Below are 72,089 nucleotides of genomic sequence, written 5' to 3'. Positions count from 1 at the left end.
CCGTAGGAGATGCCGGTTAGGGAGATTAAAGTATTTAGCTCGACGCTCTATCTCTAGGCCGACGAAAAAGAGTTAGCTCTACCTTAGGGAACATTGTTTAGATCAAGCGTAGCGGACAAAGTTATAGCCGAACCTAAAGCGGCTAATAGCCTTTTAGATATAGATATACCGGACTTAGTAGACCCGGAGGTTAGACAAGCTAACCTATCGTAGTAGCTACTTTAAGAAGCCGAGGTAGTAGCTAAGACCGCTCGCCTAAAGGGACTAAGGTAGCGGATAACGAAGAAGAAACTATAGGAGTAAGCCTAGTTACCGAAGCGGCGCTAAGGGAGTTAGGTCGTAAGAATTATTAATTAGCGTTATTAGTCTATAGTACTTTTGAGTTAGGCTACTCGGCTACCTATCGCTCGTATAAAACAAGAATATAGTACTAAATTACAAAGTAGCCTCGGGCTTATTATTATCTAGGCTTTTAGAGCCTTACTTCTAACCTAGGAACCGGAAATTACTAGGTACTACCTCTAGATCCTCTCTATTATTATCCTCTATTATCGGTATAGGCGAACGAGCTAAGGAGCTAGATAGAACTATAGCCCCTCTTAGCCTCGGTAATCGAGCCGAATCGTAAAGTATATCTAGTCGCGATTAACCGCCTAAACCGCTTAGCTACTAGAAGAACGGGAGGACTAGCTATACGACCGTAGACCTTAGGCGAGGTCACGTCCGCCTCGCCCTTACCCTTAGAGTCTTCTAGGAGAGGCGTCTATACCGAAATCTCGCGGAGCTACCTAACGTAGTCGGAGGTATCGCTTAGACCCTCCTACGGCTCGTTACGGTCTAGGGTATAGCGCGGCGATATCTACCGAGGGCTACGCCGAGTCCTAGGAGCCGACTTCTTCTTAGCTAAGGCCGCGGGCTTCTTACTAGCTAAAGATACGGCTTCTTACTAGGAGACTTCCTAGGTACCTTAGGTATACTAGCAGACTTACTAGGCTTAGTTAGTAATACGAATAAGCCGTCGTCCTCCTTATCTAAGGTGTTCTCCTCCTAGCTAGGTCTATTCGTATTAGTCTCGGCGTTCTCGCGAGTAAAGGCGCGGACGTAAGCTAAGTTAGCCTTTAACGCGGCCTTTAGGCGGCTAGCGGCGTCGCGGGCAGTATAAGGCTTACGACTAACCTAGAAGACTAGACTATATATAGCTAGGGTCGGGGCGTTATTCTAGGCTAGATTGCGATACTTAAACTTAGTATTCTAGAACTAGACTCCGTAACCTAGGTAATATCGTAGGCCTAGGGAAGATTAGAGAAGTTAGCCACCTTACTAGGGGTAACTAGGCGCTTAGAGTCCTTTAACCGGGAAGGCCGCTTAGTATAGCTAAACTTAGTACGAGACCGGCTACGGTCGTAGGTAGAGTACTTACTAGTCTAGAAACAATTAGTATAGCCGCCGCGCTCGATAAAGGTAAAGGTGCCTATAGTATTAGGCTTAGGATCCTCCTAGTCGCATTTCTCTAGCTTACTACTCGGTAGGCTAAGTTACTAGTACTTAGTAAAGGTTCCTAGCGGACGCTCGGTATCGCCCTTAGAACGGTAGCTTTATACGTATCGCGTAGATCTAGAGCGGCCGCTATAGTAGCTAAAGACGATTACCGCTAGCCTAGTTTATACGGTATACGGTCTAAAAGCGATAGGCTACCTTAGAATACCGCCCTTAGGGACCTCCTCGAAGACGTCGAAGTCGGAGTCTAACGCGGCTACTAGCTTTAGAACGCCGCTAAACTAGAAGCGGCTATAGCTAATACGGACAAGGCGTAAGATAGGGCGTAAACGTATTAATACCTTAGAATCGAATAAGTTCTACGAAGAAGAGAAGATAAGAAAGTCGCGAAGCTACGATAAAGTAAACGTCGAGGTCGGGGTCTAGGGTCCGGGCGCGCTAGCGTACTAGGTTACGTAGTACTAAGTATAGTCTTACGAGGTGAACCGTAATACTACCCCCCCTCTTAAACCGCCGTACGCCCTCGTACGCGGAAATATATCGCCGCGGGGTACATCCGTAAGGAAGAACCGTACTATTAGGAAGCGCTAGCTTACGTCAGATTAACCGTAGAGAGACTATATATCTTACCGTAGTAAGCCTTAAGTCGAGAGTCTATATTATACCGTAGTATACCTTAGATAAGCTAACTATATATTAAGCCTTAGCTTGCCTTAAGTTATATATATATTACGCGGGCGTCGTAGGGTCGACTATCGGTAACGATATCTAGGTCGTCTAATATCTAACCTTTAGGCTTACGCTATCTAGGTAGTAGCCCGGCCGCTAACGGGTTCTTATAATAATAATCTACTATCGCTTCCTCGGTACTACCTTTCAATTTGCTATAAGGCACTTCTATAATAGTACTATCTTCCTAACGGACGGTATACTTTATATACTTCTTAGCTCTACTAGTCTATCTACTATCTACAATCGCCTATACCGCGTATTTATCTAGCTCCTCGCTATCGCCTTCGGAGGCCTCGATAAGTAGTTGACCTTAGCTTTAATTAGGGTATAGGTCGTTATTTACTAGGCGTAGTACGCTAGTATAGAACCTCGGGTATATACGTATACTTTCCTAAAGGTCGAGCTTATATACGTCTACGTTAATCTTACGGGTAATCGTAAAGGGACCTATATTCTCATAGTTAAGTTTCTTATAGGGCCTTTAAGTACGGATATTTCTAGTATCTAGCTAAACCTTATCGCCGATCGCGTATCTTAGTATAGGCTTACGCTTATTCGCTACGGTGTCTACGTACCGCTCTTAGGTATATCTAAGCTATATAATGTAGTATACGTTAACGTTCTCTATTAAAGTCGCGAAATCTTCTACGTACTACTTCGACAAGGCCTATACTTTCGGAAGCTTAGTACCGTTACCGCTCGTAGCCTAAGGTAACACCTCTATTCGAGGATTACGGCCTAGCGTTACGAAGAACGGTAATATACCTATAGTAGCGCTCTATTAATTGTTTAGGGCAAACTCTATAATAGGTAACTACTAGACCTAATCGTCCTATATATAGTTAACGTACGCGCGTAGGTACTATTCTATAGCTTAGTTCGTACGTTCTAACTACCTATTAGTCTAAGGGTAAAAGGCAGTCGAGATCTTTATACGTATAGCTAGACGTGCTATTAGAGCCTTCTAGAATTAGCTTACCTACTAACTACTACGGTCTAATACTATCGTATCGAATAGGCCCTAATCCTTAATCACGTACTTTAATACGGCGTCGGCCGCTACCTTAGGGGTCAAATCTACTACGGGTATAAGATGCTTCCTCTTAGTAAGTCTATAGGTTAGGGTAAGGATAGCGTTATACTTTACGCCCTTAGTACTATAACTATCCGGTAGCTCTACTACGTAATCGAGTACTACCTCCTTATAGGTACCCGAGGGTACGGGTAACTATTAGAGTATACCTTAGTACGTATTATAAAAAGCCTTAGATCGTATATATAGATAACAATTCTTAACGTACTTAGCGATATCTACTACTAGACTAGGCTAGTAGTACGTACGCGTAAGTAGGTCGACTATCTTCTTACGCCTAGGATACCTAGCTAATAGAGTATCGTAGTACCTTACTATTAGCTCCGGACGAAGCTTATACGGTATATATATACGTCCTTAGATCTTAATTAGGTCACCGTCTAACTGATAGTTACTAAGCGAGATATAGCTAGAGCCTTCTAGGTTTCGTAGTAAAGTACGAGCATTATTGTCTAGGGCCTTCTTAATACCGTACGCTAGCTCGTCTTTAGTATAGGCTTCCTCGATAAATTCTTCGATAGAGGCCTCGTTTACTTCGGGTACGTAAAGTACTAATTAATAGATAGATAGATTTGTTATTCCCCTGTTCTAGGACCCTATCCGGCCTATATAGGTATATATCTATTGTTATATATAAAGGGAAACCCGAATAGGTAAAAACCCTTCCCGCCCCCGACTACTCCTTGTCTAGTTTAGCTTTCCCTCTGAACGTACGTAGTCTATGTCACTACCCCGTTAGCCCCCGCTCCTAGCCGGTCTCGTCGCGCTACGTCGTGTCCTCTCTTCCTATACTGTTCCTACTAGGCGGTACTGTTCTAGCCAGCCCTTCTCTAGTATCTAGTTCGTAATGCGCCGTAGGTCCTTAGCGTTATTAAGAAGTGCCCTAATCGTCCGGTTCCTCGCCTTTGCTATCTACTCCCCCCTTCCTAGCGACTACCTCGGATAGACGAGGAGTACGTACCGTACGTTCTAGGAGCGATAGCCGTAGGGGTAGCTAGTATTCGTGTATCCTAGAACCTTCCTCTATAATAGGTACCCCTAGAGGCCGATGTGTTCGCTTCGTAGTTAGGTTACTATACTACTCTATGCCCTCGTAAGGCGGTAGTAGATAAGCTTCGAGGGGTGCTTGACCGCGGATTTTGTAGCTAACTATTCCTTAGGTTGTCCCGCTAGCTAAGGGCATCTACTATGCCCTATAACCTAGTTGTTCTACCTCTATTTCTATAGTTGCTTTATAAACGATTTCTTACCTTCCTATTATATTGCTAGCTGTTCGTCCCTTGCCCGGTAGTTCGGCTCGTTTCCGGGTCGAATACCCCTATACGCTAGTACTAATTCGCGGGCCCTTACGACTATACTAGCGATAACCTTCTATACTAGGTACTATACCGACTTGCCTAAGTAGGAGGTCCGTAGTCCCTAGATATAGAGGTCGATCGGTAGTATAGCGGTCTCGTGCTTAAGTATCCTTATTAGCGTCGACTTATATACCCCGGTGACCTTCCTTAGGCATTAGTTTTAGATCTTCGCTAGTAGCGCGACGAGTCCCTTCGATAGGTAGGCCCTCTCGCCTAAGGACTATACTTAGCTACTATAGGTAAGGACTAGCCGTATAATAGCCGTATATAGGAGTCGTAACTACCGGAAGTCCGCGCCCTATATAGACGTAGTGAGCCTCTAGTATAATGCTATATTCTGTTTAGCTTTCCGTAATATTACCTATACGTACTTCCTCTACCGTAGCGCCGGGTCTACCTATAGTCCGAGGATCCTAAGCTGATCTACCGGGTTAGTCGTATGCCCCTATATCTAGATAGAAGCTTATATACTATAGAATCGTAGCCGGCGCGTAAAGTGTATTAGATTATACTTTTCTAGGGCAAACCGAGCCCCGTACCTCCTAGCCTAGTCCTCGTCGATCTTATACTTCTCTTCTAGTAGCCTATAGTTCTCCTTAGTCAAGGAAGACTACGCTAGGATGTTTATGTCGTCTACGAAGCCGCTCGTAGCGGTGTTCTGGGATTCTAGGGCTAGGAGTAGCGTCGCTATAAAGAAGAGGAACAGAATAGGTACTAGCGTTAAGCCTTACGGGATTCTAGTATAGACTACTTAAAATAGGCTTCTATACTAGCCGACTAGGATCGACGTACTACGGTTTTAGAGGTAGGACCGTACGAAGTTAACAAGCCACTTAGGGAGTCCTTTCGACCTTAGGATATAGAGTAGCCGCGGGTATAACACGTAGTCGAAGGCTCCCGATATGTCTAGGCTAAGTAAGGAAGCCACCTTGTCCCTATTCTTATACTAGATAGCCTTTACCTAAGAGGTGATAAGTTCTATCGCGGATAGCGTCGATTGCTATAGGCGCGCACCTATCTAGGTGTCCGGGAGTAGGGAGTGTTCCTCTACCGCCTCGGAGAGTCTCGTTATAACCAGCTTCTTAAGCGCCTTCCTAAGAGTATTAAGGAGCGCAATTAGGCGGTACGACTTCACCTACGTATAGTCTTCCTTTTACGGCTTACGTAGGACTACTATCGTCGATTGTTTAAATACTATCGGGTAGTATCCGGTCTATAGGCAGGCGTTAAACATCGCTATAACTACTAGGGCTAGTTGATCTCTACACTTCTTTAGTAGCTCGTTTAGGATCCTATCCGGCCCCGGGGCTTTCTTCGCCGGCAACTTCCTTAGTATAGCGGCAACTTCTCCCTCGGACACCTCCTATTAGACCGCGATGCTAGAGGCTAGGGGAGTAGAGCTGTTTATGTCGCTTAGATTAGCCTCGACTAGGGGCGGGAAGAACTTGCTAGCTAGTAGACGCGCCTTGGCCTCGGGGTCGCTAACCGGGCTACTAGGCGATTGTAGCGCTAGGATAGAGAAGGAGGGGCCCTGTGTAGGGTCCTGTCGGGCCTATTTTGCTAGCTTCCACATCCTCTCTGACTTACCGGCGATTTCTTCCACTATAGCCCTCTAGCCGACTACTTTCTCCCTCCGTATCGTAGCTTTCTTCTATTAGTATACCTCCCTACATACGTTCTAGGCCTCCTCGCTATAGCTACTCGTCTATACCCGGCGGGCTCTCCTTACTTCTCTTACTACTATAGTACACTTCGGCGTCTAGTATAGTTTAGACTATATCGTTAGTTAGGTAAGCGGAACGTAAAGTAAGGTCGCTTTTCTTATTTTGTCTATTAACCCTTAGACTGCCTCGTCTATCTCGTCTTTACTATTATATTGCTACTACGCAATCTAGACTAGCCTCTCGGAGTTATCGAGGTACGCCTAGATATTAGTCTAGTAGGCCTTTCCCTAGTTTAGCTTAGGGGTTCTCGCTAGTATACGTTATATCTATATCGTAATAGAGGTCCTAACTAGTATATAGTCTAACGACGCCTCGAGTTTATATTCGATCCTATAGTAGGTTACTATATAGTAGTAGCTATCTAAGATCTAGGAGAGGTCAATTATGCCTTAGAGTCCCCCTCTCTTCTAGGTACCTAGGTCCTTCGGGGTATTAAGGGCAATTACGTTACTCGCTATTAAGTCGAGTACTTCGTCGGCTATAGGGTATAGCTATATAAGGCTTTCCTAGGAAGGGTAGTATATATTAAAGTCTCCTACTACGATATAGTACCCTAGTCTCTTAAGCGTACTGTCTAGGTATCTATAGACCCTAAGGTCGCGGCTAGACCTCGAGGCTAGCGGTTATATATATAGGTTATATATCTAGGTACTACCTACGTAGAGGGAGGTAATATCGCCCCCGCCTTCTTCGTCTACGTAGTATACTACCTCCTAGTCGGATTCTAGTATGTCCTTACTAATATAGAAGTACGTACGGGGTCTACCGTCGCCTCGTAGGTATGTCGTATAGCCTAGTGACTTGTAGGTCGTTAGTCTCTTATAGTACGGGTTAATCTATAGCTCCTAGATTATAAGGACGTAGTGGACGCGCGGGTCCGCCTCGTATAGGAAATGGTTCTAGACTATATCCTTGCTATAGTTAACGTTATACTAGATAATGCTAAGCGTGTCGAGGCTAGTTATCGGCATCAATAATCATTTCCTCTATATCGTCCTATATCCTACTACCCTATACGTCCTAGTCTACGCCTATCGGCTATATACTAAAGGGGAGCCGGGCCTAGTTAGATTCCCTCGCCGTAGCTAGTAGAGTACGTAGCCTCCCGTACGCCCTAGGTTACGTATCCTTTATATCGTTCTCGGCCCTAGGGCGCTTATGCCCGACCGCCGCTAGTTAGTTCCGGTATAGGCTAGCCTTACGGTCGCCGTAGAATCTTAGGGCGACGGTTCTGTTTGTGATTGCCTTGTTTTTCGCTAGTTTCCGCTATAGGCATTCCGTACTATACGATAGGTAGTGCCCCGGACAGTTCGCGTACCGTCTCGTAGTCGATGTATAGTCCCTAGACATATAGTCTCCTATATAGTTCGAGTAGGCCTGCTTGTTTATATACGTGTAGGTTTGGTGTCTATACTGTTAGCATTTGAAGCATTAGAGGACACGAAAGGATAAGGAGTGCTTTTCTACTATCTTGAGGCTATATTACTAGACTAGGCCTTGTTCTATCGCTAGATCCGCCGCTTTCGCGTCTTATAGCTATACTATTAGCGCCGAGGCCTTCTTACCTTCTAGCTATTTCCTATAGAGCCAAGTCGCCTTCTGGATTAGAGAGTTAAGAGTGACCGGGTTGTCCTCTTAGAGAGCGCGTAGGTGACCCTAGTTAGTTAGGTCAAACTCCTTAGGCATATCGTAAACTAGGATCGTAAATTGTTTCGTTAAGACCTTCGCTAATGCCGCAACCTTAGATGCCCACTATAGCTATGCCTCTAGGTGCCTCCTAGTAGTAGTAGAGCTAGTATAGATCTATAGAGTGCCGTTAGACTATTAGTTCACTACGACTACCCCTAGTTAGTTAATTCGTTAGGCGAGCTCCTTATTCGATAGCTTCGTAACTTCGGCCTAGTCTTCCTTTGCTATAATACGGATCGTAACTACATCGTGCGTTAGGCGGGGGCCTAGTATCGATACCGCGACCGATACCTAGCTATAGGGGTATTGATTCCGGGTGGCCTTACTAATCGCCTAGGACGTCGTCCTTATTTCTTGTTGCCCTCGGTAATACGACAGTACAAGCGCCGTGCGTAGCTAAGTGATCATTACCTATAGAGACCGGTAAGGGAGCTGATCGTTAGTTTCTATACTTTTCACGTCCTCTATAAGTTGCTACTAGTTGTCTTAGGGGGGCTTCGCCTATAGGGCCGTAGGCGCTGTTAGTGCCGTAGCCTAGGCTACTATTGCCTAGGAGTTGCCTAATGTAGCTAGGCACCTCCGCGGCGTTTGGAGCTGAAGAAACAGGGTGAAGAGAGCTTCAAGCTGTCCAGATTAAATAAGGTAGAACTCCCTTAGTCCTAGGGGCAGTGGCCTGCTTTATATATCGTTAGAATGGCCTTGATAAGAGCTTTCGAATGTGTCTTGTTTTAGCGCAGAGATCGATGAGCCGACGCGTCGAGTCTAGCTAGCAATATACGTTTTTTTAATCAATACTAATTAATACTAGTCGGCCGTAGTACGCGGAGTAGTTATAGCTAATAGCTTTAAGCGCTTACGTATATTAGGAGGGAGATTAGGTAGCTTCAATATAGCTTGCTACCTATGTTTTATATCATCCTTATCGTCTATGTCTTGTCTACGGCGCGTAAGGCTATCGGGCTTTGTCCTAAGCTTACTAGGGCGATATTCTATCTAGAAGTCGAACCCGGACAGGAACTCGCTCTAGCGCGCTTATCGGCGGGTCAGCTACTTAGTCTTTATAAACTACTCTAAGCCCTTATAGTCGGTAAGAACCTTAGAGGGAGCGCTTATTAGCTCCGGCCTCTATTCCTTAAACGCTCTAATAATAGCTATTAGCTCCTTATCGTAAATCTCGTAACTATATTCTACTAGGTTTATCTTTATCGAGTAGAATGCGATAGGATGCAATTTACCGTCCTCTCTAACCTAAGACAATACGCTAGCTATATACCTGTCTAAGGAATTAGTTTCTACGACGTAGGGCTTAGTAATATCAAAATGTACTAATACTAGGCGTTTATAGAATGCTGCCTTTAGGGTCTCGAACGCACTTTAGTAGTCTAGGCTCTATACGAAGGGTGTACGATTCTTAAGTACGTTGCCGCGTATAAGGTCGGTTAAAGGTATAACGATACCGGAAAAGTTGTTAACGAACCTCCTATAGAAGTTAGCTAGCCTAAGGAAGGACAGTATATCCTTTAAGCTCTATAGAGTAGCCTAATCTATAATAGTCTAGACCTTGGATTTATCTATCTAAATACCCTTGTTAGTAATAATTAGTCCTAAGAACTTAACGCTCTTCTAGAAGAAGCGGTACTTATAGACGTCTATAGGAAGTCGAGCGTCAATTAGACACCTAACAATAGTACTTACGTGTTTCACGTATTCCTTCAATAAACTATACGTGAACACGATATAGTCGTCTAGGTATATAGATACGAAGTTGTCTAGGTGTCTATATAATACTTTATTAATATATACCTAGAACGCGCTTAGTACGTTATAGAGACCAAATAGTACTATAAGCGATTCGTAGGTGCTATATCGGGTAGTAAAGGCTGTCTTCTATTCGTCGCCTTTACGGATACGTAGCTCGTTAAATGCTATAATAATGTCTAAGATAGTTAACTACTATACGCTACTTATACGAGCTAGGGTCTTACGGACTTGAGGTATCGGGTACCTATTCTTAACGGTAATAACTCTAACAGCTCTATAGTCTACGTAGACACGGAGTCCTCTACCCGGATTCTTAACAATAATAATAGGACTATCGATCTAGGACGTAGAGCGTCGGATTTTACTAGCGGCTTCTTCCTTATCGACGTAGGCTTTAGTTATATCGAGCTCTAGTCTCGATATAGAATAAGGACGCTTAAAAGGCAGCTTAGCGCCTTTAACGAATTTAATCGCTAAATCTAATTCGGGGCGATAGGGAGGCAGGACTTTAGTAATAGACGGGTCAAATCCGTACTTTAGGTCCTTTAGCTATTAGGGTAGTAAGGATTCGACTTCTCGTATAGTCGCTTGCTTCTTGTTTATATAGATAGCCTTGTCTTTAGCTAATATAGTACTCAGCCGTATACTAATATCGTGAATAAGTTCCTTAGTCGTAGGCTCTAGCTTATTAGGGTTTAGAGTCCCTATTTCCTAAATAAGGTAACCTTCGTCTAGGTTTTCTACGTAGGCTTCGCTAATTGTTATACTAGACACCTAGATGTTAGGTTCTAGAGTCTATAAATAAGGGATAGCGTACTATATATAAACCTTTGTGCCGCCGATAGTTATAGGGCAAGGATCGTAATAATCCGTATAGTACTTTTTAGTAAATATAAATATATTAGCTCTCTAGTCTAGTATAGGGTAGTACTTCTAGAACTAGGGTATACTAAACACGAAGTCGTAGTCGAGGTTAGTAACGAAGTAACTAACTTCCTCGATATAACCGTTTAGGTCGACCTTAGTCTTAACATATTCCGTAGCTTGACTAGATACTTTAGGCTTAGCTCCTAGGCCTATCTTCTAAGCCTAAGGTAGTCGTGTTCGTAATAGATCTTTCTTCGTAAACTTCGTATTATAAAATAGCGACTCAGTACCGGGATCTATTAGAATACGTACTAGCTTACTACCCGCTACGCCTACTACTATAATATACGAGCTTCTTAGCGGAAGGTCTATCGTCTTTATAGTATATAGTATAACCTCCGGACTAAAGATTATAGGGATGTTACTAATTACTATTTCCTACTATATAGGGTTCCTCTTTCCTCTATAACGGTAATATAATAAGGGCGTTACCTTAGGAGGTTCTAGTAGTACCGTCCTCGGAAGATTAGTACTAGGCGCGAGTATAGGCTACTAGTCGGTACGTATACGACTAGAGCCTAGGCTTCCCCCGACTCGGTAGCCTTAAGCTATACTAGTACGTTGCCGACCTAGATCGATACGTTCTTCGTAGCGTTATTAGCGTCGCTACTAGTCTTCTTATACCTCTTAAAGGGACACTTCGGCGACTAGGCACCCTTATAGTCTATAGCCTTATATACGTAGTAGAATATATCCTCCTTAGGCTTAGCTACTTCTTCCTTAGTAAGATTACGGAAGGTATGACTATCGTACTTAGCGGCTTTAAGATTATATTCCTTACGAATCTTCTCGTTATAGTAGATATACTTAGGCTTGCCTTCGTTACTACCGCGACGACTACCGCTATTACGGCCGCTACCGCCTCCGCCGGAACCCTTAATATTGTCTAATTTCAGTTCGATATTACGAAGGTATTGCTAAAGGGCTAGGAGGTTATCAAAGTCGTCGCGATATACTAGTGCCTACTTTAACTTATCGTTTAGCTTGTCCTAGATATCGTCGATAAGTTCCTTATCTATCTTCTCTAGATAGTACCCGTACTCTAGGAACTTAGTATAAAATACGTCAAATATACGATTACCTTAGGTATAGTTGTTATAAGCCTTTTTATGCTTCTTAAGCTTATAGTACTCGCCGTAAGAGTCGTTTAGCACTGTTATTAACTTACGCTAACCGGTCACCTTCTTCTTATATAGCCGTAGGCGGGCGTTAGTATTACCGACGACGAAGTTATTAAATACTACTAAGTATACTATAGATAATCGGCTATATAACTCTTCTATAGTTATATAGTCCTCTACTTTCTCCTTCTACTCTACAAATCCTAGTTTATCCTTATAATTAGGTATATTAGCTAAGAATATAGGAATCTTCCTCGAGTTAATCGGGTTACGGGTACCGCCGTTACTACGCTAGATAGCGGCGTTAACTAAGACTACCGTAGTATTATTATTGTCGCTAGCTACGGTAGAGGTAGCCTTCTTAGTCTTCGTTATACCTATCTTAATACTAGAGTCCTCGCCGTCGAGTAGCTTCTCGAGAGCGGACTTCTACCTCGTAGGAGGTAGTAGAGGTGTCGGTTCCTTAGGCTTTAGCTAAGCGATATAGTTATCGCGCTCCTTTAGCTAGGCTTATAGATCCGTAATAAACGCGGTAGTACGCTCCCCTAAGCTCTACTTAGTAGCTAACTTAGTCTAGGTCGCTTCGAGTTTGCTAGCTAGATCTATATTATAACTACGTAAGTTCTTAATCTTAGCGGCCGCCTTCTTACCTAACTTCTTTAGGTAAGCAATCTTAGCTACTAAGTCCTTATCGTCCCTAAGCTCGTCGAGTATTACTTAGAGCGATACTAACTTATCCTTATACCGATTGGCCTTAGCCTATAGCCGACACTTCTAAGTAGTTAATACCTCCCGTACCTCCTTAAGATTGTATATAGTAATAGATAGATAGATAGATTTGTCATTCCCCTGTTCTAGGACCCTATTCGGCCTATATAGGTATATATCTATTATTATATATAAAGGGAACCCCGAATAGGTGAAAACCCTTCCCGCTCCCGACTTCTCCTTATCTAGATTAGCTTTCCCCCTGAACGTACGTAGTCTATATCACTACCCCGTTAGCCCCCGCTCCTAGCCGGTCTTCTCGCGCTACGTCGTGCCCTCTCTCCCTATACTACTCCTACTAGGCGGTACTATTCTAGCCAGCCCTTCTCTGGTATCTAGTTCGTAATACGCCGTAGGTCCTTAGCGTTATTAAGAAGTGCCCTAATCGTCCGGTTCCTCGCCTTTACTATCTACTCCCCCCTTCCTAGCGACTACCTCGGATAGACGAGGAGTACGTACCGTACGTTCTAGGAGCGATAGCCGTAGGGGTAGCTAGTATTCGTGTATCCTAGAACCTTCCTCTATAATAGGTACCCCTAGAGGCCGATATGTTCGCTTCGTAGTTAGGTTGCTATACTACTCTATACCCTCGTAAGGCGGTAGTAGATAAGCTTCGGGGGGTGCTTAACCGCGGATTTTATAGCTAACTATTCCTTAGGTTGTCCCGCTAGCTAAGGGCGTCTACTATGCCCTACAACCTAGTTATTCTACCTCTCTTTCTATAGTTGCTCTATAAACGATTTCTTACCTTCCTATTATATTACTAGCTATTCGTCCCTTACCCGGTAGTTCGGCTCGTTTCCGGGTCGAATGCCCTTATACGCTAGTACTAATTCGTAGACCCTTACGACTATACTAGCGATAACCTTCTATACTAGGTACTATACCGACTTGCCTAAGTAGGAGGTCCGTAGTCCCTAGATATAGAGGTCGATCGGTAGTATAGCGGTCTCGTGCTTAAGTATCCTTATTAGCGTCGACTTATATACCCCGGTGACCTTCCTTAGGCATTAGTTTTAGATCTTCGCTAGTAGCGCGACGAGTCCCTTCGATAGGTAGGCCCTCTCGCCTAAGGACTATACTTAGCTACTATAGGTAAGGACTAGCCGTATAATAGCCGTATATAGGAGTCGTAACTACCGGAAGTCCGCGCCCTATATAGACGTAGTGAGCCTCTAGTATAATGCTATATTCCGTTTAGCTTTCCGTAATATTACCTATACGTACTTCCTCTACCGTAGCGCCGGGTCTACCTATAGTCCGAGGATCCTAAGCTGATCTACCGGGTTAGTCGTGTGCCCCTATATCTAGATAGAAGCTTATATACTATAGAATCGTAGCCGGCGCGTAAAGTGTATTAGATTATACTTTTCTAGGGCAAACCGAGCCCCGTACCTCCTAGCCTAGTCCTCGTCGATCTTATGCTTCTCTTCTAGTAGCCTATAGTTCTCCTTAGTCGAGGAAGACTACGCTAGGATGTTCGTATCGTCTACGAAGCCGCTCGTAGCGGTGTTCTAGGATTCTAGGGCTAGGAGTAGCGTTGCTATAAAGAAGAGGAACAGAATAGGTACTAGCGTTAAGCCTTATAGGATTCTAGTATAGACTGCTTAAAATGGGCTTCTATACTAGCCGACTAGGATCGACGTGCTACGGTTTTAGAGGTAGGACCGTACGAAGTTAATAAGCTATTTAGGGAGTCCTTTCGACCTTAGAATATAGAGTAGCCGCGGGTATAATACGTAGTCGAAGGCTCCCGATATATCTAGACTAAGTAAGGATACTATCTTGTCCCTATTCCTATACTAGATAGCCTTTACCTAAGAGGTGATAAGTTCTATCGCGGATAGCGTCGATCGCTATAGGCGCGTACCTATCTAGGTGTCCGGGAGTAGGGAGTATTCCTCTACCGCCTCGGAGAGTCTCGTTATAACTAGCTTCTTAAGCGCCTTCCTAAGAGTGTTAAGGAGCGTAATTAGGCAGTATTACTTTACCTACGTATAGTCTTCCTTTTACGGCTTACGTAGGACTACTATCGTCGATTGTTTAAATACTATCGGGTAGTATCCGGTCTATAGGCAGGCGTTAAACATCGCTATAACTACTAGGGCTAGTTGATCTCTACACTTCTTTAGTAGCTCGTTTAGGATCCTATCCGGCCCCGGGGCTTTCTTCGCCGGTAACTTCCTAAGTATAGCGGCAACTTCTCCCTCGGACACCTCCTATCGGACCGTAATACTAGGGGCTAGGGGAGTAGAGCTATTTATGTCGCTTAGATCAGCCTCGACTAGGGGCGGGAAGAACTTACTAGCTAGTAGACGCGCCTTAGCCTCGGGGTCGCTAACCGGGCTACTAGGCGATTGTAGCGCTAGGATAGAGAAGGAGGGGCCCTGTGTAGGGTCCTGTCGGGCCTATTTTGCTAGCTTCCACATCCTCTCTGACTTACCGGCGATTTCTTCCACTATAGCTCTCTAGCCGACTACTTTCTCCCTCCTTATCGTAGCTTTCTTCTATTAGTATACCTCCCTATATACGTTCTAGGCCTCCTCGCTATAGCTACTCGTCTATACCCGGCGGGCTCTCCTTACTTCTCTTACTACTATAGTACACTTCGGCGTCTAGTATAGTTTAGACTATATCGTTAGTTAGGTAAGCGGAACGTAAAGTAAGGTCGCTTTTCTTATTTTGTCTATTAACCCTTAGACTGCCTCGTCTATCTCGTCTTTACTATTATATTGCTACTACGCAATCTAGACTAGCCTCTCGGAGTTATCGAGGTACGCCTAGATATTAGTCTAGTAGGCCTTTCCCTAGTTTAGCTTAGGGGTTCTCGCTAGTATACGTTATATCTATATCGTAATAGAGGTCCTAACTAGTATATAGTCTAACGACGCCTCGAGTTTATATTCGATCCTATAGTAGGTTACTATATAGTAGTAGCTATCTAAGATCTAGGAGAGGTCAATTATGCCTTAGAGTCCCCCTCTCTTCTAGGTACCTAGGTCCTTCGGGGTATTAAGGGCAATTACGTTACTCGCTATTAAGTCGAGTACTTCGTCGGCTATAGGGTATAGCTATATAAGGCTTTCCTAGGAAGGGTAGTATATATTAAAGTCTCCTACTACGATATAGTACCCTAGTCTCTTAAGCGTACTGTCTAGGTATCTATAGACCCTAAGGTCGCGGCTAGACCTCGAGGCTAGCGGTTATATATATAGGTTATATATCTAGGTACTACCTACGTAGAGGGAGGTAATATCGCCCCCGCCTTCTTCGTCTACGTAGTATACTACCTCCTAGTCGGATTCTAGTATGTCCTTACTAATATAGAAGTACGTACGGGGTCTACCGTCGCCTCGTAGGTATGTCGTATAGCCTAGTAACTTATAGGTCGTTAGTCTCTTATAGTACGGGTTAATCTATAGCTCCTAGATTACTAGGACGTAGTAGACGTACGGGTCCGCCTCGTGTAGGAAATAGTTCTAGACTATATCCTTGCTATAGTTAACGTTATACTAGATGATACTAAGCGTGTCGAGGCTAGTTATCGGTATCGATAATCATTTTCTCTATAGCGTCCTATGTCCTACTACCTTATACGTCCTAGTCTACGCCTATCGGCTATATACTAAAGGGGAGCCGGGCCTAGTTAGATTCCCTCGCCGTAGCTAGTAGGGCACGTGGCCTCCCGTACGCCCTAGGTTACGTATCCTTTATATCGTTCTCGGCCCTAGGGCGCTTATACCCGACCGCCGCTAACTAGTTCTAGTATAGGCTAGCCTTACGGTCGCCGTAGAAGCTTAGGGCGACGGTTCTGTTTATAATTGCCTTGTTTTTCGCTAGTTTCCGCTATAGGCATTCTACGCTATACGATAGGTAGTGCCCCGGACAGTTCGCGTACCGTCTCGTAGCCGATATATAGTCCCTAGATATATAGTCTCCTATATAGTTTAAGTAGGCCTACTTGTTTATACACGTATAGGTTTGGTGTCTATACTGTTAGTATTTAAAGCATTAGAGAACACGAAAGAGTAAGGAGTGCTTTTCTACTATCTTAAGGCTATATTACTAGATTAGGCCTTATTCTATCGCTAGATCCGCCGCCTTCGCGTCTTATAGCTATACTATTAGCCCCGAGGCCTTCTTGCCTTCTAGCTATTTCCTATAGAGCCAAGTCGCCTTCTAGATTAGAGAGTTAAGAGTGACCGGGTTGTCCTCTTAGAGAGTACGTAGGTGACCTTAGTTAGTTAGGTCGAACTCCTTAGGCATGTCGTAGACTAGGATCGTAAATTGCTTCGTTAAGACCTTCGCTAATACCGTAACCTTAGATACCTACTATAGCTATGCCTCTAGGTGCCTCCTAGTAGTAGTAGAGCTAGTATAGATCTATAGAGTGCCGTTAGACTATTAGTTCACTACGACTACCCCTAGTTAGTTAATTCGTTAGGCGAGCTCCTTATTCGATAGCTTCGTAACCTCGGCCTAGTCTTCCTTTACTATAATACGGATCGTGACTATATCGTGCGTTAGGCGGGGGCCTAGTACCGATACCGCGACCGATACCTAGCTATAGGGGTGTTGATTCCGGGTGGCCTTACTAATCGCCTAGGACGTCGTCCTTATTTCTTATTACCCTCGGTAATACGATAGTATAAGCGCCGTGCGTAGCTAAGTAATTATTACCTATAGAGACCGGTATAGGAGCTAATCGTTAGTTTCTATACTTTTTGCGTCCTCTATAAGTTACTACTAGTTGTCTTAGGGGAGCTTCGCCTATAGAGCCGTAGGCGCCGTCCGTACCGTAGCCTAGGCTACTATTACCTAGGAGCTGCCTAATGTAGCTAGGCACCTCCGCGGCGTTTAGAGGTAAAGAAACAGGGTAAAGAAAACTTCAAGCTATCCACCCTAATAGTAGGATATAGCCTCGAAGATAGGTACCTTCGGTAGTAGAATAGGCGACTTCCTCGGTCGCGCCGTCGTCGTCTTGATCCGTTCGAGCTCACTTATAAGGTCTTAGTATAATATATAGCCGATATATTACTACTATAATATCTACTAAGAGATTTAGTAAATATTGTCTTTGTCCCTAATAATTAACTTATAGTCTCTCCTCTCCTATTATAAGTAGGTAAAAGTACGTAGTCGGGTAAGGTATAAGTCGAATAGATCTGTATATAATAATAGATATATACCTATATAGGCCGAATAGGGTCCTAGAATAGGGGAATGACAAATCTATCTATTAATATATCTACTAGTAGGCTAGGCTCTAATCTAAAGGTTTCGATACAATACTTACTATTAGCTACTTTAGTAGGCTAAAGGACAATTGCTTAGACTCGCCCTACTCGAATAGTACGCGGCCGGATATAAGTTCTTAGGCTCCGGATAATCTAGTATCTTCTTTACCCGCTCTAGCTTAGGTAAACGCTTTCTACTAACTTTATATATCTTACCGAGGAGGACTATCTTATTTATACCGATCTATATCTTTACGAATATAAGGTAGAACTTAGCCTATTATAGTCGTAGTAATAGGTAATTACGGATAAAGAACTAGTGATCCCGCTATATAGTATACGCGGGTATTAAATCGTCGATATAGAATATTATATACGGTAGCTTCTTAGATAAATCACTATATAGTAAGGAAGGCTCTAGCTACGGAGCTAGTATCTCGCTAAAGGCGATATTACTAAGCTCGTTTATAGTAAGTAGTAATAACTTAGCTCCTTACGCTATACGTATTAGTTATAACTATCCGAGGCCTAGTACGTAGAATATAAGAAAGTGTTAGTCTACTAGATAAATAAGGACTATCTAGTATACGTTCTTTAAGTTAAGCTAACTAAATATCTATATACGCTAATCTCTTAGGAATTAATAAGCTTTCTATAACTTCTATATTAATACGGCTAGCTAGTCTTTAATTATATAATAGTAGTTCTAGGTATAGCGATAGCCGTCGCCCTTAGGCACTAGTCTTATATTAGCCTCCTATATAGATATCTCGCTATTAGCTTTAACAGTACCCTTATATATTCCGGCCTTTAATTCGGTTACGGACTAGTTACGGAGGTACTACTCCTTCTCGGCGGCTATCTTCTTTAGCCGAGTACGATACGGCTACGTACCTTCCTTAATCTTCGTACGGTAAATAAGCAAATCTATAGGTTCGCTAAGGTTATCTAGTCCTATTACCTCGAGGTGTTAATAGGTCTATAGTATCTATAATACCTTAAGGCGATCTTCCGGTAGGACTTACTTACTAAGTAAAAGCTTCTTCTTAGCGCGCTAGGCTTTAAGCTTATTAAGTGACTTACTTATATCGATTAGTAAACGCTTAATACGGCGTTATATTAGAAAAGTCTCGTTATCGCGTTTCGGTCGTACCTTAATAGTCCTACTATAAGGATCCTATAACTCTATCTATAATACCTCGGTATAGTATATAAAGTAAAAGTAGTGACCAAAGGTATAGTCGATAGGGTGATTCTTACCCGTATCTCCTTCTCTATAACGATATTCAGTACGATTAAAGTCTAATAGCCGGTATTATTTAGCTTTATACTAAGCTTCCTTCCTACTAGTATAGTAGCTCTAGTAAGTATCGCTACGTATACGCGTGAAGTACTTAGAGTACTATATAATAATTCTTCTAATACGGTTACGCTCTCGGCGCTTCTAGTTATACTTATCTCGTCGCTACGGCGATAGCGGCGGCGATATTACTATTATATTTACTACTACTATAAGCCTTTTACTATCTTAGTTAGGACCTATAGAAAACCCTAGTCGGTATCGGTAGTAGGCGTACTAGCCTTATCTTTAGAGTCACTATTATTTATCTCCGCGACTCGTAGTCTCGGCGGTAGTATAGTCTTAACTTATAGCGGCGCTAACTTCTTTATTAGGGCGCTAACTATCGTTATAGCCTCGCTAAGTAAGGTGTCTCTAATCTAAATCGTTTCCGGTATAATAGTAATTACGGTATTAATAGCTCCTAGGTATAGTAAACTAAGTAATATTATAAATATAGGTCGGTAGGTATGTCGTATTAGTCGAGACACTAGTATAGCGTTAGTACGAGACTACTATAGAGATCGTCGTCGTATAGTAAAACGTAGGTAAAACCGCTAAGGCGTCGGGAAAGGAGTAGGGGCTAGAGATCTAGATTCCCCCTATATAGATATAAGAGACTAGGTCTCTAATCCTAGGGAATATAATACCTTTATAACTAAAAGCTGTTCTACTATATACCGTCGAATACTATATTAGTCCTTCCTCGTTCCCTATTACCTATTCTAACTTCTATACGTATATATACTATACCTATTTAATAAGTAGAAGTAATAGTCTACCTCTCTTCTTAGGGTATACGAAGACCTATCTCTAGCGTCTATTCCCTTAGTATTCGACGTTAAAGTAAACCTAGCTCGTAAGTAGCACGCTACTACTATTAGCCGTCCGTATATTAAGACCGCCTTAGAGTAGTTAGGATACTAGTAGAAGCTTAAGGTTAAGTAGCTATCGTAGATATAGGTAAATCAAGTTAATAGTACTACCTTAATCCGCTTAATACTTATACTAAGTAAGCTAAGTATACTACGAAGCTCCTAGAGCCTAAACTATTACTAGTAAAGTAAATACTTTATAGAACTTATTAGCGTTCTTCTAAGACTCGATACTATTACGTATCTACTTACTTACGTACGTACTAATAAAGTCGACGTCTACTTACGTAGGCTCGGCGTTCTATACTATATATACCGTATTAAGTAATAGCTCCGTACTTATATTATCTCGAGTCTCGGCGTTCTCGTCTCGGCGTTTCTAGATTATCTTAATATACTTCGGCGGTCTATATTCTAAGTACCTAAACGATACTAATACTAAGGATATTATATCCTCGGAAGAATTTAGTAGTTACTACTCTAGTAGAGCTCGGCGTTAATCGATATCCGGTCTATCCGTAAGCTCTACTACTACCTTACTAGTAACTAGCGGGGGATTTACTCGGCGCTATACTCTCTTACCTATACCTAAGCCGGCCTTCTATCGAAGCTAATAACGTGTCTCGTATTATTAAACTACTTTCGATTTGCCCTTAGGGTTAGAGTTAGGGTTAGGATTACTAAACGGTAGGGTCGCCCGCGTAATAGGTATATAAGTAAATAGTCTCGGCGGTAGCTATAGCTACTATAGGGGGTCCTCGGACTCCGTCTCGACGGTAGGCTAGTATTTATTACGTATAGTAGGCTTATATATATATATAGGATATCGTAACTTTAGTACGTTCTTTCGACGATATGTAGCTTACGTAGTAGATTCTTTCTACGGCGGATCGGTAGCTTACTAATTAATAACCACTACTATTAAGAATATAGGTTAGTAGGTATATCGTACGGTACTAAGACTGACTTAGTATATACTAAGCTAGTCGAGACAATAGTACGGTAATACTACCGAGACACCGTACGAATAGTAGGAGCGACTTAGAGGACCTAAAGTCGCTTAGCTAGTTAGTACGAGACTGTCGGAGGAACTGCCGTCGTAGGATAAGATATAGGTAAAACCGATAAGGCGTAGTAAAACAGAACTAGGACTAGAGCAATATCCCTCTATATAGGTATAAGAGACGTAGTCTCTATACCGATAGTAGAGACACCTTTAGTACTAAATACTATTCTACTATATACCTTCGTATACTATATTAGTCCTTCCTCCTTCCCTATTACGTATCCTAACTTCCGTCTATATATATACTATACCTATTTAATAGGTTATAAGCCCGAGTTTGCTTAATAGGATATCGATATACTAAGGAAGTACGACGTAGGGTATTATACTCTATACCCGGAATCCGTACGGTAACGTACTAATAGACTCGGGGAGTCTACTATACGGAACGCTACTAATAGACTCGGGGAGTCTAAGCTTATTCTAACTACCGTAGTCAAGTAGAGCTTGCTATATATCTAAGGCTACCTTCGCTATAGAAGACTTAACGAGTTACGAGGGCCCCCGGAAGGTCGGCCCTACCCTTACTCGTAAGAACTAGAAGCGCTAGTTTGTTATACTACGAGACTATCTCGAAAGCCGGGAGGTATTCTAGGTTATCGACGACTCGTCGGCTAATCTCCTAGAATCCGTTACGCCTAAGATCACTTCGAAGGCGAACGGTATAGCGAGATATACTATCTTAGTATATTTGTCCGAGGAGGATAACTAAGAAATCTTAGACATACGAGATGCGAAAGAGATCTAGAAACTTCTATAGAAGAAGTATAGTAAGGTCTATAAGGTACACGTAGTAGCGCTTATAAAACAGCTAGTATCGTTTAAGCTACCGGACGATTAGACAATTAGATAAGGGTAGATATATCTAGGTAACCTATCTATATAAATTGCCGAAATAGATAGTCAAGAGACCTACTATAAGGACCCTATCCGGAGGTTTAAGTACCTACTAAGCAGCCTCCCGGACGTCTACGCTAGTACTAGGGACACTATCCTAGCCTAGCTAAACCTAGGCTAGGAATCCGCTATAACCTTGCTTAAATCCTACGAATTACGGATCTAAGAGAGTAAGGGCGAGACCGCTCTATACTCCTAGAGGTAAGAGGGTAAGAGCGGCTACTTTATCTACGATAGTAACTACCTAGTTATATCGTTCCCGGAACTAGATTCCGTAAAGGAGTTTATTAAAAAGAAGAACACCTAGAAGTAACCGGAGAAGAAGTCCTACGAAGAGCTAGTCCGGGATCTAGAGAAAGCCTAAAACGCCCTTAAGAAGTCTAGGAAACAGTAGAAGGATAGGAGAAGCTAATCCGATAACAAGACAAAGGTAAAGGCGATACGGGCCTATACCTTATAAGAAAGCGATACCGAGGAAATATACGATAACGAAGTCGCCTATTCTACTACTAAAATAAAAGGTAAGTTTCCCGCCTCCGAATAGTTACTAGACTCCTATACCTCCTTATATATGACTAATAATAAGTCTCTATTCAGATCGCTTAGGAAACTAGCGAGAAGGAAAGTAAATAAAGTCGGTAGGGGGTACCTAGATATATTCTATAAAGGAATAGTAACTATAGGAGGACTAACGGGAAAACAAATTACGCTAGAGAAAGCCTTATTTATTCCTAATCTCGGAGTTAATCTAGTTTTATAGAGGTAGTTTAGTAAGTAATTCGATATCGAACCTCTAAACTTTATACTTAAGTATAAGAGCGGAAAGCCTATCGTACGAACAGTACTATAAGGGGGGGTACCGGTAGTATCTTCGATATCCGACTCCCTAAACTAGGTAGATAATAGACCCCCGGAGATACTATACGAGGAAGCTCTAGCCGTAGTAACTACCGAGGATTAGTAGGAGCTTTAGTATAGAAGATTCGTATACCTAGGTAAAGGATTGCTCCGGAACGTCTATAGAGTAAGTAATAAGAAGGACCCGATTCCTATCCCGGACGAGTATAACTATAAGGTATACTCTATCGCGAATATACGGAAGTTTAAAGGCGCTATCGTAGAACGAAAGAACGAAAGACTTGCGCTTATATCTATCGATATCTACGGACCCTTCGAAAATACGATATCTAGGCTAGGTTTTAATTACTAGCTAGAGATCGTAGATAACTTCTTAAGAAAGAAGTAGGTGATCCCGCTTAAGAATAAATCCGACGTACCGTAAGCACTACGATAATAGCGGCTAACTATAGAGAGAGCATCTAAATGCTACGTAAGAGTAGTACGGAGTAATAATATACCTAAGCTACTAATAGTTCTAAAAGAATAGGAGAAAGAATCGGAGATTTAATACGATACGACGGATACTTATAACTCTATACAAAACGGAGTAGTAGAAAGGTTAATCTAGGTATCGGAGAACGCGATCCGCGTAATACTCGAGGAATCGGGGATGCCGGTAGAATTCTAGCCTAAAGCGCTAGAGGTATAGGCGGTTATACGTAACCTACTACCGAACGGACCGTTACTTAACGGTATCTAACTTTCGCCGGAAGAAGTACTTACTAGCAAAATACCGACGGTAGATTACCTAAGAGTATAGGATTATAGGGTAGTAGTTTACGTAGAACCGAAATTATATCTAAAAGGGCTACGATAGGATAAGTTAATAAACTAGGGTAAGGAAGCTGTTTTCGTTAGATACGGCTAATCGACTAAGTAATAGTGGTTCTAGGAGCTAGATATACGAGCTATTAGGTAGTATAGCCAAGTAGATTAGTTCGAAAACGAGAAGGGGGGAGATCTAGATTTAGGTGTCTCCTTTATAAACTAACCTAGTAAGGTACCCGAACGAAGGCTAGTCGGTCGACTACCGGCGGTCTCGCGACTACTACTAGTTTAGCGACTAGCGGATGCCCCGATAGCAATCTTACGATTCTCGGGTAGTATAATACCTAGGCCCGACGAGAGTAACGTAAGCGAGATAGGGTATAAAATACCCTAACTTTCTACTACTAAAGTAGCCGAGTCCTCTATAGAAGAACTGACCTAGCTAATCCCTACTCTCTACGTAGAGACCGAACCCGCTACGGCTAAGGACAAAGGACTAACTGTCTTAAGACCGCTCTATATCTAACTCCCCGGTAGACTAGATAATATCGCGGACTATAAGAAGATCGAGGAAACCTCGGAGCTACCGGAACTAATCGTCCGGAGGAAAAGGACTAGGGATCCTAACGATAACTACGGCTAGGACTAGGACTATAAGGCTAAGTACTACAAAGCTATAATAGCTTTGTTCTACTAACTACTATAGGTAAACAATAGACTTACTAATACCGACGAACGTATATTTATAGCTACGGTAGAGAAACTGTTCGACGAAGTCTAAGAACACGCCTTTACTACATTCAGACCCGGTATCGCCTACTAATAGGAAGTACCTATCCTAAAGATATATAAGGCTACGGTAGGGGATCCTAAATAGGGCTACTTATAGAAGGACGCTATTAATACCGAGCTACTCTTATTATTAAGTAATAATACCTAGGAAACGGCTATCGCTCTAAGGGGGGCGAATATAGTTACCTCTAAGTAGGTCTTTAACGTAAAGAGACTTATTAGCGGAGCAATTGAAAAGTTCAAGGCAAGACTTGTCGTAAGAGGGTTTTTATAGAAATTTAGCGTTAACTTCGAAGAGACATTCGTATCTATAGTACGCTATAATACCCTAAGGGTCTTTATAGTAGTAGTTTACGAGCGGGATCTCGAGATATACTAGGTCGACGTTAACAATACGTTTACCTAAAGCTACCTAGCCGAAGACATCTATATAAAACCCCTACTAGGAGTCGAAATCCTACTAAATACGGTCCTTAAGATACTCCGGAGTCTCTACGGCCTAAAGTAGGTAGCTAGAGACTAGAACAAGCTCTATATTACTACGTTAGTTAAAATAGGTTTCTACTAGTCCGAGGTAGACCTATATCTCCTAACTTATACTAAGAGAGACATTATACTACTTATCTATATAGACGACATACCTATTATAGTACTAAGGTTAGCCGACATCTAATAGTTTAAGAAGTAGTTCGCGTAATACTTTAATATTAAGGATCTCGGGGAACCGGAGGAAATACTAGGACTAAAGATCACTCGCGATAGGCGTAACGGTACCCTAAAACTCGACTAGGGCTATTATATCCGTAAGGCCCTTACTAAAATAGATATAGCAAAAGAAAAGGCAAGCCTAATACTCTCGCTAATAGATATGTACGATGATCTCCGTCCTATAGCCCCGAACGACGAGAGATATAGTAAGGATAACTACTAGAGCGATAATAGGACCTAGATATAACTAATGACTATAACGAGACCGGACCTAGCCTTCCTACTCGGGAGAACTAGCACATATGTCGCGGATCTAATAAAGCGGTATATAAAAGTACTAAAGAAGGTCTCGAGATACCTAAGGTCGTTCCCCGACCTAGGGTTAATATTTAGATATAGTAGCGGTACCCTAACTAGATACTTAGACTCCGACTACGCGATAGATCGAGTAGATAGGGTCTTAATTCTAGGATATGTCTAGCTAGTATACGGTACACCTATATCCTAGATAAGTAAGAAGTAAAAGTCTATAGTAACCTCTACTATAGAGGTAGAGTTTATAGCGATAAACGCCGCCGCGAAACAATCCTAGTTCCTAGCGGCTATCCTCCGAGAGATAAACTACCCGGGGCTAGTAGGAGACTACTCTTTCTAACTAATAGTCCTAGCCGATAAGAGCACCGTCGACGAACTAAGACTAGTACGCCTTATAGGAGATAACTAGGCGGCTCTAACCTTAGTTAAGGACGCCTATATCTACGAAAGATCTAAGTATATTAATGTTACCTATAACTATATTAGGCACCTCTAGTAGTAGAGGAAGATCAAAGTAGAGTACTACTATACTAAGGAGATAGTAGCAGATAGTTTAACTAAACCGCTAGCCGTTCCCTAGTTCTAGACCTTCGTACGATAGCTATAGCTAGTATAGTAGGAACAATCGTTCCTTACCTTACGACCTAAGTAGGAGTATTACGAATATAGATTAGTAGGTATATCGTACGGTACTAAGACTAACTTAGTATATACTAAGCTAGTCGAGACAATAGTACGGTAATACTACCGAGACACCGTACGAATAGTAGGAGCGACTTAGAGGACCTAAAGTCGCTTAGCTAGTTAGTACGAGACTGTCGGAGGAACTGCCGTCGTAGGATAAGATATAGGTAAAACCGATAAGGCGTAGTAAAACAGAACTAGGACTAGAGTAATATCCCTCTATATAGGTATATAAGACGTAGTCTCTATACCGATAGTAGAGACACCTTTAGTACTAAATACTATTCTACTATATACCTTCGTATACTATATTAGTCCTTCCTCCTTCCCTATTACGTGTCCTAACTTCCGTATATATATATACTATTAAAAATATACAGGTCATAGGATCAACATTAGGTGCTTAGGGGGATTAGTAATCAGGGCTTACTAGTCAAGTCCTAAGTATAGCTGTCCCTTCTAAAACATCTATACTAACACCGGCGATACTATATATAGATATACGCTATCCTATTAGGTCCTTCTTCGTCTTTTATGTGATCCGCCGTCTTCTACTACTACGTAACTCGTACCTGTTTAATAGGTTATAAGCCCGGGTTAGCAACTCGGTGTTTCACCCTCGATAAAGTCGTATTAGAGTTATTCCTCTTTAGAACAAAAGGAAGGCAGACTAGAGGCCGCACCCGCATTATATAGGAAGCTATAGCCGTGCTATAGGTATATATAAGACGTGAAAGAGCCTAGTAAGGCACTATTAGACTCCGAGTTAGGGAGCCTATACTAATACCTTAGACAAGTAGGCGAGCTTACTAAGAAGAGTCGCTCTCCGGACATCGCGTTCGTATCGACTAACTGTTTATTCTAAGAGAGCCGTAGTGTCTTAGAAACCCCCTCTACTAAGAGAGTTACGCTACAGTGTCTTAGTACTAATACGATCCTTACCGACCGACTTTCCTCCTCTTCCCGGCGGATAGCCATCCTCTCCGCTATCAACCTCGCGTTCGGTTTATCCCACTTCGATCCGATCGCGTACGACCGAATACATCCTTTTACCTAAGGGCAGCTAACCTTTCCCTTAACTTACAAAAAATAGAGAACGAGACTAGGTTTATAAGAAAGAGAGCAGCACCTCTTCTAACAAGAGAGAACCACGAAACATAGTTCAAGCTGATAAGAATATACCTAGTATCAAAGCAGGTTGACTAGGTCCTCGAAGACATCATTACGGACATTCCCGCTACAACCCTATCGATAGCGACACCCTCTACATCATCGGAGTTATCCCTTCCTTTGGATCAAGCGATAAGGAAGGCATCGTACAGACGGCACAATGTAACGGCCCTATATAAGATGTACATCTGTCTGTCGACAGATGATCAAGAGATGATATACGAGATCCGGTATACGAAGGAGTTGTAGGAATAGGCTAAAGCCAAATATAAGAGAAGACTTCTGGCTACTAGAAGAAGTTTGCTTCAGCAATACACCAATTTCGTGATGACAGAGTACCAGTCAATAGATGACGCCTAGTAGGAGCTTAGCTCAATTGTAAGGAGGGCTGTTTTAATCTCGCCTCAGTTCTAAGACATCAAGACTAAGGACAGAAAGATCTAGCAACTCTTAGTAGCTCTGCTAGACTCATTTGGCTCAATTCGCGATGCAATTGATGCCTAGGTGAATCTCTCACTATAAGACATTCTTGCAATTCTTAGGGAGAAGCAAGAATCAATGATTCATTAAGGGACAGCCATGTTCGCTAAGAAGGGTTTCCAGGGCAAGCTCACGTGCCATCTCTACAATAGTGACCATTTTATGAGCAAGTGCCCACACCTTTCTGCAGCTCAGCAGGCTGTTAGGAACAAGGACAAACTAGCTAGGGTTACCTACCCTGCTAAGAGACAACCGTCACCACCTCGTAGGAGGTCATCATCACTAAACCTTCGTGATGTCCTTAAGGTGATGACGGACCTTGTAAAGCAGATGAAGGAGAGCCGCAAGCCAAAGGCCTCCTCTAGTAAGAAGCCTGCAAGGGCCCGTGCGACCCAGGAAGACGCATCAGACTCTGAGATACCATCAGAAGATGATGATGTTGATGAGGTTGCCCATTCTACTGTGGAAGCCAAGGGCAAGTACCCCTCGTCCGAGTGGTTGCTTGACTCTTGTGCTTCATCACATATGACTGACCAAGATTCACTATTCAGGACACTGAAGCCTCTTCAAAAGAGGAAGTGGATCAAGGTTGGGGGTGGCTATCTACAAGCTACATATATGGGAAGTGCAGTAATGGGTGGTCCTTCTAGAAAGCAAATTGTCTTAGAAAATGTCTTGTTTGTTCCTGGCCTTGGAGTTAGTCTTGGTTCTTGGAATCAGTTCAGCCAACAATTTGCTGTCCAACCACCCAGTTTCACCCTTAAATCCCTTTCTGGAAAACCTGTTGTCCAGACAAAGCTGAGAGGGGGTGTTCCATTCATTCAAAGTGTTTCAGAGCAGCTTGAAGCTATGCCTCAAGCATATGCCTCTCTATAGGAGTATGACTTGGATCTGTCCAAGTTAGGTACACATTTTGAGTGTGAATTGGAACAGGCTATGACTGCCACTGAGTCCCAGGACCAGTGGGAGCTATAGAATAGAAGATGTGCACACCTTAGCAAGGGACTGCTAAGAAACCTGCATAGAGTCACTGACAAGAAAGATCCCATTCCTGTTCCTTCTGAACACCAGAACTGCAAGGTCTGCTCCCTTGCAAACATGAGGAAGTTCAAAGGACCTGCCACAGAGAGGAAAGGAGAGAGGCTGGCCCTCATCTCTATTGACATCTGTGGGCCTTTTCAAGGTGCAGTCTCAAGACTTGGCTTCAAGTACTGGCTTGAGATTGTAGACAACTTCTTGAGGAAGAAGTGGGTAATCCCTTTGAAGGCTAGGAGTGATGCTCCTACAGCTCTAAAGGAATGGAAGGTTCAGGTAGAGAACAGCTCAAGGTGTTTTCTATCTGCAATCCGTAGTGATGGTGCAAGGGAAATTCTTTCCTTGCTAAAACAGTGGGAGAAGGAGTTTGGCATTCAGATGGACACAACTGATGCCTACAACTCACTTCAGAATGGACCTGTGGAAAGGTCAATCCAAGCCTCTGAGAATATAGTGAGAGCTATGCTTAAGGACTCGAGTATGCCAGTTGAACTCTGGCTAGAGGCCCTTATTGCTCAAACTGTGGTCAGAAACAGACTTCCAAATGGACCAATAATAGATGGTACTACTCTTTCACCAGAAGAAGCCTTCACTGGCTAGGTACCATCAGTTGACCATTTGAGAGTCTAGGGATGTAAAGCAGTGGTCTGTGTAGACCCGAGATCCCAACCTCAAGGCTTGAGAAGTGACGAGCTCATGAATAGGGGTAAAGAAGTTGTCTTTGTTGGCTATGTGGAGGACACCACAAAGCAATGGCTCTTCTGGGAGCCTAACATGAAAGCAATCAAAACATACGGGCAAGTTGACTGGTTTGAGAATGAGAAGGGGGGTGATATGGATCTTGGCATCACCTTCACAAACCAGTCAAGCAGAGCCCTGAAGAGAAACCCCGTTAGAAGACCTCCTGCTCAGGTCTCCAGTTCATCAATGCAGCCACAGCAGCTCCAGGCAAAGCCTCTGTTTGTGCAACTTCCCCAACCTCCAAAAGACATTAGAGTGTACCAGAAGAGTGGAGTAGAGGGGACTCCAAGAAAAGAAAAGGAAGAGGAACTTGTTCAGGAGGATCAACCTCAACAGCCACCTCAGCTTACAAGCAACAAGAGGTCAAGGGGGGATGAAGATGATAGCTTTGCTGAGCATGAAGCCAAGCATCATAGGGCATTGATTGCTCAGATGTTTCATCTTGATCCAACTATAAGCTGGGTTGAGGAAATCCTGAATGATGTGGAGGGATATGCATTTGCTGCTGTTAGGCAGGCCATAGCCTACCAGCAGGAAGTGCCAATCCTAAAGTCCTATAAGGAGGCAGTGGGAGACCCCAATTGGGGACATATGTGGAAAGAGGCAATCCAGAAAGAACTTATTGCCTTAGGAAGCAACAACACCTTGGATCCAGTTGTACCACCAAGGGGTGCAAGCCTGGTTACATCTAAGTGGGTTTTTGATGTGAAAAGAATGATCAGTGGAGCCATTGAAGAGTTCAAGGCAAGACTGGTTGCAAGAGGGTTTTCACAGAAATATGGTGTTGACTTTGAAGAGACTTTTGTACCTACTGTTAGGCATGATACCCTTAGGGTCTTCATGGCTGTAGTATGTGAGAGAGATCTTGAGATGCACTAGGTGGATGTGAACAATGCTTTCACCGAAAGCAGCCTTCTTGAAGACATCTACATGATCCCACCCCTAGGTGTTGAAATTCCACCAAATATGATCTTCAAGGTCCTTAGAAGCCTGTATAGACTGAAGCAAGCAGCTAGAGATTGGAACAAGCTCTGTGTTGCCAAGCTAGAACAGATTGGATCCACCTAGTCCTAGGTGGATCCATGCCTACTCATCTACAGAGGAAGAGACCTCATAGTCCTTACCTATGTGGATGACATCCCCATTGCAGCTCCAAAGCTGTTAGATGTTCAGTGGTTTAAGGCTGAGCTTGGAAAAGTGTTTAAGATTAAAGATCTTGGTGAACCTACGAAGATCCTTGGAATGAGGATTACAAGAGACAGGTCCTAAGGCACTGTAAAGCTGGATTAAGGACACTACATCCAAACTAACCTTGCCAAGATGGGCATCTCTCTAGAGAAGGCCACACCCACACTCTCACCTATAGACAGCTATAAGGATCTGAGACCTTCAGCTACTATGGATGAGAGGTGCAACAAACAGGAGTACCAGGGTTGCAATGGTATCTAGATGTGGCTAATGACAATGACAAGGCCAGACCTTGCTTTCCCCCTTAGAAGAATCAGCTCATATGTTGCTGACCCTCCAAAGCAACATCTTAGAGCTTTGAAGAAACTCTCTAGGTATCTGAGATCATACCCGGACCTGGGCTTGATGTACAGAAGAGGAGGAGGTATTCTCTAGGGATACTCAGATTCTGGTTATGCTATAGACAAGGCAGACAGAGTCTCAATCCTTGGACATATGTGGTTCCTTTGTGGATCACCTGTGTCCTAGATGAGTAGGAAGCAGAAGTCTGTTGCCACATCAACAATGGAGGCTGAGTTCATGGCCATGAATGCAGCAGCTAAGCAGTCACAGTTTCTTGCTACAGTCCTTAGGGAGATGAGGTGTCCTGACCTAGTTAGAGAGTGTTCATTCCAACCTAGGATCAAGGCAAGCAGTACTGTTGATAAGCTGAGACCCGTGGAGCTTATAGGTGACAACCAAGCAGCTTTGACCTTTGTCAAAGATGCCTATGTCTATGACAGGTCAAAGCATATTGATGTTGCATACCACTATGTCAGGAATCTCTCGTGGCAAAGGAAAATTGTAGTGGATTACTGCCACATAAAGGACATAGTTGCTGATGGGCTGGCTAAGCCCCTCAATGGCCAGCAGTTTCAAAACTTTGTAAGGCAGCTCCAGCTTGTATAAGGGATTGTTTGAGACCTTCTGACCTGAGTGGGAGTGTTGAGAATATGTAGGTCATAGGGTCAACATTAGGTGCTTAGGGGGATTAGTAATCAGGGCTTGCTAGTCAAGTCCTGAGTATAGCTGTCCCTCCTGAAACACCTATACTAACACCGGCGATACTATATATAGATACACGCTATCCCATTAGGTCCTTCCTCGTCTTTTATGTGATCCGCCGTCTTCTACTACTACGCAACTCGTACCTATTTAACATATACTATACCTATTTAATAACTACTTCCTTAGGTACGAGTCGATAACGAGTATCGCCGTTAGTAAGGGCGAACGGTAGCGTAATAGGCTTTCTAGTATTACGCTCGCGTAGCTATCTACCGAGCTATCTTACTTCGTTATAGACGTAGGAGGATAGCTATAATATATCTATTAAGCTAAATAGGGAGACTAGTCGTATTATTATACTCTTTATATTAAACGGCGGCTTAGTAACTATACTACGGATAGGCTTCGGTAGCTTATAATAAATATACGTACTCTTTAGCGTTAGCTATATCTACTTAGCGATACTCTTAAAGGCTCTAACCTAAGCTCGGAAGAGTAAAGCCGGATAGTAAATCTTTAGACGGTAAGTAAATATCTAGCGAGTAATCCTCGGGTACTCGTAGCTAGTACTAAAGGTAACTTAATAACGCTTCGTACGCGTATTAAGAACGTCTACTATCTCGGCGAAAGTATTAGTATTAGTGTCGCTATCGACTTCTTTAGAGTTAGCGTCCTTACTAGAGTTACTATTAGAGGTATATTATATTTTAAACTCGAGCTAAGCCTTACCCTCGGCGGAGCTATTATCTACTTTAAGGGTATAAGCGGCCTTATCGCTACTATCGCCTAGTTAAGGCGTAACCTCGCCGTTTAGGCGGTAGGCGCCGGAAGACTTAGTAACTTTATCCTCGGCGGTTACCGCGGTTACGGACGTTATATCGATATTATTTATATTATTCTCTTTAATAAGGCTAATACCTCTTATTATATCGCCCTCGGCGAAAGTCTCGGCGCTATCTACGCTCTCGGTACTAGTAAGCGTAATAGGGGCCTATTATATAGCTATAGTCTTAGCGTTACGAGCTTACGTATCCTACGAAGCCTATTTAGCTTATATAAGCGACTATCGGACTTATTCCTATTACTCGCGTACTACTTCCTTAGCGATATCTATCTACTATTATTGGTACTACTAGGCGTACTACTTAAGGTACTCGAGGAAAGCTTATTCTAGCGGCGACGTCTATAGCTTAGGGTAATCCTCGAAATGACCTATTCTCGTACTAAGGTATCGCTTTCCGTATCTATAGTAGATAGGACGACTAGGCTAAATATTATATACCGAACGGCCGTTAACTATATAGTGTTAAGATCTTGTTAGGTCGAAACTAGGGAACTACTAACGAGTAGCGGAGACTACTTCCTAATAATATAGCTATATAGACTAGTAAGTATTACTAGGGTTATAGTAACCTCTAAAGTTACTACGGTTACGGCTATTAAATCTACTATAACCGCCGCGTAGTACGGAAGGTATCTATAAAGCTCGGTAATTCTATCGAGGCGGCGTACTTAGGCAATATAAGGTAGGAGCCGCTAGCTTAAGTTAACGTTACTAAGGCTAAACTTCCGTATTATAGACTATAACCTAGGCTAGCAGAGCTTTAAGCTATTATTACTACGGAGGTACGTATCGTATTATCTCCGTAACCTACTAGATAGGCTACCAATAGGCTAGCGGCTAGTATCTTAGCGGTACCTAAGAATTTATTATTCTCGTAACCTAAGTATAAAGCTCTAGTACTACGAGATTATTACTAACGAATACTATCGCTACCCTCTTAAGAAGGGGGATGTTCTTACTAAGACTATTACTCCTAGTCTTACGAGCAATAATCTCTATAGTCCCGCGACCGTCTTTAGCTTACTAATACGTCTTATTAAGGGTACGTAGTAACCGACCGCTATTCTATAGAAGCTATAGATTCAACTTATAGTTATATAAACCTTACTAGAACTTAAGTACGGCGTACTTTAAGTTAGACTACTAAAGCCGTAATAAGGTAGGCTAGTCTCCTTCTTCGATATTATCCCCGCCTATACGGCGAAGGATCTACGCTATTCGCTTATTGTAGTTATATAGAGTCTTATGTTTGTCTTACTTAAGCTCGCCGAGCTCGCTTATAGCGTCTTTCTCGGTAATAATATTAGTAGTACGAAAGTATAATTTGAACTCCCTACTAATAATATTAATACGGGCTTCGGAAGTATTTACCTACCCCGTATCCTTTAGGTATAGCGTAATATTAGGGTCCTTATCCGCCTATACTACTATACGACCTTCTATATATAGAAAGAAGTCTTCCGTCTATATTACTAGTATAGTATCCGTATCGTCTTAAGCCCGGTTAAGCCTTATTAACTATCTAATAGGGTTTTCTACTAGACGATCCTCTTCGCCCTTCTTAGTTACCTTAAAAGCCTTCCTCCTAAGGAATAGCTTTATATTAGCCCTATTAAGATCTACGCCCTACGCTATAATAACTAGTATTACTAAATAGCTACTTATTAATAACTTCGAAGACACTAGTACGCTAGAGCCTAATACTAGGGATACTAGTACTAGACCTAGTATAGAAGACTTTCTATAAGGAGGGTCCGTAGACTTTCTATAAGGAGGCTTCGAGTCTACTAGTATCGGTAGCGCTATAGTAATTACTAGACTCGCGGTAATATCTAACGCTAGTTTATAGTTCTAACTATTAGGCTTATCCTCGTTATCTAAAGAGTATTCGAACCCTAGCTTACTAAGCGGTATTAATACCTTAGTAATATCGCTTAATAATAGTAGTAACGCCTTACTAAGAATCTTCTAGCTACGCTATTGTTCTAGGCTCTCGTACTAATCGAATATACTAGCTAGTAACGACTACGGTGTTCAAACGCGGCTTAGAATACTAGTATTATCCTACGGCGTAATCTCTTCCTTAGTAACTAACGCTAGCTCTCGGTATATATCTACTACTACTACCTACTATTAACGTAAGGCTTCTCGCTCTTACCTATCCTTCCGAGCTTATTCTCGTCTTACTATAATCTCTATACTATTAGTATAACCTACTAAGCCCTTTAAATTGTACGTGCCCTAATCTTACTAAAGCTCGCGTTAAGGACTAGTTATTAGTAAAGTTAATAATAATAGATCTAGCGTAGGTAATCCGCGTACTACGTAGGGCTCGATAACGTAGGGGTACTAGGGCTTACTAGAGGTCTCTACTAGATAGTACTCGTTAACTAGGCTATTAGTACTAGATACTAGTAATATAGGCCTAGCGTTAACTAATAATCGCTAACTACTAGACTAAACAATCTAATAACTAGCGTAGGCTCTACTACTAATCTAGCGACTTTATAATAGCTTACTTAAGGACTTTCCTAATAACTTTCCGGCGTTTACCATAATAACTTCCTAGCTAAGTGATAGTAATAGCGACTAGTACGCTAGAAACGAATAGATTAGCGACTTAGGTATATCGTCGAAGAGAGCCTATATAAGGCTATACTTCTCCCTACGTCGGTTACTAGAAAAGTAGTAGTAATGTCGATACTATAGAAGTGTCTACGAAGCTATTCTAAAGATAGAGGTGTACGGACCCTAAATCAGGTCACGTGATACCGCGTCGATCTCGTGTTTCTACTAGACCACTTCCCTTTACTTAAATCGATCTATTCTTTCTATAGGGTAGTACTATAACCTTACTGATTAAGCTCTTAGCAAATACTCCGGTAATTTCCGTAACGTTATATTTATATTATCGACAGTCGAGGTAAGTATATTTTAGAGCTTATAGCGCTACTAAGGTCGCGATTAAGCCGAGACGATAATCTAGGACGATTTCTCGATTCTTAAATACCGAGCTTAATTCTATACCGATTTATATAATTCTTTTTTTTATATTAAGTTCTACTAAATAGATAGATAGATAGATATTTCATTTAAGCTATTATAGTGCCCTTTAGCCTATATAGCTATACTATCTTGTTTTTGTATATATAGAGGGGAAACCGTATTAGTACAAACCCCTCCTCCTTCGTACCTATCTTTTCTCCTCGTTGTTGTCTTAGATTTCTCTTATTAAGGGTACGCTAGTATTATAGGCCTGCCCTAATAACTACCCTATCTATAACCCCCCTAGCTTCCGCCTCTTATCTATCTACTCCTCCGTCTCGCTAGCGAGGCTAAACTACTAGAGGTATCTCGACTATAGTATCTACTAAGCGATTCGGCGAATGTTACCTTTGTCCCTAATAATTGACTTATAGTCTCTCCTTCCCGCTTAGGACATCCAATTTCCCCTACTACTCGCCTACTATAGGCATCGTAGTAGTATATATTCTAGGTGGTCGACGACGAGAATCACCTATACGTAGTGTCGGCTACGAACCTCTCGTCTAGCTACGAGAGAGCTAAGTATTCTTACGCTAGAGCGTCGTAGGCGCGGCGGGCGCGTAATATAGGCGAAGCCGCGGCGAATAGAGGACTACTAGTAAAACGGGTATAAAAACTATCCGACGAGCGTGTACTCGTATCGGGAGCGAGTCCCTCTTCTTTCTACGTATAAGAAGGGCGCGGAACCGTAGCCTATACGCTCGATAGGACACCTCTAGTATAAGTATAGAATTTTCACCTCCGGAGACCGTAAACCGAGCGGGCTAAGCGACGAACATTAGACGAGCGGACTACAGAACAACAACTGAGCGGACTATATAACGGCGTCGAGCGGACTACGAAACAATCTAGTATTTACTAGCGGGTAATACGGTAGGTAGGTAGATACGCGACGAAGCCTATAAGGGCCTATTAAACACCCGGTATAGGAACGAGGGTTTTGCCTAAGGCACTACCTGTCCCGCTATACAACGTACCTAGTCTAATATAGTAGATTGCGACGAGGAAAAGACGATAGCCTAAGCAAGGAAAAGACGGCTATTAGGACGGGGAAAAGACGTATAATATAAGTAGATTAGTTCTGTGATCGGGGAGGATCGAGGGCAGGGTAATAAGTAACTTTATATTAGTTAGTAGGTAGAAACGTAAGGAGTACGCTACCCGGCGTAGTGTGTACCCCGAGTAAACCTACGAGGCATAGACGGCCGCTTTCTAGAGATAGGCTACGGTAACGCAAAGGGCGTCAAAACCTAGGGCGTAGTATATACTAGTAGCGACGGCTAACACTGTCTATATAGCCCGAGAGGACGGATGCGTATATCGGTCAATAGAGAGTACTAAAGGGCTTAGGCCTATAGAGGTAGATATTGGCTTAAGGAGCAAATAGGGAGGGAGGGTGTAGAGGGAAGCTTTTGCTCCGGGCTAACCTCTCGAAACGAGGCTATACGGTAGTACTAGAGAAGTAGGAAAGCGCGGTTAAGACTTGTCACCTTATCTCGTAGCTAGCTTACTAAATACGATTCCTTCCTTGCCCTCGATATCGTAGGAGCCTTCGACAACGTCTTATACTAAAGGCTAATATATATCCTATAGTAGAAAGGCATCCCCTAGTAGGCAACGACGTTCGTCTACTCCTTTCTCTAGGAACGGACGACATACCTAGTCCTAGGAAGGTACACGTCCGACCCGGTAAAGGTAGAGACTAGAATACCTTAGGGATCTACTCTCTCCCCTATCCTGTTTCTAATATTTATGTCTGATCTAATCCCCCTACTCACCTCTCCGTAAACCTTAGTATCGGGGTTCGTAGACGACATAAACATCCTAGCCTAGTCAGACTCGACAGAAGAGAACTGTCGCCTCCTCGAAGATAGGCACAAGAAATATAAGGAGTAGGCAAAGAAGTATAGTGCCTAGTTCGCCCCTAAAAAGTACTAACTTATACACTTTAGTAAAGTGAGAACATACTATAATATAAAGGCGGCGGTAAGAATCTAAGGCTACGAGACAAAGCTATTAGCGGAGCTACGAGTACTAGGGATCTGGCTCGACCTAAAGCTAAGCTAGAATATATAGGTTAAGAAAGCCTAGAGTCAAGCACAATTTAACAAAGCCTCGATAAAGAGACTTACGGTATCTATATAGGGAGCAACATTCGATAAGGCAAGAGTAATGTATAAGGCGATCGTTAGACTAGCTATGCTATACGGAGTACAGATTTAGGGAACAGGAGGCGTAGGTAAGCCGATCCCGAAACGGATAGAGCAACCCCTAAATAGGACATAGGTAGGCAACCTACGTAGGGTACTAGGCGTATATAAGATAACGTTAACAAGTACGGTAGAAATGGAGACAGGAACACTACTAATCGGCTAGTATATCCGGGGAATGAGAATTCAATACGCGGCAAGGATGACAGGTTACCTAGTACAAACTACGATCGAGGAGGCAAAGAATAAGATAGAAAGCTACTACCGGAGAGGGGCCGGACATAGGACAAGCTAAAAAGAGGATGACCTTACTACCTTTACGGCTATATAGACAAGCACCGAATAGCTAGCACGAAAAGAGGAGGAGCGTAGGACTCGCTAGGCCGGCGGGAGCAAGGCTAAGACCTAAAGCCTAGCGGAATAGATAGTAAGCTACCTATAGGAGCAGGACTAGAAAAGGAAGCCCCCTAAGACAATAGGCCCGATAGCGCTCCGAGCCTTCTAGAGACACAATTACTAGCTATATAGGGACCTAATAAGGGCCGAGGCAAGCATAGCGATCCAAATCAGGTCCGAACATATTAGGTTAAGGGCCTACCTGTTTAGAAGACGCGTACTAGACATCTATAGCCCAGCCTACTAGTATAGCTACCTATCGCAAAACCTAGAACATATACTACTACGATACCCGTAGTAGGCGAGAGGTAGGGGAAATTAGAGGCACTAAGCGGGAAGGAGAGACTATAAGTTAATTATTAGGGACAAAGGCAATATTCGCCGAATCTCTCGGTAGATACTATAGTAGGGATACCTCTAGTAGTTTAGCCTCGCTAGCGAGACGGAGGAGTAGATAGATAAGAGGCGGAAGCTAGGGGGGTTATAGATAGGGTAGTCATTAGGGCAGGCCTATAACACTAGCGTACCCTTAATAAAGGAAATCTAAGACGACAACTAGGGGGAAAAGACAGGCGGGAAGGAGGAGGGGCTTTTACTAATACGGTTTCCCCTCTATATATACGAAAACAAGATAGTATAGCTATATAGGCCAAAGGGCACTACAATAGCTTAATGAAATATCTATCTATCTATATATTCTAGGTTTTACGATAGGTAGCTATACTAGTAGGCTAGGCTTTAGATATCTAGTACGTATCTCCTAAGTAGGTAGGCCCTTAGTCTAATATATTCGGACCTAATTTGGATCGCTATACTTGCTTCGGCCCTTGTTAGGTCCCTATATAGCTAGTAATTATGTCTCTAGAAAGCTCGGAGTACTATCGGGCCTATTGTCTTAGGGGGCTTCCTTTTCTAGTCCTACTCCTATAGATAGCTCGCTATCTATTCCGCTAGACTTTAGGTCTTAGCCTTACTCCCGCCGGCCTAGCGAGTCCTACGCTCCTCCTCTTTTTATACTAGCTATTTAGTACTTATCTATACGGCCGCGAAGGTAGTAAGGTCATCCTCTTTTTAGCTTATCCTATGTCCGGCCCCTCTCCGGTAGCGGCTTTCTATCTAATTCTTTACCTCCTAGATCGTAGTTTATACTAGGTAATCTGTCGTCTTTGCCGTATATTAAATTCTTATGCCCCGGATATATTAGCTAATTAGAGGTGTTCCCGTCTCTATTTCTACCGTACTTATTAGCGTTGTCTTATATACCCCTAGTATTCTATATAGGTTACCTACCTAAGTCCTATCTAGAGGTTGCTCTATCCGTTTCGGGATCGGCTTACCTACGCCTCCTATACCCTAAATCTATGCCCCGTATAATATAGCTAGTCTAACGATCGCCTTATATATTACCCTTACCTTATCGAATGTTACTCCCTATATAGACGCCGTGATCCTCTTTATTAAGGCTTCGTTAACTTACGCTCGACTCTAGGCTTTCTTAATCTATACGTTCTAGCTTAGCTACGGGTCGAGCTAGATCCCTAGTACTCGTAGCTCCGCTAATAGCTTAGTCTCGTAGCCTTAGATTCTTACCGCCGCCTTTATATTATAGTATGTTCTCGCTTTACTAAAGTATATAAGCTAGTACTTTTTAGGGGCGAACCGGGTACTATACTTCTTTACCTACTCCTTGTATTTCTTGTGCCTATCTTTAAGGGGGCGATAGATCTCTTCTATCGAGTCTAACTAGACTAGAATGTTTATATCGTCTACGAATTCCGATACTAAGGTTTACGGAGAGGTAAGTAGAGGAACTAGGTTAGACATAAATATTAGAAACAGGATAGCGGAGAGAGTAGATCCCTAGGGTATTCTAGCCTCTAACGATTTAAGCTAGGTATAGTCCTCCTTCTATAGCTTACGTAGTACTACTACTATAGACTCTCTATACGGCCTCGGGTGATACCCTAGCCGTAGGTACGTAGTAAATAGGTTTATAAGGCTCGGTACGATCTCTTCTCTATACTCTTTTAGTATTATGCTTAGTATCCTATCTAGGCCTAGGGCTTTTCGTCCTTTTAGCTTACTTATAACTCCTTTTACTATATTAGAGCTAACCGCCTAATCTATGTCTAGGAGTTCCGGGTATATACTCGGGTCGATATTCGTAAGGTCTACCTCTACTTATATAGAAAAGAAATAGTCGGCTAATACTCTTGCCTTACCCCGAGGCGTAGTCTAGGCAATCCCTTCGCGGTCTACGATTAAAGGGAAGTAAGGGGTTCGTTGCTCTTTAGGTAGTCGTACCTATTTAGCTAGTCTCTATATCTATTCCGGTTTTTCTATAACGAGCCCGATTGTCGCTCTCTAGTCCTATAGCTTATTACGTCTTATATATGCCTTCTTCTCTTATGTCGCGCGATAGTATTGCTCCTACGTCTCTTAGGTATGCTCCTTTATCTACTGTCGCCTTGCCCTTCTAGCCTCCTTTACCTTCGTAGAGTATTTAGGGGTCTAGAAGGCCTTCTACTACGTTAAGGGCCGGAGTAACGGCGTATATTGTTCCGCTACTTGCTATATAACCGAGGTAATCTGTTCCGCTACTTAGTTAAGCTAAGCTATCGTCTCGAGTTCCCTATACTACGGTAGGTTTACTATTAGGAAGTCTCTTATATCGTCCTAGTATACCTTCTTCTAGTTACGGCGTAGTTCGCTTATTAGCTCCTCTATCGCCTTCACCCCTAGCGTCGTTTAAATAGGGATATAGTCTAAGGAGGCCTCTAGCGCGTAGTTCGGTCGGTATTAGACTAGTCTCTCTTTAAGTTCTTATAATAGAAAGTATAGGTCGATTATACTTATACTTATACGGGCCTTCTACGTCTCTATTCCCTTTAGGGTTACTAAGGCCATTCCGTAGCGTACGGTTATATCTAGTAGCTTTCCCCCTAAAACCGCGTACGGGGGGGTAAAGTCGAATCCCTACTATAGGTAGTAGAGGTTAAAGTCGCCGAGGAGTACTTACTTCGTGTCTTAGCTTAGGGTCCGCTCTAGGTAGGCGAGGGTTCCTAGTTCCCTACTTGTCCGACGCCGCGGTAGCGGGTTATAAACGTTATAGATCTAGATAGAGCCTTATGCCGTATCGATCTAGATTAATATTATGTCTCCTAGGTTGCCCTATTACGATAGTATAACCTTCTACGACTTAAGGTCTATAGTCTTACTTATATATATATATATGTCCTCGGGATAACGCCTCGTTAGCCCGCGATTACGGTATAGTATCTCCGGTCATTATAAGTAGCTAGGAGTCCTACGTAGGGGTTGATCTATAGTTTCTATACCGTAATAACGTAGTGCCGTAGCGGGTCTAGCTCTTATAGAAAGTGGCGCTAGACCTTGTCCCTACTTTTGTTTACGTTATACTATACGATAGGAATATCGTCGTATAGTATTATTCGTTATCCGTAAGCTCTATTTCCGTACTAGCCTACTATATCTCCTAAGCCTATATCCCGCTATTCGGCTAGCCCTAGGGCCGCTAGGGCGCCCTAAAGATTCGTATTTAGCCTAGTTCGTTAGTAGCCCGGTTAAGGTGTCGAGGCCTACCGGGAGGTAGATACGTTTAGAGTTAGGTTCCCTTATTCGTCTCTTCTAACCTCTTCCTCTTACTCGGCTCGAAGCCTATATATACGGTAGGTCCCTCCTACTATCGTTAGGGGTAGCTAGCTAGTATAGAGATCCTTACTTATCTCGCTCGTTCTTATACTACTATTCTAGCTAGGTATTAGTTTAAGTACGCTAGGTGCCTTCTACCGTAGTATATATACCTACTCTCCTTTTTTAGGCATTCCCTTCCCTAGTATAGGCCTACGTAGTAAGGACACCTAAGGGTCTTCTCCCCGTATTTTAGAGCTATATAACCGTACTATTAGTATTAGAAGTACTATAGTACCCTATAGCTACTCTAATAGATCTCCGTATCTATTCTCTCGTAGTTCTAGAATAGCCTATTATCTAGTATCTAGTTAGCTTATTCCGCTGTCTCTACCTAGATAATAAGCGATAAATACGTCTTCTCTCGGTCAACTGTCTTATATAACTATGCCGCCTTCGTTAGTCGTACTCCTCGGGATATGTTCTAGTTCTATACTTAGCGTTAGGGAAGGTCTTCGACCTTAAATATCCTAGGGACCCTGTAGGCGATAACGGTATACTATTAGTAAGAGACTCGCGCCGAATTCGCGACTTTAGTAGTCTACTTCTTATAGGTCTCTAGTTTTTGTCTATTAGACTCTTATACGGTAAAGAGTCTCACTATGCCTATTGCCTCTACCTTCGCTCCGACTACCTCCTTTTAGCCGATTCTATCGATAATCTCCTTACTTATTAGAGCTACGATTTCTTATTTCTCCGCCGGATTAGTAATATATAGGCGTACCGTATTACTTACCTTTATAGGGGGTAATTCTTACCTACTACTACTATTACCTATATAGTCAGTCTCTAGGCTACCTTCTATATTACTTATTAGATTGTCTTTGGGATTTAGTATAATAGCGCTTTTAGCGCTCCTAGTAGCTATACTATAGTATTCTTCTATACCCGGGCTAGGTGTTCGTTATCCCCTAGTAAGTTTTCTACCTCCGTATATAGGGTCGTCTACGCTATATTGTTTATCGTTAGCCTTATAAGGCTATAGCTCTCGTTAGTTACTATCCTTTACTACTATTTAGGGTGAGGTCGCGCTTCCTAATTAGGTAGTTGTCCTCCGTAACTCCGTAACTCTAGGGTCTACCGTTAGGGGAATAGAACCTTAGTTTTAGGGTTCTTTATACTACGATTACGCCGCCGCTAGCGTAGGCGGGTCGCTACTACTAATGTAGATTACTCGTCTTAATAAGGGCTGTCGAATAGATAGTCCTCGTCGATAGTAGCGATAGATAGCGCGTTAAGAGTCCTAAGAGTTATTACCTACCGTATATAAGGGCTTTAGTTATACTAAATAGTACTATTCGATAAATACGATAACGTACTTTACTACCGAGCGGGCTATACTACCGAGCGGGCCAATTTTACTAAGAACTATACCACTTCTATAGATATAGCTATAAAACTACTATTATAGCTTATATTGTCTTTAAACGAGGCCAAACTGATCTTAGCTGTCTAGGCTACTAAACGCGACGCGACAATTACGAATCGACTTACTATAAAGGTATACGACGCGTCTCTAACTATACTAGGGTATCGATTGAATAGACGACCTCCTCGGGGTGACTACGAGCCTAATTCGAAGAAGCTTATAGAGCTAGAAGAGAGGGTGATACTTAAGTATATACTTGAGCTAGATCTTAGAGGTTTCCCGCTATTAAAGCCTAGTATACGAGTAATAGCCGATTCATTACTATAAGAGAAGAGTCTTAAGCCCGCTAGTCTTAATTAGATAGACAGGTTCATTAGGCGGCATCGTGAGCTAGAGGTTCGTATAACACGTAGATACGATCGTTAGCGAGCCCTAATAGAAGATCTAGACGTTATTAAGAAGTAGTTCTTACTTATACGTAATATAAAGGAGAAGTATAGTATCCTTAACTAGGACATCTATAACTTCGACGAGATAGGGTTTATAATAGGTATTATTACGTCTTAGAGCGTCGTTACGGGTTTAGAGAGGCGTAGTGGAAAGAGGAAGGTCGTTTAATAGGGTAATAGAGAGGGAGTAGAGAGATAGCGTATTAGATAGCTCTTATACGAAGCGAGATTAGTAAGCTACGTAAGTCTAACGAGACCCTTATATAGCGGAAAGCACAAAAGCGTAAGTATATTTAGTCTAGAGGGTCTCTAACCTTCGATAAGGCGTCGTAATTAATACCTCTAGAGGATACTAGGAGGTAGGAAGTAAGTAGAGAGTCGCTAGATAGTGTTCGGCTAGTATTAAGGCTACGACGCTATAAGTAATATAGCGAGTCGGGGTATAACGTACGTACCTATTAAGTAGACCCGCTAGATAGCGAAGAATCTAAAGAGGAATTGTCCTCCTAGTAACGATTCTATAGGATGTCGTCGTGTTAAGATACCGTCGTAATTAAAGTAGAAGTAGTATAGTTCTTAGTACGAGTAGCCCGCTCGGTAGTATAGCCCGCTCGGTAGTAAAGTACGTTATCCGGAGTATACTTTCTTCTAATTCTTCTTTAGACGATAGATCCCTAGAATTAACCGTCTATAAACCTCTATATATATCTACCTATTCTATACTTCTATATCGCTAGTATAAAGGTCTTTAGATTACGGTATAATCTAAGGCGTAGATACTACTTAATAATTAAGGAGAAGTTACGCAATAGAAAGAGAATCGTATCGGTAAAGATAATAGATAACTAGCCCTTAGAACGGCCGAACTTATCGTATTATTTGTCCTATTTATTAGGCTATAATAGCCTCTAGTTTATAAGAGCTAGTACTAATACCGGTAAGTACTACTATCGGTTACGATATCGTATTAAATAAAGTTATAATACCTCTAAAAGCTATAGTAATTCGATACGCGTAGAGCTAAGATTAGATAAGTTAGTAGAGCAATAGTAACCTTCTAATACCTTTAGTTATAGAATACTAGTTATTAATATTAACTACTACCCTATCGAATAACTACCTCCGCTATTAGTAGGACCTCTAGTAATACTATAGTTACTACGTACGACGGCTAAATTACCGGTCTCACTATATCTCCGGTACCTAGTCGAATTTAACGTAGTCTATAGCCTTACGCTTCTACCGAGGTAGATCGAATATACCTTCTAATACCGTACTAGCGAGAACGACCGGTACGGCCGCCTTAGTGTCGCTATCTATCGATTAGGCTATTAAGTTAGTAATACGCGTTAACGCGGCGAATAGAACACGATATCGATACGGCAGGGGCCTAAACAATTAAGGTCACACGAAGCAGCCGGAACACTGCACTATCGGTTAAAGAGCTAGGCAATATTGAGACACCTTAGCAGACCTGAATAGTGAGAAGGTTGTGACACCTTGCGTTGCCACGGTTGTCGTCCAAGGGCTGCTAAAACTGTCTACTGTACACAGCATCACCAATCTCAAAACCTAACCATGATCCGGCTCCGGCGCATTACTGCACAACGAGGCGCCGCTTCACCCAGTGCAAGCCGCGACCGAGATATTGATCAAGGAGCCCATCAATGGTGTAGCCACGGCTAAAATGTCAAAGCGCGCAATCCAAGTGCGCCAGAATCTGAGCTACCAGACACCGGAGTACCGTGTGTCAGACCAGACGTCCGATACCGTAGTCTTCACGCAGTGATTCGTGCCCTACTCGTGCCGAGAGACATCGTCCAGCAGTACGTATCCCTGGATGTACACTGTACAGTACACTCGGGAATACATCCAAGATCCGGCTCCGAACGGTTCGTGTGTCAATCTGCTGTGATCGCGGCCACCATCCAGTGCGAGTTGGCATTGCTTGAAACCACGAGAGGCCAATTGGCTCGCCGGGAAGTCATCGTGTGCGCGAGGGCATGGCGCGTTGAGGTTTACATCCTCATGACTGTCATCGCTTGAGCCGAAGCGTCTTTGGAGGTTCGCACAATGGCTGTAGCCACGATGAGACCTGTCGACCATTATTACGAGAGATCGACGACTGGTATGAAGAAGACAAGTCAAAGCGCGGGCTCGCGGGATGAGAAACCCTTGCACGCCTTGAAGCTAATTCCAATGGCTATCTAGAGAAGTTGGATAGCGCTGCTCTTGCAATGACGTTTATGCTCACGAAGCCTTCGTGCTTCGATATCGGTTCGAGATGAACTTCTTCGGATCACCCAACTCTCTCCTCACAGAGTCCAGCTGCTCAATGCCGCTTTGTGGCGCACCTCTTCTTACCCTCCTCGCGTTCTTGCCGACTTTGCTGTGCGAGCCTAGGAACTCGTCGCACACCGAGTCGAAGTCGGACCGTACCAGCTTGGGTGCTTCCGAGTCTGTGGCTCGGGAGTATGAGGAGATGCCACTGACACCGCTCATCCCGCTGGTGGTGGAATATTTCGACACCCGCGATGCTTTGGACATGCCAGTCATGCCAGACGCCATTGATCCCGTGTCAGCTAGGTAGTCATCTTCCTCCTCTTCGGGGAACTCGGCCAAGGAGTAGTTCGCTTCCATCTTGTCGAATCGGTCGTCGAGGTGTGTAAGCTGGCCTGTTCGTACAAGGGCGGAGGATGTCATGGAGTAGTTGGAGGTTGAGGTCTGTGCTCCCTTGCGCTTCTTCTTGCGGCCTGTAGCGAGAGATGAAAGGGCGGAGGACTCGAGCGTGGAAGGCGCGAAGCCTTGATGTGCTTTCTCGGGTTTGTCATCCTTCTCGGCCTTCTTGAACTTCTTGAACTCGTCGAGCCATGCGCCGTGTGTGGGATCCGCTGTGGGTACTGCCTGAGGGTCTTCTGGGGGTGCTGCGTCTTCGCCTGCTGGTAAGGGTAGATTCGGGTCGGGTAGGTCTGAGGTTGAGGGAGGAGACGTAGGCGCTTTGATTGTGTCGTCGCTCTCCCAGCCTGCATCATCGTCCTCGTCGAACATTTGCTGCTCTCCTAGCCTCTCCCACTCGTCTCTGTCCACCTCCCAGCCATCCTGCGTCAGCTCTCCGAAGATGTCCTCCTCATCGTCCACATACTCTTCATCTTCCAGCGCCTCGAGCACTTCCCGTAATCTGGGGTCCATGTCCGGCTGGAAACCTGCAATCTCGTCTGGCACATCTTGCATGTCTTGGTACGACCTCTTCTGCACAAACTCACTTGGTAGCACTTCCTCTGGCAACAGACTTCTCGCAACACTGCTCGTCATTGAGCTTTGCCCAACACTTCGCATATCGTCCAGGTCCATATCCCGTAGCGCATCTTCCAACCTCTGCTTGCCTTTACCCTTGTCTTTCTGCGGTAGATTTGCTTCGACCCATGTCACAGCACCTTCACCTGTTCCCAGATCTTTCATATGCTGCATGTAGTCGTACTGCGTATCGTCATAGAAGACACCATGTTGCGCCGCCTCTCCCTCATTCTGCTTGAAGCTCATGCCGAATTCATCCTCAAGGTCGCCGCGCACTTTCGACTTGGTGGATCTGTACGAGCGATATGAGGCGCCGCTATATTGCGATGCTGCGCTGCTAGAAGCATATTCGTCTTCGCGTCGTTGTTGTCGTGGTTGCGTTTTCTCGATTTCGGCAAAGACCATGGACGGTGCGCTTTCGTCGTGAATGAGCGGGTCATTCTGGGCGCGATGCAGGAGCTGGAAGTGGACAGCGCCATCTTTCTTGGAGAAGGGCTTCTGGCGAGGCATATTGGCGGCGGTGGAGAGTAACGAGGGGTGGTTGGTGGTGGGGAGGAAATATTGGACCTCGCGAAAATGAGGGTCCCGTCCGAAAATTGCGTCACAGCAGGGGTCTGTAGCGATTAGATAACATGTCCCTCTTCTTTACACACTTCTCTGCTCCTACACAGTACACACAACACCACCACATCCCCTCCATCATACCGCAAAGATGGTGCTCGCCAAATCGAAGAATGCCGTCGGGCTCGGCAACAGCCTCATGAACGACCGCTTCGGCAAGGGCAAAAAGTCGAATATGCACCGTGGAAACGCACAGCCCAACGGAATCAAGCGTACTGATCAGTTCGGCAATGAGTATATCACGAACGAGAAGAAGGAGGCCGACTATGTCAAAATGCGCTCGGTCACGGAGCAGGGCGCATTGGACGAGTTCTTGTCCACTGCAGAGCTTGCGGGCACAGATTTCACGGCAGAGAAGATGAACAACGTCAAGATCATACACACCGACCAGAAGAACCCGTATCTGCTGAGTAAGGAGGAGGAGAGAGGCGTGATGAGGAAGCAAAATGCGAAGAGAGCACGCTTGACAGTGCCAAGGAGACCGCAGTGGGATGAGCACACGAGCGCGAGAGAGTTGGACGAGAAGGAGAGGGAGAGCTTGCTGGAGTGGAGGAGAGGGCTGGCTGAGCTGCAAGAGGTCGACGACCTACTCATGACACCGTTCGAGCGCAACCTTGAAGTTTGGAGGCAGTTGTGGCGCGTGATCGAGCGATCAGACCTGGTCGTGCAGATCGTGGACGCGAGGAACCCGCTATTGTACCGCTGCGAGGATCTGGAGCAATACGTGAAAGAGCTAGATGGTGGGAAGAAACGGAACTTGCTGCTCGTGAACAAGGCAGACATGATGACACTTGAGCAGAGGAGGATATGGGCAGAGTGGTTCACCGAGAGAGGTATTGCCTTCCGATTTTTCTCGGCCGAGCTGGCTAAGGAAATGAACGAGGCAAGAGCAGAGCAGAGCACGAATGCATTTGGTGGGCTAGTAGATGAGGCGGATAGTGATGAGGATGAAGACGAGGACGAGGACAGTGAAGACGTCGATGAAAGCGACATCGAGGAAGAGATTGAGCCTGTAGACGTTATCGCAAAAGAGGCGAAGAAGATCCAGATCCAGGACGAAGAAGAGGACAGTGATCACTACACAGACGAGGAAAGTGTTGACGTCGAGCCGAATGCTGTACCCGACTCCGACCCCCAGCACCTCTCAATTGAAGAGCAGACCCGCATCCTCACAACAGACGACCTCGAAGCACTCTTCTTGGAACACTCACCTGCGGCGACAGGACCGTCTGAAGACGGCACAGCGACCAGAAAGACGAATATCGGACTGGTCGGTTATCCCAACGTTGGTAAATCATCCACGATCAACGCACTTCTCGGTGCGAAGAAAGTGTCCGTATCTGCAACGCCCGGAAAGACGAAGCACTTCCAGACAATTCATCTCTCCGAACGAGTCTTACTATGCGATTGTCCTGGTCTCGTGTTTCCGAACTTCGCGACCACAAAAGCCGAGCTTGTTTGCGCTGGTGTTCTACCAATCGATCAGCTGCGTGAGAGCACTGGCCCATCAGGCCTGATAGCACAACGCATTCCCAAGCACTTCCTGGATGCTCTCTATGGTATGAAGATCATCATACGACCCATCGAGGAAGGCGGTACAGGTCACCCCACCGGCGAGGAAATTCTACGAGCCTATGCCAGGGCAAGAGGCTTCTGGACGCAAGGTCTTGGACAGCCAGATGAGAGCCGAGCAGCGAGGACGATCCTGAAAGACTACGTGAAGGGCAAACTTCTATATTGTCACCCTCCACCAGCCACACCGCCGATTGACGGAAAGCACTTCAATCGTGAACTTTACGATCTCGCGCATCTACCACAGAAGCGACGGGCACATCTCGCTGCGTCAGATGTAGCATCTTTGGCAGGCACCGAGAACCCATCACTCATGGACGACGCCGAGTCTGACATCCTCGCCATGCCACAACAGACAGGCAGGAAAGGCGCAACGCTGGACAAGGCTTTCTTCGGTCCGGGCGGAGGCAGCGGGGTCGCAGCGCAGCCTTTCCACTACAAGTACAGCGAACAGGGCAAGCAGCTAACTGGAAGGAAGCTCAAGACGATTTCGGCATTGGAGAAGGGCGTAGATCTCAGCGAGGTTAACACTCTGAACTCGAAGAAGCATAATAAGGCCAACAAGAGGCAGCAGAAGAAGGTTAGGTCGGCGGCTGTTAAGGATTATGATGATTAGGTACGACTTCTGCATGGTATAGGTGATGTACGAAGAGCTTCCTCCCACCGATCCCGGTCGTTCTCGTCAATATCAATTGAGAAATGTGCCACGCCTACTCCAGAGCTCTGGTCATTCATCTCCCGAGGCGGCCCCGTCAGCACATTGATAAGAGGCCACCGATCTCAAGTGGCAGGTACGAAGTTCGATGGCAGTATTGCGCACGTCACATCTCAAGCTCCAGTTCATGTTGGCACATGCAACGCCATTCCACATGTCGGGTTGTACTTCCAGGCTTGTGATGCCATGCCGCTTCACTTTCGACACACTCACAATGGGCGCCGTGGTGAGGCGTTTCGCGGCGTCTCAACGCTGTCAAGCCGGTGATCTTGCACAAAGCGCTCGCCAGTGGTTAGGAGAGCATGCATTGAAGCGGGGCGTTGTGCGGGTATGCATACATGATGAATCAGAGAGGTACCATGTACGTACAGGAGCATACGGCTCCTAATAAGTTACTACTAACAAAGGAGACCGGATGCGGTGAGGTATGTAGAGCCCATTGTCCAACAATACATTGGCAGATTTCGCAGCGCTCTTGAGACTCATTGCTTCATCGAACAGCGTTCGTCCACGCCACCTTCGCGGGCTCCGGGTTGTTGTCCTTGACTCATTTAAGAGACAATGTCTTGACGCGCTGCATCACGGGCGGTAGCATCACGTGCCGGTCAGGTAAGTCTACGTAGCTTGTATCGCTCATTCACCTCCTTCTGTGGTCCGTGCTTGAACTGCGACTTTGTCTACTTAAAGCCCAGCTGATCTCGCAGGTCATAACATGAACACCACGAATCCATTGCAAAGATTCACAGACCACCGCACGAGACTCGGCTACCACCGCTACGATCAAGACACTAGTACGTACGGTTGTCAGACCATGACTCAACGTACCAGCACTGACTAAATCTCAGACTCGAAACCACAAGTCAACACACATCCACAATGTGTCCATCACCAGCCCTCGGCCTGCCCCCAGCAGTCCTCCATGGCATGCTCTACGTCGTCTTCGGCATCATCCTCTACATCGTCTACAACGTCACACTCTCCGCGGTCAACAGCACCCTAAGAACCTGGTTTCAGATCACCAACTCCAACTCGATCCGCCGCGCTTACACCAGCTCCTCTGTCAAGACCATCCTCACCGGCCTCATCACTGGCTATTACCTCTACCTCGCCAACTTCGGCGCCATCAAGGCCGAGATCATGAATGGAAATCTCGACATCCCGGTTCAGGCTCGAGGTGTTTCGGTGTGGAAGTTCTTGGGAATTGTTCTTGTGGTTCCGAGCGTTTCGACGTTCACACAGAGGGTGATTTGGATGATGAACAACCGACTTGGCAGAGCGTGGGGGGAGCATCGCAACCCTGTTTCTATGGCTAAGGAGGTGCGGGACAAGTCAGAGAAGATCGAGGCTGAGGCACTTGCTGGGAATGGGGAATAGGGATCGTGAGAGAACTGACCTTCGTGTCAGGTGGGAGCAAGAAGCGGTCATGTCACATGCAGGTGCGAAGAGGCGTGGGCGTGACGCTATGAGGGCATGAGCCCTCGTGGCTCGAGCCTAAGGTATATCTCGGAAGCTCCGCATAAGACTCCAGTCCAGAGCAGAGAGTCGGGATACATAAAGCATAGCAAAAATTCGCGTCGCCTTCGCATAGTGAATGCGAGCTATACACTTCGTTAGCTCTGTATGGAAATTATGCGAATGCTTCCATCCCCAAGTATGCGACGTAGAGGCAATCCAGTTCATTCACTGATCTTCATGGTGAACTGGGTCACTTTTCTCTGCAGGTGCATGCCTCGTGTTGTTCCTTGCTCACTCATTAATCATCCATCATTCACTTATTGTCACGTGCTGTGACAAAGTCGTTCCTACTTGACCTCCTCGACTTTCTTGCTTCTTAGCCTCCTTCCACGAGCACCACTTCTCCAATCCAACACACAAGTTCTTCGCACTCCTTCAAGCCACTGCAATACCACCACAGCATTCCGTTAGTACCATCCACGTACACGCCGCGATTAAGCTAACACTTATCCAGCACAACACCAACACAAAAGACTTACAACAGCCCTATCCACAATGCCGAACACCACACCCATCTGCTTCGAGGACCAGTCCGAGCTCAATTCGTACCTCCTTAAGCATCTACTCGTGTTCTTGATCGAACTCATCGTCAGCTACTTGGTAGGCTTGATGGCAATCGTCATCTGGACGAAGAAGATGAGGGAGAGGAAGGAGGCCACTATCGTCGCTCCGAGGAAGACCTCTTAGTAGGGCATGTTGCATCGGCAGCGAGGTTGAAGACCGTACACTCGACATCAAGGGTGTAGACGTGATCGTTGGAGGATAGAAGCATATCTTATCGACCTCTGAGATACTTGGCAAGGCGTTCGGAAAGAGCATGATCGATGCGAGTCGCATGGTCTTTCTCAAGTGAGGGCGTACATGTCTGATATGCAAAAGACCTCTAATGAATAGAGCTTGGCGTTATTGCGAAGAGCCGCGGGCGTTCCTACTGTACTTCCTCCCTGAAACATTCAATCTACCCAACAGCCCTCTCACCGCCACATCTAGGCAGCAGCAGCATCTCCACAACTCTTCTTACCTTTCCATCCCCTCTTCAAACCCACCACCCCCCCCCCTCACCATGTCCACACCCTCAATCCCCATAACCCTCACCCTCTCACCCTCCAACCCAACCCGGCACGGCACCACCACCCTGACCCTAACATCAACCCTCTCACAAACCTACCCCATCACAATCTGCACTTGGAAACCCCTCTTCGCCACAAACCTCTCCCAATCAACAACTTTCACCTGCACCAACCTCAGCACCAACACGCCCGTACGTGTCGAAATGTAGCAGACGCAGACCATGGGACCATGCTGAGATTGGTGGGGAGAATAATAGATGGTTCACGACTCTCGAGCCACGAGTACCAGTGGAGTTTACGTTGAGCTTTCATCTTCCAGTTCTGAGGGGAGATGTGGAGGGAGTGAAGCCGGGTGAACGGTTCAGGTTCAGGTTTGGGATCGAGGCGGGAGAGTCCATTAGAGAGTGGTGGGAGGGACGGAGGGAGGAGGTGCTGGCGCCGCCTGGGGAGTATCGAGAGTTGGGAAGGCCGAGTGGGGCGCCGATGTGGGTGGAAAGAGGGAATGATGCTGAGTTTGAGGTCTTGGAGCCTTGAGGGGGACATTCGTGAGGACGGTAATGGCGTGCATTGTGCCCAGCACGTGGAATCCAGTAAACTCGGTCACAAGATTTGCCATACCCCGTGAATGTCACTGCCTAGCACCTCTCCTCAGTGTAACACCTGCATCACACCCCTGTTTAGTATCTTTTAGAGTCACACATGCGGCCTCAAAGGATCGCTTGCGGAGCCAGTACCGTGCATGCATTCGAGGCACTCATGGTCGAGCTCTCGAATCCTGTAACAGGGTCCGTGGCATAGGTGTGCGTTTCCCTTTAGATGTCTGCTGTCACCTGTCGAGCTCTCTTGCATAGTGATCCAATCGCAACCTCGCTTACCGATCCTTCATCTGCACGAACATTGTCGAAGGTATAGCTTGAAGCTTATACATTAGGTGGCCCTGCCGCTCTGCACTAGACCGGTGAGAGGCGACAGGGCAGCGAGGCCTCTATTCAGCTTCAGCTTCAACATCGTATGTTAATTTCATCAAGTTAGTAGACGTCGTACAGGGTGTCAACTGCATACGTGGATAGTGTCAGTCGTGGCGTTGATCGCTGGAGTTGTCTCATTCGCTAAAATCCAACGGAAACCCCCTTCTTTCGCCTGTTCTGTACTGTCGACTGGCTATACAGTGAGTTAGCACTAAAGACACTATCCACACATGCACGAAACACCCTGTAGTGCATTCTGACAGGAGCTGTGTTCTGATTGGTCAACATCTCGTGCGAGTCCATCCGAGTGGAGTCACAGATCGCCACCAAGCTGCATACCTTAGGCAGCGGCTTTTTCGCGGCCGGCGAGCTGCATGTGGCGGAGTCGGAGCCTGTTGTGGCGGCTTTTATATTCACTTCCAACTTCCCTGTTCGGAACATGAAACAACCTGGTTGGAGGGCGGACATCGACCATTAGTACAAATACCACCGCATACTGGTGTTGTGGGCAGAGTAGCACAACTCGCCTCAGCATTTTGTCAAGCACATAAGCAGGTTGATCACAGGCGGTCCTTGGAGAAGTCGCATACATAGTCATGGACTTCCGGCGACTCGCCAAGGTGGCAGAGACCACTGGCAACAGCACAGATCCCAGCGCCCTAACCCAACTACCCTCGAACATCTTGGAAGCGCTAATACCAGGCTATGGGCCCATCTCTCGCTACATCCTCTCCACACTCGGCATCGACATCTCCATCTTCGTCTCCATCGCTTTGATCCTAGTGATAGGTACTCGAGGTGGGCAGTACCTATTCGAGCGAGGCGAGAGCCTCTTCCGGAAGCTCGTCCTCAGTTCCGCCTACATCGACGACGACGATGACCTTTTCGACATGGTTATGGAGTGGCTGGCCGAGGAGCAGAGTTCGGCGTCGAGGCGATCGGTCCGAGCCAAGACCCAGCGAGGATCGAAGACAGATGGCGTTCTGGAAGATGGTGCCGGTGATGCGCTCGACGCCACAAGCTTCGCCGCACCCCAGCAATCGCCGCACCCCAGTGACTTTTTATCATCAACACCACCAATATTGCTCATATCAACTTGATTCTTTTCCCAATGTGTTCGCAGCTGTCTGTTTCCATGTTCTGCATCCTCATATCGCGTAAAAACACGTTGTGTTGCCGAGAGGTTGGTGTTGACGCTTCGGCATGGGATTTTGGTGAGAGCCCCACCAAAGCTTCATGCGCCCGTGTCGAGATTCACGCGTTTCTTGCTTTCTCACCACCTCACCACATACAACAACACACCATGGAGCCCACTATAGTGCCCACAGGCTCTCAAAATCTGTATTCGCGATGCTATTCTGAGCAATTTGAGCTACATATCGTGTATTTTGAGCGTGTGTGGCAATTGATACAAGCCAGCAACACCATGTGTCGGAACGCGAGAATCCAAGCTGGGGTGCGGCGATTGCTGGGGTGCGGCGAAGCTTGTGGCGCGCTCGACGAGCGTGGCATGTTTGATTACAACAAGTGGAATGCCCGCACGCCTCCACGCTTCGAGCCGCATTATGGTAGGCATTACTTTTGGCACCAGGGTAAGTTGTTCTTCTTCCGGAGATCTCAACGACCGGCACAGAGTTCGCGCGTCCAATTCCACTACGGCAGCTATCGTATAGCGCGGAATGCCTATAGCGGAAACTAGCGAAAAACAGGGCAATTACAAACAGAACCGTCGCCCTAAGATTCTACGTCGACCGTAAGGCTAGTCTATACCGGAACCAGCTAGCGGCGGTCGGGTATAAGCGCCCTAGGGCCGAGAATGATATAAAGGATACGTAACCTAGGGCGTTCGGGAGGCCACGTACTCTACTAGTTACGGCGAGGGAATCTAACTAGGCCCGGCTCCCCTTTAGTATATAGCCGATAGGCGTAGACTAGGACGTACTAGGTAGTAGGATATAGGATATTATAGAGGAAATGATTATCGATAACGATAACTAGCCTCGATACGCTTAGTATTATCTAGTATAACGTTAACTATAGTAAGAATATAGTCTAGAATCATTTCCTATACGAGGCGGACCCGTACGTCTACTACGTCCTAGCAATCTAGGAGCTATAGATTAACCCGTACTATACGAGACTAACGACCTATAAGTTACTAGGCTATACGATATACCTACGAAGCGACGGTAGACCCCGTACGTACTTCTATATTAGTAAGGATATACTAGAATCCGACTAGGAGGTAGTATACTACGTAGACAAAGAAGGCGGGGAGACATTACCTCCCTCTACGTAGGTAGTACTTAGATATATAATATATATACATAACCGCTAGCCTCGAGGTCTAGTCGCGGCCTTAGGGTCTATAGATACCTAGATAGTACGCTTAAGAGACAAGGGTACTATATCGTAGTAGGAGACTTTAATAGATAGATAGATTTATTAATCCCCTATTCTAGGACTATATTCGGCCTATATAGGTATATATCTATTATTATATATAAATAGAAACCCGAATAGGTAAAAACCCTTCCCGCCCCCAACTTCTCCTTATCTAGATTAGCTTTTCCTCTAAACGTACGTAGTCTATATTACTACCCTATTAGCCCCCGCTCCTAGCCGGTCTCGTCGCGCTACGCCGTGTCCTTCCTTCCTATACTACTCCTACTAGGCGGTACTATTCTAGCTAGCCCTTCTCTAGTATCTAGTTTATAATACGCCGTAGGTCCTTAACGTTATTAAGAAGTGCCCTAATCGTCCGGTTCCTCGCCTTTACTATCTACTCCCCCCTACCTAGCGACTACCTCGGATAGACGAGGAGTACGTACCGTATATTCTAGGAGTAATAGCCGTAGGGATAGCTAGTATTTGTATATTCTAGAACCTTACTCTATAATAGGTACCCCTAGAGGTCGATATGTTCGCTTCGTAGTTAGGTTACTATACTACTCTATACCCTCGTAAGGCGGTAGTAGATAAGCTACGGGGGGTACTTAACCGCGGACTTTATAGCTGACTATTCCTTAGGTTGTCCCGCTAGCTAAGGGCGTCCACTATGCCCTACAACCTAGTTGTTCCACCTCTCTTTCTATAGTTGCTCTACAAAAGATTTCTTACCTTCCTATTATGTTGCTAGCTGTTCGTCCCTTACCCGGTAGTTCGGCTCGTTTCCGGGTTGAATAGCCTTATACGCTAGTACTAATTCGCGGGCCCTTACGACTATACTAGCGATAACCTTCTATACTAGGTACTATACTAACTTACCTAAGTAGGAGGTCCGTAGTCCCTAGATATATAGGTCGATCGGCGGTATAGCGGTCTTATACTTAAGCATCCTTATTAGTATCGACTTATATACCCCGGTAACATTCCTTAGGCATTAGTTTTAGATCTTCGCTAACGGCGCGACAAGTCCCTTTAATAGGTAGGCCCTCTTATCTAAGGACTATACTTAGCTACTATAGGTAAGGACTGGCCGTATAATAGCCGTATATAGATAGATAGATGATTCATTTACCCGTTGTGGTGCCCTCCGGCCCATGCGGGTTTATGTCTATATATGTTACTGCATAAGGTAGGAAACCTATTCCTAGGTAAAAACCTCCTCTCCTTCTCTAATAGCTTCCTTGCCATGAGTTCTCAGTTTTCCTTCCATTAGGGTGCACTAGTGTCATGGTGGTTAGCCTCTGACTACCTTGTCTGCAACCCTAGAGTTGTCCCCCTCTTCCTGCTCTCCTCCTCCTTCTTTCTCTCCTCAATCCATCTCTCTGTTTCCCTAGTAAGAGAGAACTGCTCCAAAAATCCTTGGTGGATGATCCACCTTGTAATTCTCTGGAGGTCTCCCTTATTGCTGATCATGGCTTGGAAGTTTCTGTTCCTTGCCCTTGCCCTCCATTCACCTCTCCCTGTACTCCATTCTTTGCAAACCAGAAGTCTATGTTCGACATTCTGGGACAGGTAGCCGCATGGGCAACTCTTGTCTTCGATCCCTGGGACTTTTCTCTGATGCAGGTATGCCCTGACTCCGATGTGTTCAGAGCGGATTTGTATTGCTATGCTTGCTTCTGACCTGGTCAGGTCTGAGTACAGTAGGTAGTTGTGGCTACCAAACTGTTGGAGTGCCTTTGGGGTTCCTGGCCTCTGTGGGGTTCTTGTCCATTCAGTCTTCCAGAGGAGTCCTGCCATCCTTTCAGCTAGAGACTGTTGCTTCTTCCCTTGGCTGGCTGCTGATCCTCTCCCTTGAGCCCTTCTGTCCTGTTCCTGCTGGGCTAGGTGCAGCTGACCTGTTAGTTCTTTGAACTTCTGCAGGTCCTGCTGCTTCTGTGGGGCTGGATTGGGTCTTGCTTGTCTGTGCCTTCTTGTGCACTGGCTCCTGATTTTGTTGACTGCCTTCTGGATTACTAGCTGGGCTGGGTATGCAGACGTCTTTCCTGCATACTGGTATCTCAACCCTTGAAGGTAGAGCTTGGCTGGTGGGGAGCCAGACTCCATTTCGACCACCCTTGTTGGAGTTGACTTGTATGCTCCAAGCACCTTTTTCAGACAGGAGGCTTGGGCTCTGCTGATGGGATCTGCAATTCTCTTTGGGATCTTGTCTTGGGCTGACCAGATCTGGGCTCCATATAGCATGGCTGGCTTCACAATGGCCTTGTACATAACCTTTGCTTTCGCAAATGTGGCTCCCCATGTGGAGGCTGTAAGCCTGTCAATTGATTGCCTGTTGTTGTCTGCTCTTGCCTGTGCTTTCTTGACCTGTGGTCCCCAGCTGAGCTTTGGATCCATCCATATTCCTAGCACCCTTAATTCACTTGAGGGTTCTGTTGTGTGTCCCTGAATAGTGATTGGGGCTTGCATATTGTGTCTGTTTCTGGCTCTACTGAAGTGGATGAGTTGATACTTCTCTGGGGCAAATCTGGCTCCATGTTTCCTGGCCCATTCCTCACATTCCTTGTGTTTCTTCTGCAAGATTCTGCAGTTCTCTTCTGTGCTGTCTGACCAGGCTAGGATGTTTGTGTCATCTACAAACCCTGAGGCTGATGTGTTTCTGGAGTTTAGCTTTGCTGGCAGGTCTGCCATAAAGAGGAGAAACAGGATTGGAGACATTGTTGATCCCTGTGGGATTCCTGTCTCTGTAGGCATGCTGTCAGATTTGTATCTGCCCAGTCTTAGTCTTGTGGTTCTGCCTCTGAGGAAGGACTGGATAAACTGGACTGTCCAGTTAGGGATAGCCTTCTGTTTCAGGATGTGGATCAGCCTCTGGTGTGAGACATTGTCAAAGGCTCCTGATATGTCTAGTGAGAGGAGTATGGCTGCTTTGTTGTTCCTAAAGTACCATAGGGTCTTGATCTGCTCTGTGATAAGTTCCACAGCTGTTAGTGTTGATCTTTGTTTCCTGCCTCCCATCTGTTCTTCAGGAAGGATTCCATGTTCTTCAGCTAGGTTTGTCAGCCTTTCTGCTATGATCTTTTCCAGGAGTTTGCCTAGTGTGTTGAGCAAGGCAATAGGTCTGTATGCCTTTAGCTTTGTGTAGTCCTCTTTCTGTGGTTTTCTCAAGACCACAGTCAGTGACTCCTTGAAGTGTTTAGAGCAGTGTCCTTGGGCCATGCACTGTGAAAAGATGTTTGACAGTGCAGGGGAGATCTGGTCCTTGCATGTCTTAATGAACAAGTTTGGAATCCCATCTGGTCCTGGGGCCTTGTTTCCTGAGAGTCTCTTAATGATGCTCTTGATCTCTCCCTCTCCCACTGTGCAGGATTGCTCTAGTGGTGTTGGATACACACTGCCCTCCAGATCCTGCAGGTCAGCTTCTACCTGTGTGCCAAAGAAATGTTTCCCCAATGCCTGTGCCTTTCCTGGGAGAGTGTGTTGGATTACTCCTTCCTGGTCTTCAATGTTTGGAAACTGGGGCAGCATGTTTCTGTCCTGTGTGGGTTGTCTTGCCCACTTTGCTAGTTTCCACATCTTCTCAGGATTCTGGGTAATGGATCCAACTGTTGACCTCCACTCCAGCATCTTGTCCCTCTTGATCTGGGCCTTCTTGTCTCTGGTTGCCTGGTTGTATCTGTCCTATGCTTCCTGGGAGTGGCTCTGGGTAAGGGCTCTCCTGGCCTGCCTGGCTGCCTTGACCTTCTCTGAGAATTCCTTTGTCCAGAATGGCTTCTGGTACAGTGACTGTTTCTTTTCTCTAGTGTGGGCTGCTGCAGTTTCCTGCATTGTTCTAACCAGTTCTGCCACTGCTTGGTCTATGTCTAAGGCTGTTTCCAGTCTCCTGGTCTCTAGTCCAGCTAGCTTCTGTTCCAGGTCTTGTCTGATCTGTTCCCAGTTGGCTGCCTTCCAGGCCAGCTGAGGTTCTAGGTCTCCTTCCTGCTGTGTCTGTGTTTCAAACTCCACCTGAATTGGGAGGTGATCTGATGAGGACTCCAAGTCCTGGTTAACCCAGCATCTGGTGACCTTCTGCTGCAGGTCATGTGATGCAAAGCACAGGTCAATGGTGCTTGAGCTTGCTCTCTGTGACCAGGTAGTTAGGCCCTTTGGGGTAACTAGGTGCATGTTGTTGCTTTGGGTAGTGGAGAGGAGTCTGTTAGCTAGGAAGTGATGGGCAGGTGCAAAGTCTGATCCCCATGTAGGATGGTGCAAGTTGAAGTCTCCCAGCACGATGTGTTGGGAGTCACTCTGCAGGATGTCTGGCAGCTGTTGTAGGGTGCCCAGCTGGGTGCTGCTTCTGGAGCTGGGGGGTGGGTTGTATACACTGTGGATGTGGATGCTGCCTTGGTTGGTGTTGAGTCTGACTGAGGTGATGTCTCCCCCTTCCTGTTGGATTTGTTCCCAGCTGTCTGTTGCCATCTCTTTGCTGATGTACATGCATGTTCTAGGGGTGCCTTGTTTGGCTAGGAGTGTGTGATACCTTGGGTCGTTAGCAGTAGATGGTCTGTTAGATTTGCTGTTGATCCAAGGTTCCTGGACTGCAATAACTAGGTGTTTCTTTGGGTCCAGTGCTTGGAGAAAGCTTCTCTGGACCTTGTGCTGGCTTTTGTTGACGTTGTACTGGATAGTGGTAAGATTAGGTGTCTCAATCATGACTCATCCATGCTGGTCTCCTGCTGGTCTTCTCGTGCTTCCTGCTGCTGGCTGCTATTTGGGATTGTGGTAAGGTTGAGCCTGCTCTGTGACGGGTCTCTTCCTGCAACCACAATTGATTTTGGTCTACCCATAGCAGGGTGGCCTTGGGCTTGTGTGGTCTCTTCTGTTCTGCCTCTTTTCAGAGGGTTGTAGACAGTCCTTAGGGGTTCTTGGGTGATTGTCCCTGTCTGGAATCTGATAGGGGTGTTGATCCTGGCTTCTCTTGCCCTCCTCTTTGCCTCAATCCTAGCTGTGCAGTCTTGGGACCAGGAAGGGTGTTTCTTTCCACAGCATGCACATCTGGCTTCACTCTTTGGGGCTGTGCAATTCTGTACTTTGTGGCTACCAGCACAGTGGGAACAAGTGTCCTTTTGGCTTGGGCATCTAGTAGAGATATGACCATACTGTTGGCACTTGAAGCATTGCAGTAGTCTGTGGGTGCTTCTATGGATTTCTGTGTCCATTCTTTCGCATTCCCAGAAGATGCCCTTGTCAAGCACGGTGTTTGCCTGTTCTACAGTGCCTATCCAGAGCACTAGAGAAGACTCTCTCTTTGTGTCCTTTGTCTTTCTGTTGACCCATGCTGCTTTTGTGATCTGTAGCCCTGGGCATACAGCCTGGTTCTGGTCCTGCAGCCTCTTAAGGTCTCCTTCAATGTCAAACTTTGTGGTCATCCCATGGGCAATAACCATATTTTGTTGGTGTGAGACCTTAGCCGTCTTGCCTAGTTTGACTGTCCACTCCTTCTGTGTCTCTAGCCTCTTCCTGTCTTGCTCCTGTGCTGTGAACAGCTTAAGGACACCTCCCTTCTCTTTCCTGGCTCCAATGATGCCTTGTATCCCAATCTTCTGTATGATCTCCTTGCCTGACAGGCCCTCAATCTCTTTCTGCTCTTGCTGGTCGGAAATGTAGACCTTGATAGCTGTTTTCTGGGGGGGGGGGAGGGTTTTGGGATGCAACTGCTGCCCAGGTTGGTTGGCTTAGTTTCTGGCCTTCCTGTGTCCTCTTCTTTGCTGCTGCTGCTACTGTCCTGTTAATGATCTGTCCTGTTTGGCTCCTTAGTGCCTTTAGCCCTCCAAGGAGCTCCAAAATCATCCCCTTAAGTGCTCTTTCTGGGTGCTCGCCATCTCCTGCCATTGCCATTGTTTCTGCCTTCCTGCAGACCTCCTTCCACTCGTTACTCTCCTGCTCCTGGTCGTTTCCTGCGATCGCTTTCATCGTGTCTCTCTGAACCTTATAAATAGCCGTATATAGACGTCGTAACTACTAGAAGTCCGCCCTCTATATAGACGTATTAAGCCTCTAGTATAATACTATATTCTATTTAGCTTTCCGTAATATTATCTATACGTACTTCCTCTACTATAGCGCCGGGTCTACCTATAGTCCGAGGATCCTAAGCTAATTTACCGGGTTAGTCGTATACCCCTATATCTAGATAGAAGCTTATATATTATAGAACCGTAGCCGGCGCGTAAAGTGTATTAGATTGTACTTTTTAGGGTAAACCGAGCCCTATACCTCCTAGCCTAGTCCTTATAGATCTTTTACTTCTCTTCTAGTAGCCTATAGTTCTCCTTAGTCGAGGACGACTACGCTAGGATTTTTATATTGTCTATAAAGCTGCTCGTAGCGGTGTTCTAGGATTCTAGGGCTAGGAGTAGCGTCGCTATAAAGAAGAGGAATATTGAACAGGTACGGGTAGATAGTAGCGGAGTAGAGTAAGAGATCAATCTTTAACTAACTAATAGCACGAGCATATAGTAATATATTAGGAACTAATATGTTGATTATATTAGATGTCTATCTAAGCTAAAGGGGAGAGAAGGTATCTCCCTATAAGCTAAGTCATCGTAGATGCCTTAGGCTACTAGATCACTTCCTGATTGTTGACTCCCTTTAAGATGCTATATCTTAACACTCCTACTCATCTCGTATAGGAGGTTACAGTCTGCTCACTTCCTATTAATAGTACTTAGACCTTTTTAGAACAGGTTAAGCTAGCTTATAAACCTCTAGAAGTATAGACTAGTCTTTAGTTTTATAAACCCGTCTATAACTATCTTAGAGGTTAGGGTGTACTTAATAGCAATAAGCCTCCTCTACTAAAGTTTCCTAATAGCGTTATAGGCAATATTAATGTGCTTCGACTTGTCATAAATATGTACATCTTTTACTAGGGTGAGGGCAGCTTGATTATTACCTCCTAATTAGACTAGTCTCAAATTTAATACAGTCTCCTAGTTTCTAGTGATTCTTAGTTAATAGGAACAGTCTCCTACTAACTCTAGACAATCTATTTCTCTTAGTAGTGAAGCTAGGAATTGGGACTGCTTCGTATATATATTTATAGCTATATATTCAGCCTCTATTATAGATGTTGCTACAGACTTTTGCTTCTTACTTATCTAAGAAACTGGTGCCCTATAGAGGAAGAAGACATACCTAAGGATTGAGACTCTATCTACTTTGTCTATAGTATAATCAGAATTATAGTATCTAATAAGGTGTCCTTTTCTAGACTTTAAGAACTGAAGTCCTAGATTAGGGTATAATCTTAGGTACCTAGTAATCTTCTTCAAAGCCTTTATATAGTAGGTAGATAGGTCACTTACAAATGAGCTCATCCTTCCTAGGGTAAAAGCAATGTCTGGCCTTATAATTATTACTAGCTACATCTAAGTACTATTAATACTCTAGTACTCTGCCTTGTTACACCTCTTATCTATATAGCTTGAAGGTTTGAGGGCCTTATAGCTGTCTATAGGTAAGTGTGTAGGTGCTGCCTTCTTATAGTTCATTCCTATCTTAGCTAGGCTATCCCTAATAAAGTGTCCTTAGTCAAGTTTTAGGATTCCTCTCTTCCTGTCCCTTATGACTCTTATACTAAGGATCTTTTTAGGTTTACCTAGATCTTTGATCTTAAAGATCTTGCTAAGTTCTCTTTTAAACTAGAGAACATCTGTTAACTTTAGTGTAGCAATTAGAATGTTATCCACATATATAAGGATTATAATCTCCCTCTTCTTATAGATAAGTAGGCATAGATCCACTTCTGACTATATGAATCCAATCTCTCTGAGCTTTAACACATAGAGTTGATTCTAATCTCTAGCTACTTGCTTAAGTCTATATAAGCTTTTAAGGATTTTGAACACTATATTTAGTAGAAGCTCAACTCCTAGTAGTAGTAACATAAAGATGTCTTTATAGAGGGTGCTTTCTGTGAATATATTGTTCATATCTACTTAGTAAAGATGAAGATCCTTCTTATATATAATAGCTATAAACACCCTAAGGGTGTCCTGTCTTACTATAGGTGCAAATGTCTCTATAAAGTCAACACTAAACTTCTATAAGAAGCCCCTTGTAACTAGTCTAGCCTTGAACTTTTCAATAGCTCTACTAATGCTTCTCTTAATATTAAAGACCTATCTTAATGTAACTAGATTTACTCCTTTTAGTAGAACAGAATTTTCCTAGGTATTGTTACTCTATAGAGCATCTAGTTCCTTTTGGATTACTTCCTTCTAAAGATGTCCCTATTTCTTATTATTTATAGCATCCTTATAGGATTTTAGAATTAGGACCTCTTACTTGTATATAATAACTTCTATAGTTACTACAAAGGCTATTCCCTTAACTTCTTCTAGGAATTTGCTATCCTATAGTATTGAACTGTCTACTGATTACATAGCTACAAAGAAAGCTTAGTAAAAAGCAGCAAGGTTCTCTAAGAGGTCTATTACTTCTCCTACTTTAGTAGTTAGTTCGGGCTTAGGGACTATAGATTTAGGGCTTTCTATTTTATGTTATAGCCCTTAATATTATAGTCAGCCTTTCTCTTTCTAAGGGATGATTTAGGGACCGTCACTTGTGACCTAGTAACTATTAAGAACATATAGGCCGTAGGACAAGTATATAGGTGTAGGTGTGTCATGTGACTAGATCACGTGACTAGGGTTTACTAGCCTATAGGCTAGCAAACATCCGGATACCTAGTATCTACCTATACTAACACTAGCGATACTATATATAGATATACGCTATCCTATTAGGTCCTTCTTCGTCTTTAGTATAATCCGCCGTCTTCTACTACTACGTAACTCGTACCTATTTAATAGGTTATAAGCCCGGGTTAGCAACTCGGTATTTCACCCTCGATAAAGTCGTATTAGAGTTATTCCTCTTTAGAACAAAAGGAAGGTAGACTAGAGGCCGTACCCGCCTTATATAGGAAGCTATAGCCGTGCTATAGGTATATATAAGACGTGAAAGAGCCTAGTAAGGCACTGTTAGACTTCGAGTTAGGGAGCCTATACTAATACCTTAGACAAGTAGGCGAGCTTACTAAGAAGAGTCGCTCTCCGGACATCGCGTTCGTATCGACTAACTGTTTATTCTAAGAGAGCCGTAGTGTCTTAGAAACCTACTCTACTAAGAGAGTTACGCTATAGTGTCTTAGTACTAATATACTCCTTAGCGGATTCCGACTTCCTCCTCTTCCTAGCGGATAGCTATCCTCTCCGCTATTAACCTCGCGTTCGGTTTATCCTATTTCGATCCGATCCGATCGCGTACGACCGAATACATCCTTTTACCTAAGGGTAGCTAACCTGTCCCTTAACTTATAAAAAATAGAGAACGAGACTAGGTTTATTAGAAAGAGAGTAGTACCTGTTCTAATAAGAGAGAACTACGAAACATAGTTCAAGCTAATAAGAATATACCTAGTATTAAAGTAGGTTAACTAGGTCCTCGAAGACATTATTACGGACATTCCCGCTATAACCCTATCGATAGCGACACCCTCTACATTATCGGAGTTATCCCTTCCTTTAGATCAAGCGATAAGGAAGGTATCGTATAGACGGCACAATGTAACGGCCCTATATAAGATGTATATCTGTCTGTCGATAGATAACTAAGAGATAATATACGAGATCCGGTATACGAAGGAGTTATAGGAATAGGCTAAAGCTAAATATAAGAGAAGACTTCTCGCTACTAGAAGAAGTTTGCTTTAGTAATAAACTAATTTTGTGATGATAGAGGACTAGTTAATAGATGACGCCTAGTAGGAGCTTAGCTTAATTATAAGGAGGGCTATTTCAATCTCGCCTTAGTTCTAAGACATTAAGACTAAGGACAGAAAGATCTAGTAACTCTTAGTAGCTCTACTAGACTCATTTGGCTCAATTCGCGATACAATTGATGCCTAGGTGAATCTCTTACTATAAGACATTCTTACAATCCTTAGGGAGAAGCAAGAATCAATGATTTATTAAGGGATAGCTATGTTCGCTAAGAAGGGTTTCTAGGGCAAGCTTACGTACTATCTCTATAATAGTGACTATTTTATAAGCAAGTGCCCACACCTTTCTATAGCTTAGTAGGCTGTTAGGAACAAGGACAAACTAGCTAGGGTTACCTACCCTACTAAGAGACAACCGTTACTACCTCGTAGGAGGTCATTATTACTAAACCTTCGTAATGTCCTTAAGGTGATAACGGACCTTATAAAGTAGATAAAGGAGAGCCGCAAGCTAAAGGCCTCCTCTAGTAAGCCTATAAGGGCCTATACGACCTAGGAAGACGTATTAGACCCTAAGATACTATTAGAAGATAATGATGTTAATAAGGTTGCCTATTCTACTATAGAAGCTAAAGGTAAGTACCCCTCGTCCGAGTGGTTACTTAACTCTTGTGTATCATTATATATAACTGACAAAGATTCACTATTTAGGACACTAAAGCCTCTTTAAAAGAGGAAGTGGATCAAGGTTAGGGGTGGCTATCTACAAGCTATATATATAGGAAGTGTAGTAATAGGTAGTCCTTCTAGAAAGCAAATTGTCTTAGAAAATTTCCTGTTTGTTCCTAGCCTTAGAGTTAGTCTTGTTTCGTAGAATTAGTTTAGCTAATAGTTTGCTATCTAACTACCTAGTTTCACCCTAAAATCCTTGTCTAGTAAACCCGTTATCTAGACTAAACTTCGAGGAGGAGTACCGTTTATCTACTCGATCTCGGAAATTCTTAAGCTATAGTATACTAGTATACTCTCTTAAGAACGTAACGGTACCGCTATAGCTAATACTAAGTCCGAAGATTAGTAGGAGCTATAGTATAGAAGATGTATATACCTTAGTAAGGGACTACTAAGAAACCTATATAGAGTTACTAACAAGAAAGATCCTATTCCTATTCCTTCTGAACACTAGAATTGGAAGGTCTGCTCCCTTATAAATATAAGGATGTTTAAAGGACCTACTATAGAGAGAAAAGGGGGGAGGCTGGCCCTCATCTCTATTGACATCTGTAGGCCTTTTTAGGGCGTAGTCTCTAGGCTAGGATATAAATATTGGCTTGAGATTATAGACAACTTCTCTAGGAAGAAGTGGGTAATCCCTTTGAAGGCTAGGAGCGACGCTCCTACAGCCCTACGGGATTAGAAGGTCTAGGCAGAACGGTAGTTAAGGTGCTTTCTGTCTACGATCCGTAGTAATAGTATAAAGGAAATTCTCGCCTTACTAAAAGAGTAGGAGAAGGAGTTTAGTACTTAGATAGATACAACTAATGCCTACAACTCTCTTCAAAATGGACCTATAGAAAGTTCAATTTAAGCCTCTAAGAACATAGTCCGGGCTATACTTAAAGACTCTAGTATGCTAGTTAAGTTCTAGCTAGAAGCTTTATAAGTATAGACTATAAATAGAAATAGACTACCTAATAGTCCGAGTATTAATAGTATTGCTCTTTTACTAGAAGAAGCCTTTACTAGCCAAGTACCGTTAGTCGACTATTTCCGCGTCTAGGGATACAAAGCTATAGTCTATATAGACCTAAGAGCCTAACCTTAAGGCTTAAGGAGAGACAAGTTAATAAACCGAGGAAAAGAAGCCGTATTTATAGGCTACTTAGAAAACACTACAAAACAATAGCTGTTCTAGGATCCCGACATAAAAGCAATAAAAGCGTATAGTCACGTCGACTAGTTTAAGAATAAGAAGGGGGGAGATATAGATCTTAGTATCACCTTTACCAATTAGCCGAGTCGAGCGCTATAGCGCAATTCTATTAGGAGGAAGCCCTTTAGGGCGAAATTTTCCGATAGGGGATTATTAGAGACACCGTTACGAAGGCTAGGAGAAAATATTAAGGCGGTTTTAATACTATCGAAGGCCGATAACGGTGGATCTATATAGAACCTACCTAAGTCATCAATACTATAGCAACCGCTATTTATATAACTTCCCCCTCCCCTAAAGGACATTAGGGAATACTAGAAGTTTAGAGATTAGGGTACTCTAATAAAAGAAAAAGAAGATATCGTTCAGTTCGACCTATCCGAACACCTAGCGCCACCTTAGGTTATAGGTAACAAGAGGTCAAGGGGGGACGGAGATAATAACTCTAAAGAGTATAAAGCTAAACACTATAAGGCTCTTATTGCCTAGATGTTCTATCTAGACCCTATAATAAGCTAGGTAGAGGAGATTCTAAACGACGTAGAAGAATATACATTTGCTACTATTAGGTAGGCTATAGCCTACTAGTAGGAAGTGCTAATCCTAAAGTCCTATAAGGTAGCCGTAGGAGACCCCGAATAGGGATATATATAGAGAGAGGCAATCGAGAACGAACTTATTGCCTTAGTAAGTAACAACACCTAGGAAGTAGTTATACCGCTAAAGGGTACGAATCTAATTACTTCTAGGTAGGTCTTTGATATAAAAAAATGATTAGTAGAGCTATTAAGAAGTTCAAGGCAAGACTAGTTATAAGAGGGTTTTTATAGAAATATAGGGTTGACTTCGAAGAGACCTTTATACCTACTATTAGACATAATACTCTCCGAGTATTTATAGCAGTAGTGTGTAAGAGAGATCTCGAGATGCACCTAGTAGATATGAATAATGCTTTTACCTAAAGTAGCCTTCTTAAAGACATCTATATAATCCCACCCCTAGGAGTTAAAGCACCTCTAAATATAGATAGATAGATAGATTTGTCATTCCCCTGTTCTAGGACCCTATCCGGCCTATGCAGGTATATATCTATTGTTATGTACAAAGGGAAACCCGAATAGGTGAAAACCCTTCCCGCCCCCGACTACTCCTTGTCTAGATTAGCTTTCCCTCTAAACGTACGTAGTCCATGTCACTACCCCGTTAGCCCCCGCTCCTAGCCGGTCTCGTCGCGCTGCGTCGTGTCCTCTCTTCCTGCACTGCTCCTACTAGGCGGTACTGTTCTAGCCAGCCCTTCTCTAGTATCCAGTTCGTAATGCGCCGTAGGTCTTCAGCGTTGTTAAGAAGTGCCCCAATCGTCCGGTTCCTCGCCTTTGCCATCCACTCCCCCCTTCCTAGCGACCACCTCGGACAGACGAGGAGTGCGTGCCGTACGTTCTAGGAGCGATAGCCGTAGGGGCAGCTAGTATTCGTGTATCCTGGGACCTTCCTCTATAATAGGTACCCCTAGAGGCCGATGTGTTCGCTTCGCAGTTGGGTTGCTATGCTACTCTGTGCCCTCGTAAGGCGGTAGTGGATGAGCTTCGGGGGGTGCTTGACCGCGGATTTTGTAGCTAACCATTCCTTAGGTTGTCCCGCTAGCTAAGGGCGTCCACTATGCCCTACAACCTGGTTGTTCCACCTCTCTTTCTATAGTTGCTCTACAAACGATTTCTCACCTTCCCATTGTGTTGCTAGCTGTTCGTCCCTTGCCCGGTAGTTCGGCTCGTTTCCGGGTCGAATGCCCTTATACGCTAGTACTAATTCGCGGGCCCTTACGACTACACTAGCGATGACCTTCTGTACTAGGTACTGTGCCGACTTGCCTAAGTAGGAGGTCCGTAGTCCCTGGATGTATAGGTCGATCGGCGGTATAGCGGTCTCGTGCTTAAGCATCCTCGTTAGTGTCGACTTATATGCCCCGGTGACCTTCCTTAGGCATTGGTTTTGGATCTTCGCTAGCGGCGCGACGAGTCCCTTCGATAGGCAGGCCCTCTCGCCTAAGGACTACACTTGGCTGCCATAGGTAAGGACTGGCCGTACAATAGCCGTATATAGAAGTCGTGACTGCCGGAAGTCCGCCCCCTATATAGACGTAGTGAGCCTCTGGCATAATGCTATATTCTGTTCAGCTTTCCGTAATATTGCCTATACGTGCTTCCTCCACCGTAGCGCCGGGTCTACCTATAGTCCGAGGATCCTGAGCTGATTTGCCGGGTTAGTCGTGTGCCCCTATATCTAGATAGAAGCTTGTATATTGTGGAACCGTGGCCGGCGCGTAAAGTGTATCAGATTGTACTTTTCTAGGGCAAACCGAGCCCCGTGCCTCCTAGCCCAGTCCTCGCAGATCTTGTGCTTCTCTTCTAGTAGCCTACAGTTCTCCTTAGTCGAGGAAGACCACGCTAGGATGTTTGTGTCGTCTACGAAGCCGCTCGCAGCGGTGTTCTGGGATTCTAGGGCTGGGAGCAGCGTCGCCATAAAGAAGAGGAACAGAATAGGTGCTAGCGTTGAGCCTTACGGGATTCTAGTGTGGACTGCTTGAAATGGGCTTCTGTACTGGCCGACTAGGATCGACGTACTACGGTTTTAGAGGTAGGACCGTACGAAGTTGACACCTCTAAATATAGTGTTCAAGATCCTATAAAGCCTTTATAGGCTTAAGCAAGAAGCTAGAGACTAGAACAAGCTCTATATTACGAAGCTAGAGAAGATTAGATTTACCTAGTCCTAGGTAGATCTATACCTACTTATCTATACGGATAGAGACCTTATAGTCCTTACCTATATAGATGACATACCTATTATAGCTCCGAAGCTATTAGATGTTCAGTGGTTTAAGGCTAAGCTTAGAAAAGTGTTTAAGATTAAAGATCTTAGTGAACCTACGAAGATCCCTAGAATAAGGATTATAAGAGACAGGTCCTAAGGTACTTTAAAGCTTAATTAAGGACACTATATCTACGCTAACTTAGCTAAGATGAACATGGCTAGAGAGAAGGCTACGCTAACCTACTTACCTATAGAGAGCTACGAGTATTTAGTGCCTACGGCACCTATAGATAAGAGGTGCAACAAACAGGATTACTAGAGCTATAATAGTACCTAGATGTAGCTAATAATAATAACAAGGCTAGACTTAGCATTCCCCCTTAGAAGAATTAGCTTATTTGTTACTAATCCCTCGTAGTAGCATATAAAGGCTTTAAAGAAGCTCTCCCGATACCTACGGTCGTACCTAGACCTAGGTCTTATATATAGAAAGGGAGGGGGCAATCTCTAGGGATACTCGGACTCTAACTACGCTATAGACAAAGTGGATAGAGTCTCAATTCTAGGATACGTATAGTTCCTTTATAGATCACCTATATCCTAGATAAGTAGGAAGCAGAAGTCTGTTATAACATCAATAATAGAAGCTGAGTTTATAGCTATAAACGTAGCCGTAAAGTAGTTACAATTTCTTGCTGCTGTCCTTAGGGAAATGGGGTGCCTAGAACTGGTAGGAAAGAGCTCTTTCTAGCCGAGTATAAGGGTAAGCAAGGGTACTATTAACGAGCTAAGGCTAGTCAAGCTTATAGGTAATAACTAAGCCGCTTTAACACTTGTTAAAGATGCCTATATACATGAAAGGTCAAAGTATATTAATGTTATATATAACTATGTTAGACATCTCTAGTAGTAGAAGAAGATTATAGTAGACTACTACGATATAAAGGACATAGCTACTATTAGGTTAATAAAGCCCCTTAATAGCTAGTAGTTCCAAAACTTTATAAGGTAGCTCTAGCTTACGTAAAGGGATTGTAGGAGACTATATAGCCTAAGTAGGAGTGTTAAGAACATATAGGCCGTAGGACAAGCATGTGGGTGTAGGTGTGTTATGTGACTAGATCACGTAACTAGGGTTTGCTAGCCTATAGGCTAGTAAACATCCGGACACCTAGTATCTACCTATGCTAACACTAGCAATACTATATATAGATATACGCTATCCTATTAGGTCCTTCTTCGTCTTTAGTATAATCCGCCGTCTTCTACTACTACGTAACTCGTACCTATTTAATAGTAACGTCTATTTCCTAGGGATCTAGGGAGCTTCTCTTAACTAGCTAATCGATTTTCTGAAATTCTCCTAGGTTCTCCGGAGGTTAGGGAAGTTATATAAACAGCTTTCTCGGCTAAGCGACTTTAGGGCTCTTAATTAGCTGATCTATTTCGGGGGTGCTTTAATAGACGCCTAAATAGTAGGTAGATTGTCCTAAGGATACG

General features: G+C 44.2%; 6 protein-coding genes across 6 annotated transcripts; 5 read left to right on the top strand and 1 right to left on the bottom strand.

Annotated features, from left to right (window-relative positions):
- Nucleotides 1–46,186: 46,186 nt before the first annotated feature.
- Nucleotides 46,187–47,740, bottom strand: CLAFUR5_06864 (uncharacterized protein; the record flags this gene model as incomplete). Its single annotated transcript, XM_047906012.1, has 1 exon — nt 46,187–47,740. One exon carries the CDS (start codon nt 47,738–47,740, stop codon nt 46,187–46,189), a length of 1,554 nt encoding a protein of 517 aa, XP_047763347.1.
- A 202-nt stretch (nt 47,741–47,942) lies between these two features.
- Nucleotides 47,943–50,039, top strand: CLAFUR5_06863 (Large subunit GTPase 1; the record flags this gene model as incomplete). The annotated part of the gene is made up of 1 exon (XM_047906011.1): nt 47,943–50,039. One exon carries the CDS (start codon nt 47,943–47,945, stop codon nt 50,037–50,039), a length of 2,097 nt encoding a protein of 698 aa, XP_047763342.1.
- An 811-nt stretch (nt 50,040–50,850) lies between these two features.
- CLAFUR5_06862 (uncharacterized protein) lies at nt 50,851–51,512 on the top strand (the record flags this gene model as incomplete). Its single annotated transcript, XM_047906010.1, has 2 exons — nt 50,851–50,929; nt 51,031–51,512. 2 exons carry the CDS (start codon nt 50,851–50,853, stop codon nt 51,510–51,512), a joined length of 561 nt encoding a protein of 186 aa, XP_047763341.1.
- A 636-nt stretch (nt 51,513–52,148) lies between these two features.
- CLAFUR5_06861 (uncharacterized protein) lies at nt 52,149–52,340 on the top strand (the record flags this gene model as incomplete). The annotated part of the gene is made up of 1 exon (XM_047906009.1): nt 52,149–52,340. The coding sequence occupies one exon, from the start codon at nt 52,149–52,151 to the stop codon at nt 52,338–52,340; it is 192 nt and encodes a 63-aa protein (XP_047763344.1).
- A 376-nt stretch (nt 52,341–52,716) lies between these two features.
- CLAFUR5_06860 (uncharacterized protein) lies at nt 52,717–53,257 on the top strand (the record flags this gene model as incomplete). Its single annotated transcript, XM_047906008.1, has 2 exons — nt 52,717–52,914; nt 52,973–53,257. The coding sequence occupies 2 exons, from the start codon at nt 52,717–52,719 to the stop codon at nt 53,255–53,257; spliced, it is 483 nt and encodes a 160-aa protein (XP_047763343.1).
- Nucleotides 53,258–54,287: 1,030 nt separating this feature from the next.
- CLAFUR5_06859 (uncharacterized protein) lies at nt 54,288–54,791 on the top strand (the record flags this gene model as incomplete). Its single annotated transcript, XM_047906007.1, has 1 exon — nt 54,288–54,791. One exon carries the CDS (start codon nt 54,288–54,290, stop codon nt 54,789–54,791), a length of 504 nt encoding a protein of 167 aa, XP_047762799.1.
- Nucleotides 54,792–72,089: the final 17,298 nt, after the last annotated feature.

Source organism: Fulvia fulva, chromosome 6, assembly GCF_020509005.1.
Source record: "Fulvia fulva chromosome 6, complete sequence".
NCBI classification, from domain to species: Eukaryota; Fungi; Ascomycota; class Dothideomycetes; order Mycosphaerellales; family Mycosphaerellaceae; genus Fulvia; species Fulvia fulva.
Note: the sequence above shows the minus strand (reverse complement) of the source record. Positions and strands in the feature narration are given on the sequence as shown.